The sequence below is a fragment of the Mobula birostris genome, chromosome 14 (genome assembly GCF_030028105.1).
Source record: "Mobula birostris isolate sMobBir1 chromosome 14, sMobBir1.hap1, whole genome shotgun sequence".
NCBI classification, from domain to species: Eukaryota; Metazoa; Chordata; class Chondrichthyes; order Myliobatiformes; family Myliobatidae; genus Mobula; species Mobula birostris.
In genome coordinates this window covers 26859036-26931124 of record NC_092383.1, presented here as the reverse complement: position 1 = coordinate 26931124, position 72089 = coordinate 26859036, and positions in this window count along the sequence as shown.

Genomic DNA, 72089 nt, shown 5'->3' with positions numbered 1-72089 from the left:
CATCTATTTCCCAAAGACTGAAAACATCCATAAATATTCAAGAAGGCCACTCATCTTAGATATTTATTGCACCTTTATTGTAAGAGAGTTTGAATACAGTAAAATGACGGCTTACTGCAATTATATGGGGCCTTGAGGATTTTGTACCTTACTGAAACAGCAGAGGAAGTGTAATGAAGATTCAGCAGATATCTGCCATATGAGAAAACTGAGTGGACTATTGCTGCATTCTTTGGTGTTTGTAAGAAATGAAATATTTCATTGAAACTTTGAATTCATAAGTCTGGATGCAGGTAGAATGTATCCCTGGCTGAGGAGACTAAAATTAGAAGCCACTGACTCACAATAACTGCTAGGATTGAGGTGAGGAAGAATTTCTTCACTTCAGTGTTGGTGAATCCTTGAAATTCTCTACCATGAAGAACTATGGATGCTTAGTCTTTGAGTTCATTGAAAACTGAGAACAAAAGATTTCTGGATATAAAGAGAACCAGGGGATTTGGAGAAGGCAGGAAAATGGTGTTTAGGTAGAGGATTTGCCATCATCTTCATGAATGGCACAACAATTCTCAAAAGGCCAGTTGTTATAACTTTTTCTGGCTTCATATGTTTTCTCAACTGCACTCAGAGGTGAGAGGTTGCAAGCTCCGAATCAATGAGCCCTGTATGAGTCCTGAAGAAAGGTCTCAGCCCAAAACATCAACAGTTTATTCATTTCCACAGATGCTGCCTGACCTACTGAGTTCCTCCAGCATTTTCTATGTGTTGCTTTGGATTTCCAGCATCTGCCGACCTTCTTGTGTTTATCGTCTGTAAGTATTCTATCTACTTGACCTCGTCCTTCATTATTCAAAAGGTGTGCTCTTTTCCTTTAACCCTTAACATGTTATGCCATGAAAAGGCATGCAATTAAGCAAGATGCTCATACCTCCAAATAGCAACTGACCCATTGCTACACCATAAATTAAAAGACACATAAGTAGTGTAACTTAAAGAAAAGCTTAAAATATGACTTGACTTCTTAACCCACACCTAGTCTGGAGAGTTTTATTTTACATTAAAAAAATCTAATTGCATTTTTATTCCGACTTCAGTTTACTGATGAGTAAATGGGTCTGTATTCCCTCCTGTGCCATTTGACAAAAACCATGACATGCAAAAGATTCCTGACTATGCATTTTTTTAAGCCTGGGACATTGATAAATATTTTACCTGCACCTTTTCCACACACGTGAGGCTAATGAAGTTAGAATGAAATGAAGTAGTTCAGTGGGGTTATAAGTTGCAGTTTCCCTATTAAAAACAGGACAAATTAAATATAAATGTTTACATGAACAAAACAGCTCCCTAAAAAGCAAGTGTGCAGATCACATTATGTCCACAAGCACATATGGAAAACATGGAAGTAACTTTGAAGCAAGATACAGGAGTGTATGAATATTCATCTTTTTCCATAAACAAGCAAATATTAAATTACTATTTGTCCATAGAGAACTCTTTTTATTTTCCTTGCAGAATATTTAATGTTACTAGGCATTAAGAGGCCAACTCTTGGCAGCAATGTGGGTAAATTATTAACTCCACCCCATGCACCACCAGTACTATTGTCATTGGCTGTCAGGAAGCACGAGCTGAAGAGTGGTAGGTTAACCCCGCCACCTCATCCATGGCCCCTTTCAACCCTGTGTCCCCAACCCCCCCTGGAGAAGAAATGTTCCAATCGCGTGGCATAGATTATTGCCAAGAATTGAATAAACTCACTCAGGTAGGAAAAAATGGCTTTGACTGACAGTCAGACACAGACTCCAAACCCATGGTTCTCTAGCTGGGAGGTAAGTGCTGAAATGTTTTAGATTTTAGGCCATCCAATTCGGATTCTAAAGCAGACTGAGAAATTATGACTTTATTATCTTATGCAGAGAACCTGGTAGGTACAGAATCAACCATTCACAATTGTAGTAATGAAAGTGTTAGTGAGTGCCTGGAAAATACATTAATTGCTACATTGATTACTAAATAAAAGAGATATGGCAATGGACAAACAATGACAAAAGATGAGTAACCATTGTGTATTTTCTCTTTCAATAGGATATCATAATTCAATTCCAACTAACAGTACTTCTTGAGAGTTATGGTTGATTCATACTTATAAGAGAACTGCCATGAGGTAGCATCAGTAGTAAGTTATTCTTAATTTATTTCAGCACCAAGTCGTATTCCACTCCTCAGAAGATGAAAGGTATGTTTACAACTGACAGAATCTAAAAGAAATACATTTCTTACAGGTCTCTGCTTTAAATTTGAAAAAGAAAACATCATTTTTGAAGGGAGGATCTGTGATATATCATTTAACAAAGCTTTTGCAGTTTGACAATAATTACTGCTTTCCTTATTATTTTAAGTTAGTGGTAATTGGTTATTTAATTAAAACCTTAGGTACGAAAATCAATCAGTCATTCAAAAACATTACTTATTAAAAGTATAAAATATTAAAAGATGCCATAAGCTTGATGCTCACTTTGAGTAAAGGCAAAATGTTATTTTCTCCCCCTCCAGTTTTCATTCTAATAAAAGTCAGGCACATGTTTTATTCTTTTCATCTTATCATTCGCATTAATGAACATATATCGGAATGCAATGTGGAACTGGAATGTTACAGAGCGGCATCATTATATTAGCCCCCATTGTAAATACAATATCAATTGGTAAGTGCAGCTTGGACAGATTGCAACACACACCTCTGGAATCCCATTCAAACATTTTAATAGGGGTCACAACTGACAAGCAAAGGGCTGCTCCATGATTTCAGTGGGAAAAAGTCTCCCTCCAAGTGAATTTTATTTTTCCTTCATTTATCAGGCTCCCATAAACATGCTGAGCAATTTTCCAGTACATTAACTGGGGACCCTCAATATCCAAAGAGGGAAAATTGGACAACAGGCTGGAGGAAGATGGATGACGATGGGATAGGAGTGGGCAGTTTTCCCACTGCCCTAGTCAGAGCCCTGGACAAAGTGCTCATTGACTGAAATGCTTGACATGAGCATCATAAACTAGTACCCGGTACAAAAGGTCTGACACCTCAAAGTACCAGGCACTGTCCAGCTCTATACAGCAAGCCTAAAGGGGCTGGCCCAACAGTTGCATCCTTTTGTGCCTGGGTTCGACAAGAGCTTAAGATGAATAGAGCTCAGCTGAATGCTTATGTGCAATTTTTCATCCCAAAAGACAACATTTCCTTACCGGCATGACATTATTGCAGTGAGTTGAAACATCTTTGCTTTCTCGCAAGAGGCTAATTTCATTTGTACCTTTCACAGCGAGGTGAGCTTGTTTATTGTCCTCTCTGTTTGTTTTGGACTCTTTCTTTCTCATGGGAACCTTGAGAACAGCTAGGCAGAAAAGGCAGTCAAATTAGTCTTGAATTTGTATTTTTCCAAGGAAAGCCTGTACGCAATTTAGGATTAGAGTTCCTTCGTATGGAAAATACAATTTAGGTACTCTAATTATTCAAGTGGTAATTGCCCTGCCTTAAGTTTTTAACTTTGTTTTAATTTTAGAGGAGTACATATAAATACAGCAAATCTGATCTCTCACCTTCTACCAGGCACATAAATTCCAAAAGAATGAATTCAAAGCCTTGTTTGGTAACCCAGTGCCACTTAAGCTGATTAAATAATTCCTGGAATAAGAACCAGGGGTGCATGAGGAGTTTTGGATTCCATCGGTGAACTGTTGCCGTGCACTGCCTGAAAGGGTGCTGGAAGCAAGGGAACATTGGATAAATACTTGAAAAATAATTTATATGGCTTTGAGGAAAGTGCAAGGTGAGGGGTTTAATTGGGCAAGCTGGAAGTTTTCCCATCTCAGGAGTCACCTCTCAGTGAAGGCAGAGAGTTGATGATGAAGTTCACCACTGTCTCTGGTGTACCAGCATAAACTTCAATTGACAGAGGTTAAGACTGTTTCAACATTGAGATTGCAAACCCTGCAAAGAACACTTGGTCTAATGGGCAGCACAGATTTCTGCCATTGCGTACACTTTGCAGATATGAAATACCTACACCAAGCACTTTAAAACATTAGAGAGGTGCCACCATTGTTGTGTCCACAAAACTGTCCAGAGAATAAATGAACAAATGTCAGAACCTTCTCCCAGGCCAACATCACTAACACTGAGGAACTAATTACATTTATTTGGCTCAGATGGGCAGACTTCATCATTAGCATGCCTGACACCATGGTCCCAAAACACAAACTCTGTTCTGAGCTCTGCTGTGGAGAGAGGAAATAATTCAAAGATGACAAAAAATTTAACTTTCCCATCAACTCCAAACAATCCCTGGCCCAGCAACATCTGAAGTGGAAAAGGAGCATTTACAATGACAATGAGAAACTGAAGACGCTTTTTCACAGAAGGCCAGTGCAAATATTGGAAAAAGGGGCAACCTCTCCCATTCTTCTCACCCAACTGCCCCTTCAACCATCTCCTCCCGTACCTTTGGCAGAGTCTGCAGATCCAATACTGCCCTCATCAGCCACTCTGAACTGACAGCACTGAAGTGGAAGTTTGTCACTTTAAATCCCAGAGTCAGCTGAGAAGCAAATTGGCTCACTCTTTCATACAGCCAGTCTCTTCTGTGCTGTGTCATCCTGCAAGGTTCAAGACGAGTAAACTGATTAAAGAAACAGCCAGTAAGTTAACTAAAATACTACAAGTTTCATTGGTCTACCTATTACATGTGATAGCAATGTTAGGCAGAAAGGATGTACTGGATAAAGTGATTCATCTTTATTTTTATTGATCATTATGCTCTATAGCTACTTGATGTTCATCTACTGGCTATTTTTTAATATTGTCATCCCACAATTATAGTTACAAATGATTTGAGGGCATATTAGCAATATAATATCAAACTTTGTTTTGAACTTTTGAAATATAACTGTTGGAACAGGTCAGCTGCAAAGCTGGCCTGTTGAATTTGATGAAGTTGAAATCAAACATTTTAAAAGATTTCTAACTGTAATCTAAATATTTAAACCAAGGCGAGGTTACACACGTTGCCTAGGGTGTTAAAGTAAGCACTGTGTACAAGTGCAAGATGAAGGAGTTATTCTGGTCACAACAGAGAACCGACAAGTGGCTGGTTGCTGATCAGAACTGCCTGCCAAGTTGCTTGGTGCTTGCAGGGCTTTGCTGAGTGACAACTGGCAGAGATAAGGCTGTGCTTTGTTTTGGTGTAACCCTACTGTCTGCCCACTTGATCTTTAGAATTAACGGTAAGTGACATAACCCTTTGAAGCCTGTGTGCAGCAACAGCTATCTACCACCACAACCCTACTGAGCAAATATGACCAGGTGGTTGAAACACAAAAAAAAGTCAAAGAATTTGTTAAAGGTGTAACAAGCAGTTGGCCCTTATTGAAACTTAATCAAGCTCAAGGGAGCAGTTATATTAAACAAGACTATCAAGCACATAAAAGGCTGCCAAAATTGAGCAAAAAAATAAACTTTGCTAACACAAAGAAATGCCAAGCAGTGTAGATTTCTTATATGCTAGACTCTTGGCACATGGGAATTGTTTAATCTCACTTTGCAATGGAAAGGAAGAAAATATAATTAAATGGTGGCTCTCCTAAATCCTTCTACATGATAGGAGAAATGTTTATCAATTAGGACTGTGTTAAAATTACAATTATATTGCATTCAGTTATAATTGGGGTGGTCCAGTGGTAAAGTGCCAGGCCACTAATGACACTCCATATGGATTCCCTGCAGAGACTAATGACCATGGATATCTGATTAAAACAAACCATAAATCACTGCACAATGTTTATATTTGTCACATTATCTTTGATATTTTGTTGGCACTGCTGAAAGATGAGAAGTTGTCTTTATGGAGTGGCCTTACAGTGGAATAAGAAGTACGATGAAACAATGTAGATGAAGAAAAGAAATTTGATCTGATATTAGTGGACATGTGTGAGCAAGCATATGGGCAGAGACACCCAGGAATGCTGCCACGAGGAAGGTATGACAATGATGTCAAAATGACCCATCTAACCCATTTAGAGGTTTATCTAGGTCATATATTAGACACCTGTAAGTACAGTCATCACTAGCATAGGGACAAGTGAAGAACTACGTGATAGAATTAGTCATGTGTTTCTCCTTTACCAGCATACAAAGTCAATCGGTCAAACGTCTTCCCTAAGTATTTTTTACCTTTACATGACAGATGGAAAAAAAAACATGAGGCTGAGCTTCTTGTACAACTTAAATCCTTACTTTTTCCAGTACATTGACATTTACTGTTGCTTCTCCCAGTGGAACTACCCTTTTGACACAATTCTACCCAGCATGGGCATATTAATCTGATGTTTTCTGGACGATATCCAGTTCTGGTAATAACATGCAATTATGCTTGTTTTTCAGAAACTCACTCCAGATTGAAGGCATGGCAGGGAAAATCACTGAAGTCGAACTTTCCCTTTCCCAAGAGCAACAGCTGTTTTTTTAATAATGTGTCTGTTTTGTTTTCTTTTCAGTTGCCTACTAAAAGGGGCCTATACATCTCAACGCTAATTTCAGGCTGATTGCAACATCGTTTAAAGGCCTGCATCTGTCCAAAGCAGCCTGACTAGATTTATTTTGTTTGTTCAGGTTCTCTATTTTAATGCCAATTGGATATAGACCATTAAAGCTGCAAGTTGCCATACCTGTCTCAAATGAACTGTACAGGTACAACCTCACTCCATTGTGACCTTTCAGCTGTTAAATTACAGTTCACTAGCATTGGGTGATGGATGTGTTTTTGTACTCACCCAAAGTAGGGCACACAAGAGTAAACAAAAGACACTATCAGCCTCAAGATAACACAAAGGCAGCAAAGTCAACATTGAGCGCACAGTGTGAACAAAAAATCAGATCAGGACAAAAGAACAGCAACTTTTCAGTGCAAGCCAGTGCTGACATCTGTATAACGATGAATGTGAGAATCCAAAATTAGCATTTTATTGAAATTATTACCCCCATGTGTGGAAAGGAGGGATTGCTGTGATGTGATTCACATGACAGTACTAAATTGATATAGGATCAGACACATTCTTACTCATAAATTGCAGTTGTTGCACTGTTTGGGTTCAACTGGGGGAAACCGAATGCTCCTCAGAGAACTTGTTCCTGCTGGAATGCAACCTTAAATATGGGTATCAATGGCAATGCCCACATTTATTTGCCCTTAAACTGTGAGGGAAAATTACAATCAAACACATTAATGATTCTGGAGTCACATACAGGCCAAACTTGGCAGATGTTTGTCACTGAAGATAACCTGAGAACCAAAGGAATTTCAAGATATGAAAGTCAGTATCCGCAGATGCCAGAAGTCTGAAAAAAAGAACAGGAAATGCTAGAAATACTTAGCAGGCCAGGCAGTACATATAGAAAGAAAAACAGAATTAATGTTTCAGGTTGAAGGATCTTTTTCAGAACCAGTCAAGAGGAAAAAAACAACACACACAAATTTCTGGACGAACTCAGTGAGTCAAGCAGCATCAAGAGAAGGAAATAAATCATCAACATTTCACACCGAGACCCTTCATCAGGACAGAAAAAGCAAATTAGTCTTAAGCTACAGAAAGAGAGTGACAGAGGTTGGTAGGACAAAGGGAATGTCGTATGTAAGAATATTAAATTTCTGTTGGCTCACAGAGTAACTCCAATTATCTATCTGCTTCAGCCCTTCCTCCAGATTTGAGAACTTCTTCCCCACTGCTGTCAGAATCTTGAATTATTCAGCTCTTTCACACCCCCTTCCTGATGGAGCTGCCATGTTCTTGTACTCTCAACTCTACCTATTTCAGTTATTCTGCTATTGTCACTTCAGGAGGTTTTTTTTCCCACTACTTCAGTTTGCTCAATTCTGCTATTTTCTTTTGTATTTAGTATTGTATTTATTATTACCATGTATACTGTTTACTCTGTGAGCTTCATGCAAATGAGAAATTTCATTGCACACTGGTGTATATGACAATAAATTTACCTAACCCAATCTAATCTACTCAGAGAAAAGTTTGTTAGTTGTTGGTGGTTACATCAACTTTGAGAAGATGCATTGGTGTAAGCAATATGGGCATCACTCACACGTCTTGGTCTACGTCCTGCATTAAGGACTGCTTAATTTACAGAAGAGTTACATATGGAATTGAACAAAAATCCCCACTTCTGACCTTATGATATGAGGAAATTGAGCTGTATCTCATAGCTCCACTATAGGTGAACACTTGTTGGGGATGAAATGCAGAGAGGAAAATTGAAAAAGGGAATAATGTCACCTTATTAGGCATTAGTCTATATTGAAAATAGACGTGCTGCAGATCACTGATTAAGGTCACAGCTTGCATAACAGCATGAAACAAAACTAAAGTGGAGGTGAATTTCTGTAGGAAGTCAATAGCATGAATAGTTTTGGGCACCTTGTCTAAGAAAAGATGGGCTGGCTTTGGAGAGGGTTCAGAGAAGGTTCACAAAATTAATTCAGGGAATGAGAGGGTTAACAAATGTCGAGTGTTTGAGCCAGATGACTCCAGGCTGTTACTTATTGGAGTTTAGAAGAATGACGGAGTGGGGTGAGGTAGTATCTTATTGAAATCTATTGAATATTGACCACAGGGCACACCTCAGAATACAAGGACATCCCTTTAGAAAAGAGATGAGGAGAAATTTCTATAGCCAAAGAGCGGTGAATCTGTGGAATTCATTGCCTTGGACAGTTATGGATGCCAAGTCATTGGGTATATGTAAAGTGGAGATGAATAGATTCTTGATTAGTAAAGATGCAGAAGGCAGGAGAATGGGGTTTGGGGGATAATAAATCAACCATGATAGAATACAGAGCAGACTCGATGAGCTTAATGGTCAAATTCTGTTCTTATGTCCCTTGGTCTTATGGTCAAATTAGTGGAGGGTATTCCATACTTCTTGATCATCAGAATCAAGGCTTAATTACAATCAAAAAACACCCTCAGATAGGTGAGTAGTCATTGATACTGCTCTCTGCAATTCTCTTTTTGCATGGTGATTATCATGTTCTTTTAGCCACTAGATGGATAGAATCAATACTTCCTTTAGCCACTGGAAGGAGGCAACTGAGAAAGACCTTGGTACTGCCGTTTCTGTGTCAGAGAATAGGGAAGCTCCACTACAGTTGGATTTTCTACCCTTTTTGAGGATAGGAACAATTATAGCATCTCTGAGGTCTGTTGTTGTATTATGTACTGCCACTCTTCATGAATGTGGGCATAGAGCTTGTGGATGAGGTTCCTTATTGCCAAGTTTTAGAAATTTAGTAGGGAAACCACCTCCTTCGCAGACCTTATTGTGATTCAGTTTGTGGGTAACACAAGGTAGACAGCCTCACACCTCCAGCACCTGGCTTGATCCTGACCTTGGGTCCTGTTTGTTTGGAGTTTGCACACGTTTCCCAGAATCCTTTGGTTTTCTTTCACAGGCAGGTTTCCATGATTTTTGTTTTGTTAATGTGGTTTAATGTTTTTTTTTTTGTTTTTGTCAATCTTTAACTCCTTCTCAACTGTTTCTGAACTTTCTGGTCATTTAGATTTGAGTAATTTGGAACCAGTGATAAAAAGCTTTGACAGCCAAAGCTGAGAGAGGGACATCAGGATGGTTCCAGTTTCCTGCCACCTGAAGATCTACCTAAAAGTGACAGCCAGAGGGTTTTAGAGAATTTGTGGCTATAGGAATATGAAGTGGTCACAAGGTTTGTGTATGGATTGGATTCCTTGAGTGTATGGTGCCTTGAGGTATGTGTGAAGTCACACATTATCTGGACCAATGTTATGTTTGAGAAAAATAAAAACTAGAATTTCTGTTGCCAAAACAATTGGGTCCTTTAGTGCAGGGGTCCGGTAGTTTGCAAAATGTTTTTCAGGATCTCTATTGTATATAATTTGCAGATGCATGAGATCACCAGTGAAGTGGTGTCAAATATCATGTAATGTGCATAATAACCTCACTTGCACAAAACGTCCTTACAATTCTGTGGCCTGGCAGCAACATTTCTTAAATCAAAGAAGCTTAAATCAAGGATTAAATCTTAAACAAGACAGGTAAGGCTTTCTCCAGCATTACTCAAAAGAGACTGACCTTCTCCAGTCTATGAGCAGTGAGTCTGAAATCTCAATCTTCTGTTAGGTAAAGCTGAATTTAAGATTTCTTTCATACAGGTGTATGTCAAGGATGCATGCTTAGCCACTGCTCTACTCTCTCCCTACACTCATTACTGTGTGGCTGCACATAGCTCAAACGCAATCTAAACACTTGCAGATGAAATTACCACTGCTAGTAAAATCTCGGATGGTAAAAAGGAGGCACACAGGTAAGGTAGTTTGACTGGCTGAGTGGTGTCACTAAAGCCAACTCTCATTCAATGTAAGCAAGAGTGAGGAATTGATTGTGAACTTTGGGAAGGGGCAATCGGGGTGAAATTATACACAAATCCTCATTGAAGGGACAGCAGTGGAAAGGGTAAGCAGCTTTAATGATCTTGGGTGTCAACCTCACAGGGGTCTGTCCTGGTCCAATGCATTGATGTCATCATGAAGGAAGCATAGCAGCAATTCTACGTTGTTAGGAATTTGAAGAAATTTAGTATTTCACTAAAGGTTCTGGATATTTTTTATAGCCAGAGAAGAGAACATTTATATTCATTGTTTCACAGCCTGGTGTCAAGACTCCAATGCATAGGATTGCAAGAGGCTGTAGAGGGCTGGAGACTCAGCCACCTCTACCATGGGCACTACTCACCCCACCATCAAGGACATCCTCAAAATGCATGCTTCAAGAAGGCATCATCCATCACTAAGGACCCTCATCATCAAAGGTTTGCTTCTTAACATTACTGCCATTGGGGAGGACGTATAGGAACCTGAAAACCAACACTCAACAACTTCTTCTCCTTCACCAGCAGAATTCTGAATAGTCTGTGAACCCGTGAACACTTCCTCAGTTTTCCTTTGCTTTGCATTATTTTTTTGTTTTGTGATTATAACGTTCTTGCATTGTACTGATTTTGATTCTGATTCATAGTCTTGCCAAGCTCTCTCTTCACATACTTGGGGTTTTGGCTGCACTAAACTATTGTCGATTAAGCACCACATTCACCCTTTCCTGCATATTGGATATTGGGAAAGTACGGCCTCTCACCCACTTCATAGGCTTACAGTTCAGTGAGAAAGCTTGAATGACATTAATGCTTTGTAATAGCCTCCAAATATCCGGACCTGCCTCTCGGTTTTTTTGCACTACCTTACTTTCCATTTTTCTATTTTCTATTTGCAATTTATCATTTAAATTTTTAATATTTACTATCGATTTGTAATCCAGGGAGCGGGAAGCGCAGAATCAATTATCGCTGTGATGATTGTACGTTCTAGTATCAATTGTTTGGCGACAATAAAGTATAAAGTAAAGTAAAGAGTATATATCGATTTGATGGCAAAATGAAGGTAAATAAAGACAGGTTGTATGTGCTGTATATATTTTTCATGAATATGGTATATATATATTCGAAATTTAATGAGTTGGGAAATAAGTACATTTTCAGATAATTCTCTTACATGCATTTAAGTGAACTAAGTCAAATTATCATTCTGTGTTCTGTGTGAAAGATCATCTTGAAACTTATTGGTAAGAAAGATTAAAATCCCAATTCTCTCATGTGTTTTAACTCACTTTGCTCAGAGTTGCTTGATTCATATTTTATAAGAACTTTTAAAAATGTACAGTACTATATATTTGCAAAATACAAATGTGTTAGGAAAACCTAATAGTTCATCATTGAGTTCTACAGAACAGGAAGACTCTTCCAAAATGGCAACAACTGCACTCTACCTCTAACCCAGGATTCCATCTTGTACTGGCCGGGTGAGACCAAACTGCAGCAATGCAGCAGTTTTGCATTGTAGTAGAGGTGGGTTGTTTGCAGCTCCAGTTTTCATCTGCAGCCTGCCATTCCAGTGAATTTCAATGAGACTAGACTTTCCAAAAGTCTGTTTAGTTTATCCATTTTGTGATAGAACACCAAAATATGGAACAGGCTTTTTCCAATAAGGTTGCATGGGACTACAGCCAGAGGTCATGGGTTAAGGGTGAAAGGTGAAAGATTTAAAGGGAACATGAAAGGAAACTTCTTCATGTAGAGGGTCATGAGAGTGTGGATCGACCTGCCAACACAAGTGGTGCAGGCGAGCTCGACTTCAATGCTTAAGTGAAGTTTGGATAGGGACATGGATGGTAGGAATATGGAGGGCTATGGTCCCAGTGCATTTTGATAAGAATAAGCAGTTTAAATGCTTTTGGCATGGACTAATGAGCCAATGGGCCTGTTTCTGTGCTGTACTTTTCTGTGACTTTATGACTCTAGAACAAAAGATGAAATGTGAAGAATTGCAATGTAAAACAAGACTTTTAAGACTTTTGTTACAGCACATAGAAATGACTAACTAAAAATGAGTTTTATTTGTACTATTACTGTAAATGACAAATATTTAATAAATTAGCTATTCAAAATAAATGCGGATCATAAGAAGTTGTATTCGGGCAGGTTAAAATGGTCACAATATCAGAAAAGCACAGCAGGAACAAATTCATGCAGTAAATGTTATCAAGGTCTAAAACTTTGAATGACACGTTCACTCAGCTTTTAGTTACTTGTAAACATTTATGTGAATATGGTGTTGCTTTTTGAAAGATTGTTAAAGATGTATAGCAGGTTCAATTTATTCCATGATTGTAACATATGTTCCCCAAGTGGTTCACATTTTGGAAGTCTTTGGGGTAGAATGTGACTGGTGCCACATGAAAGGTTTAACAATCCAGTTATAGTATAAGCTCTGTGTACTAGATTATGCTTTTCTCAATACAAGCCATAGTTGTTGTTAAGATGAGAGGTATTACTGCGGAGTTTACATTTAGGATTTTGTGGTCATGCCTGATCTGCCCAGGTCAATTTGAGGAGCTCCACTGTCTAGCCAGCTAGAGGTTTTGTGTTATTTGATGAATGCTGCTTTTTTAACCATTCAAAGGGTGAATAGAGATATGAGAAAAGCACAAGGCAAGAAGAGGTTACATGGGACAACTGTGTGCAAGCTGCAAAACATCCACAGGCGTAGCTCATAAGGAAGACAGATTCTTCAGTGCAATTGCTGGTCTTCATAGTTTTGTCATCATTAATTCTCTTGGAAGAAGCTAAATTCATTCATGGAAAATATTTGGCACTTCTGCTCATCTCACATCTCTGCATTTGCAAGTTTGTTTTCTAAGACATCTTCCTACCTTGCCAAAAAACACTGCACTTGTAATAACCATATGAACAACTATTTTAATTCATGAAATTCTAAATGCTTTTCTATTGCTTTCCATGCAATGAAACCTCCTATTCTAAGGTTATGGAATCTGATTTCCAATTATTTTGCAGGGCAGATGTTGGAGAAGATAGCTCTGTGCCATGAGCTGCTGTATGTCCTTTTGACTTCTTTGCTCTCTCCTCTATTTGTCCAATCATATCCTTCCATTCTTGTGCTGCTCTGTCTACACATATACTCACATTCTCCACTTCCTGCTGCTCCTCCCAGTGCATTCCCTCTCTACTTGTACCTCTTTGTGGGACCTGGTGGCTTTACCTTTCATCCCAGTCAATTGGCTCTTTGTCATATGTACAACTGACAATTCTGAGCATCCAATACTTTTTTTTTTGGCATATTCTGCAGTCAGTTTTTGGTTGCTTGTTCAGTCAGTATCTCCATGGTGTCTTTCAGCTGCACCTTTCCTGTAACTATCCTAGTGACAACTCGTGAATTGCTTCTGAATTACCCTAGCTCTTCCTGTCTTGGTTCTAACCACTGCCTCTCACAGAGATGCATCATACCTCTCTTCTTATCTTTACCTTGTGTCAAGTCTGAACCAAAAAGCAAATACTTCTCCAGGGAAAAAACATAACAGTTCGCTACTTATATGTTTCCACTTATCATCATTGACCTGAAGTATTATATGTTAGCTCCGGTTCCAATTCTAATGTAGTTTGCACCACTTCCCCATTACCTTGGGACATGAAGCTCCTCAATCCTCAATTTTCTCCCTTCTGTGCTTCTCCAAAGTGTGCACAGAACAGGAGATTAATTGTCATGAGTGGACTGATGCTGTGCCAGGGGGTGTCTCACCTCATTACTGTTGCTGTAGCAATAATCAGCATAGTGTCTTGACCATTTATTTTAATGCTGTATGAGCTTCCTGCAAGCTTTAGTCACTTTGCTTCCATATTGTAAATACTTCAGCACAATTCCTTGTTTCTTCAGTATCATCAGTAGCCTCCGTGACAGATAATCCACCTCTGTTGGTGTTGTTCCTTGCCTCTGTGTAACACATGGGCCACAATTCCCTGTGCCAGCTATATTTTATTTGCTGAAACAAACTGATGCAAACTTATTACAATTATAGCTACAAGCTGCTTAATGCAAGCGGGCAGGACCTGTACACTCAGTGGCCACTTTATTAGGTACACCTGTATGCCTGCTCATTAGTGCAAATACTTGATCAGCTGATAATGTGGCAGCAGCTCAATGCATAAAAGCATGCAAACATGGTCAAGAGGTTCAGTTGTTTTTCAGACCAAACATCAGGATGGGGAACAAATATGATCAAGGTGACTTTGACCGTGGAAGGTGCCAGATAGAGTGGTTTAAGTATCTCAGAAACAGCTGATCATCTGGGGTGTTCACACACAACAGTCTCTAGGGTTTACAGAGAACGTCAAAGAGAACAAAAAAAATCCAATGAGTGGCGGATCTGTGGGTGAAAACACCTTGTTAATGAAAGAGGACAAGAGAATGGTCAGATTTGTTCAAGCTGACAGGAAGGTGACAGTAACTGAAATAACCATTAGTTACAAGAGTTGTGTGCAGAAAAGCATCTCTGAACCCTGAAGCCGATGGGCTTCTCCTTTGTATTTACAGTATATCATATCAAGATATTGATAAAGACAATTATTAAAGATCGTTTAGCCTGTTGGTCAAAGTGCATGGAACTTCAAAGATACAATGCAGTGCAGTTCAAAATTAGGTTAAACAAAGGTAAAGTTATTTGTGCCCATCTCTGGATGCCTTAACACACTTTGCAAAGCATACCTTCTTATTTCTCAGGAAGAAAACCGTTCTTATTATCTCTCAGAACAGCTTGATCACCGAAGACCTGCCCTCTTCTCATTGTTACTATCAGGAAGGAGGTACAGAAGCCTGAAGTCACACACTCATTGATTCAGGAACAGCTTCTTCCCCTCTGCCATCTGATTTCTAATGGCCATTGAACCCATGAACACCACCTCACTTTTTTTTCATTTTCTGTTTTTGTACTATTTTTAATTTAACTACTTAACACACACACACACACACACATGCTATAATCAATTATTTATTTTTTTCTATATTTATCAGGTATTGTATCTTACTGCTGCTGCTGAGTTAACAACATATGCTGGTGGTATTAAACCTGATTCTGATTCTGATTCTAAGTTTGAGCTGTTCCTCTCCTTGACGCTGACAGAGGATGCTTTTGAAATTTGGAGACATATGTGACTATTTGTCTCCTTCAGTTTTTCTCTGATTTCTTTCTTGTTGTCGAATGACAGGTGGGCGATATGTTACTTTTTTTGGCTGAGGGAACTGTTGGAGATTTGAGGTCTGATGTTCTTGTTGGTGTTTTTCCTGTGTGAGCGATCTGTTAGATTTTTGGTGTGTGAGAGGTTGGAGATTTGATGTTATTGCCGCAGTTTTTTTTGCATGGGAGGGTCTCGGGGGTTAGGGGTTTGATGATTTAGCTGCTTTGTCTAGGTGGGTGATCTGTTAGTCTTTGTGCGAGAAAGGGGTTGAAGGATTGGGATTTGCAAGTTCTGTTTATTTTTCTTTTTCATGTGGGGGGAAGGTTTCACTTCTTTTCATGGTTTTTCTGTATCTCATGGCTGTCTGTAGGAGACAAATCTCAGAGTTGTATTCTGTGTACGTACTTTGATAATAAAATGAACCTTCAAATCTTTTGAATTCTGATTTTAGTGTGAATCTGCTATTTAAGAGGCCAACGCTTAAGGTTCAATAGTTGTCATTGCCGAGATTTATGACCCCCTCTGGTCTCAATTATGGGTACCTTGCCCATTTTATACATGGAGAGTAGGTTCATGGTCATTCACAGTTGCTGAACCTCAAGAACTTTCAAGGCTGTTGTTACTATTCCAAGCCACATCTGACAAGTTGCTACACACTGCTGCATTAATGAGCTCACTCAAGCTCTATGATTGGGGAGGAGATCATCTACTATTCCTTCAGCTTTTGAGAGCTGAAAGAACAATTATGATCATTTCCTGCATTACGGATTTCCCCAAAATACAGGCATTCAGAGGCTGAACCTGTGCTTTTACAGACACTTGCCCGGCAACTTTCTTCCAATGGCATCAGGCTGCAGCCCTGGCTAACCCCTGTGACACCCAGTCACAGAACAGGTTATCACCGGGCTCCGTTCTTCATCAGTCTAATGATCCCTTTGACTAACTGGGAGAAGGTTCCCACTCCTCTGCCATCATTGCTTCATCTGCTTTGAAATAAAGCTTCCCTACAGTTGGCAGAGTGTTACCTGCTTCATGGTGTAGCCCAAGAAGAGCTGCTGCAAATATAGTACCTCATGTGCTTCATACTTGGAACTGCAAGAACTTGTAATGCATCAATAGGAGATATTGTGTAAAAATCAACAATATCTGTTCCAGTGCAGTGTTACACAGCAAAGCCCAACATTGCTGATTTGTGAAGTACACAATTAAACACTTATTCTCGATGTGGCTTTCACAAACAGCAACAAAACTGTGGTAATGGCAAATAAAATAACTCGTAATATTTTTGGTGCCTTTGTGTATCCAAACACTTCTCATCCTCATGGACTCTCTTACCTGCTCATTTTCATCACCAGCTGATTTTATATAAAGATACAGCTAACACATTTTTGAAAGCGTTGTTATCATGAACAACTTATTTCACCAATTTTAATAGAACAGGAAAAAGAAACAAAAACAAATCCACATTTATTACTGTTACAAGTACATACCACAATAATCTATTAGAACTAACTGCAAACAAATTTTTTAAAACTTTTTGTATTTTTGTAAATCAGTTGAAATAACACCAGGCACAATGTGGGAATGGTAATGGCCTTATGATCTGGAAACTGGAATTGGGATAGGGAATTATAGTTCAATACTTAAAGGAGCATCAATAATGGAAGCCATCAAAGTAACATACTGTCATAAAATCCAATTTGATTCGCTATTATCCTCCTAGAAAAGAAATCTACTGTAACACATCCTCAATTCTCGAGGAACACAAGACTGATGAAAGGTTTTGCCCCCAAATGCCGACTGCTTATTTATTTCTATACATGCAGCCTAATATGCTGAGTTCCTACAGCACTTTCAAAGTTCAAATTTCAAAGTAAATTTATTATCAAAGTACATATATGGGGTATGTCACTATATACAACCCTGATTCATTTTCTTGTGGGCATACTCAATAAATTCTTAATAGAATAATAACCATAATAAAATATGAACTGCAACAACTTCGGTGTTCAACCAGTGTGCAAAAGACAACTGTGCAAATTCAAAAAGAAGTAAGTAATAATAATAAATAAATAAGCAATAAATATCGAGAACACGGGATGAAGAGTCGTCGAAAGTGAGTCCATAGGTTGTGGGAACATTTCAGTGATGGGGCAAGTGAGGTTGTGTGAAGTTAACCCCTTTGGTTCTAGTGCCTGATGGTTGAGGGGTAACAACTAGTCCTGAACCTGGTGGGGTGAGTCCTGAGGCTCCTGTAACTTCTCCCTGGAAGCAGCAAGGAGAAGAGAGCATAACCTGGTAGGGAGGGTCCCTGATGATGGAAATTGTTTTCCTATGACAATGTTTCATGTAGATGTGCTCAATGGTGGGGAGAGCTTTACCCACGATGGACTGGCTGTATCACTACTTTTTGTACGATTTTCTGTTCAAGGGCATTGATGTTTCCAAACCAGACTATGATGCAGCCAGCCAATATACTATCCACCACACATCTTTAGAATGTTGTCAAAGTTTTAGATGTCGTGCCGAACCTGTGCACACTCGTAAGGAAGTAGAAGTGCTGGACCCAGGACAGTTCCTCCGAAATGACAACACCGAGGAATTTAAAGCTGCTGACCCTCTCAAACTCTGATCCTTCAAAGAGGACTGTTTCATGGATCTCTGGTTTCCTTCAGGTGAAGTCAGTAATCAGCTTCTTGGTTTTGCTGACATTGAGTAAGAGGTTGTTGTGGCACCACTCAGCCAGACTTTCAATCTCCATCCTAATGCTGATTCATCACTACCTCTGATTTGGCCTATGGCAGTGGTGTCATCAACAAGCTTGAATATGGCATTGGAACTGTGCTTTGTCACACAGTCATAAGTGTAAAGGAAGTAGAGCAGAGGCTAAGCACACAGCCTTGCATTGCACCTGTGCTGATGGCGATTGTGGAAGAGATGCTGTTGCCGGTCCAAACTGACTGGAGTCTGCAAGTGAGGAAATAGAGGATCCGATCACACAAAGAAGTATTGAGGCCAAAGCCTTGAAGTTTATTATTAATTTTGAGGGGATGGTATTATTGAATGCTGAGCTGTAATCAATAAAGAGCATCCTGATGTATGTACCTTTACTGTCCAGAAGTTCCAGAGTTGAGGTAAGAGCTAATGGATAGCATTTGATGTATTATGCTAGTCGGCAAGTTGGAGGGGATCCAAGTCACTTCTCAGGCAGGAGTTGATATGGTTTATCATCAATCTCTCAAAATAATTTATCACTGTGGGAATGCATGCTGAAGTGTGAGTTCCTCAAGGTTCCACCATCTGCAGAACCTCTTGTGTCGAGCAAATGTACTGTCCTACGCTCCTACGGTCATCTGTAGTTGTGAACTTCCCATGATTCAGGACATTTACAAGGACAGGTGTGAGAAAAGGGCCTGAAGGATCAGTGTGGACCCAAGTCACCCCAACCACAATCTATTCCAGCTGCTACCATCCGGGAAACGGTACCTAGGCATAAAGGCTAGGACCAACAGGCTCCAGGACAGCTTCTTCCACCAGGCCATCAGGCTGATTAACTCACGCTGATTTGAGTGTATTTCTATGTTACATTGACCATTCTATTAATTATAAATGATTATAATAATTGATTATATTACTTTGATTGAACATTGTGCATTTAGAAGGAGATGTAACGTGAAGATTTTTACTCCTCATGTATGTGAAGGATGTAAGAAATAAAGTCAATTCAATTCAATTGACGCATACCCACAATCTTTAACTATTAACAAAACTCTGAGTTAGCTGAACATGCCCCTCAGTTACACTAAGCCACTGATTCTTTATCCAACAGTGTTGTAGGAATCCCTTCATCACAATATATGCAGTAGTTCAAGAACACAATTCACCATCAACTTCTCTAGGATTACAAGGACCCTGTAATGACACTCACATTTAATGCAGTGAATTCTAAATTGGAAGTTCTCAAACTTTTTTATACCGTGGACCCCTACCATTAGCCGTGCGGTCCACGAACCCCAAGTTGGGAACTTCTGTTCTAAATTAATGAAGGCATAAAATATCTATTGAGGCTGTTACTTGCACTTGCAAAGGAGCTATTTGAAGTGACTGATGGGGGCACCAGTAAAAAATAGCCAAACTGATGTTGTGTTGAGGAACTTCAGGCTTCCTTTGAACAGAGTGCATCAAGTCTTACTGTATGATAATAGATATTACAGAATCACAATGTTTACAACATGGAAAATGCCTTTGACCTATTGAGTCTACAGTAGCTGTATTTAAGGCCGATTCTGTTAGTTGCATCCCGCTACCCTGTCCCCATAGCCCTGGAATCTCTTCCTTTTTCGATGTTTATCCCCTTTTGAATATCACAATTGAATTTGCTTCCACTATCATCTCTGGCAGTGTATTCTGACAAATCACTCACTGTGTAAAAAACCTTTTCCCCATGTGCAGTTTTCACATAAAAATGTTTTGAATACATATCTTGATACATTTTGTGCATGCACTTAAATGCTGGTATTATCCTGAAGCACTGTGACAGTGCTGCTTAATGACATTATGTGTTCACAGATGTTATTCAGTGTACTTGTTCATTCTACTGTTAATTGCCTATTTTTACCACTTATGTCACTGATGTGATCCTTGGTTTCTGATTAAGCAATTGCTACATTGCTTTCAAATCCGATAATGTTTATAATGAAAAATAAGTTGTTAAGTGATTTATCTGGTCTGAAACCTCTACTACAAGCCTTGACTTACTTACTACAAGACTTACTGTGTAAGTCTTAGGCACATATATATAGCTAGGATGTCTAAGACTTTTGCACATTACTGCAGTACTTTTATGTATTGTACTGTACTGCTGCTGCTTATTCTTTTCTCGACTTACATGAGTGATAATAAATCTGATTTTGATATGGGTCTCTATTGTGGACTGAGAGTGGGAAGAGGGAAGGGAGAGGGAAGGACAAGAGAGACAGTCTGTACTGGTCAATAAACTAATTGTTTAGAATCAATTGACGTTGTCTGGTGTCTCAAGGCTGGGTGTGTCTGCACCAGTGCCACCCCTGCCCCAGCACTCCTTCTCTGCCACCTGTCGCACACTCCTCCCACCATGCTCCACTCCCGCCATTCCTAGCGTCATTTGCTCCCTCCACATTTACAAACTCGCTCTCCGTTCCACATTGACAAATACAATACTGTGCAAAAAGTCTTAGGCACCCAAGCTATACATATATGCTTAAGACTTTTGCACAGCACTGCATATTAATTTTCTCTGGAGTGACTTCAACCCTTTTCTTGACTCCTCCAGGAAATTAATCCAATTGGTTGCCTGCTTTCATTGGATTTCATTAGCAAGTTCATCCATTTTTTTCTATTACATCTGTGCATTTTCCCACTGCTGCTGTTTTGTTTGCTTCTCATGTTATTGTTTTCTCTTAATAAGAAAATCTGCTGTTACACCATCTTTCCACTTTCATGCAACTAAGATAAAAAATTGGGTGCAGAATGTTTATGACCCTTGTCTTTCTTAAACCTCCTCCTTCGCTTTCTCTTGTAGTCCACTCTCCTCTCCTATCAGATTAACACACACAAAATGCTGGAGGAACTCAGCCGGCCAGGGAGCATCGATGGAAAAGACCCTTCATCAGGACTGGAGAAAAAAGTTGAGGAGTAGATTTTAAAGGTGGGGGAGAGGAGAGAGAAACACAAGGTGATTGGTGAAACCTGAAGGGAGAGGGATGAAGTAAAGAGCTGGGAATTTGATTGGTGAAAGAGACAGAAGGCCATGGAAGAAAGAAAAGGGGGGAGGAGCACCAGAGGGAGGCAATGGGGGGGGGGGGTGCAAGGAGATAAGGTGAGAGAGGGAAAAGGCAATGAGAAATGGTGAAATGGGGGGGGCATTACTGGAAGGTTGAGAAATTGATATTCATGCCATTATGCTGGAAGCTACCCAAACGGAATTTTAGGTGTTGTTCCTCCAACCTAAGTGTGGCCTCATTAAGACAGTGGAGGAGGCCATGGATGGACATCTCGGAATGGGAATGGGAAGTGGAATTAAAATGCATGGCCACTGGGAGATCCCACATTTTCTGATGGATGGAGCATAGGTGCTCAGCCAAGCAGTCTGCCAATCTACGTCGGGTCTCACTGATATACAGAAGGCCACACCAGGAGCACAGAACACAGTTAATCACCCCAGCAGACTCACAGGTGAAGTGTCGCCTCACCTAGAAGGACTGCTTAGGGCCCTGAATGGTAGTGAGGCAGGAGGTGTAGGGGCAAGTGTAGCACTTGTTCTGCTTGCAAGGGTAAGTGCCAGGAGGGAGATTAGTGGGGAGGGACGAATGGACAAGGGAGTCACGTAGGGAGCGATCCCTGCAGAAGGCTAGAAGTTGCGGGGCGGGGGGAGGGTGGCCGGGAAGATGGGCTTACTGGTGGGATCCCGCTGGAGATGGCGGAAAATTCAGAGAATTATGTGCTGGTGGCAGAGGCTGGTGGGGTGGTAGGTGAGGACAAGAGGAACCCTATCCCTGATAGGGTGGCAGGAGGACTGGGGTAAAAGCAGACATACGTGAAGTGGAAGAGATGCGATGAGTGCTCTCCTATCGGATTCTTTCTTCTCCACCCCTTGAACTTTCCCACCCATCTGGCTTCACCTATCACCTTCCAGCTAGTCTGTTTCCCCATCTCCCACCTTTTTAGTCTGATATTTTCCCCTTTCCTTCTCAGTCCTGGTAGTGGGTCTTAACCCAAAAGGTTGACTATTTATTCTTTTCTATCGATACTGCCAAATGCTGAGTTCCTCATGCATTTTGTGTGTGTTGCTGCAGAGTATTATGAATTCCTTTGGTTTAATGTTTGTGTCTGTGACCTCACTTCTAAGCTAAAGGTGCATTGGTATATAGTTTTGTACATTGCATAAAATTAAATGAACAATATGAAAACTAATATGTCTTGAAAATGAAAGGTAGCTCTTCCACTGTGTTGAATGGTTCTTTGCCGGAAGTCCCACAAGCGTGTTGTTGAGAACCTGCCACTGGTAAATTCAGTAGAACATAAACTCTGAGTGCGCAGACATCTATACAGGCTTCACAACAGCAAATCATGAACACATAAACACAGGGTCTTGGTCCAAAATGTCCCCTCTTTATTCCTCTCCATAGATGCTGCCTGGCCTGCTGCATTCCTCTCGTACATATTGTGTGTTAATCAGGCTTTACAAGTGGATAGGTCTCTTTTTAACCATTGCCAGACATGTGAAGTGTCTTAAGAAAGTCGAGTGGTGGGCAAAAGGTGGTGGAGTTCATGCAAGAAAGAAAGGGCTGGGAGTTAGTTGGAGTCGAGAGGTCAGTGTGGTTTGGAGATTGTGAAGAAAGTTGGAACTGATGCACTAATGGAGGAGATAACACTAGAGTAGGCTGGGAGGGAGTTGCAATGAGTGGTGGTCGGACTGGTAATTTGGCAGCAGGAAGGCAATCAGAACAGAAAGCTGAAAGCAGCAGTCAGTGGACAAAGAAGTGTGGTAGTTTGGAGAGGTGCTGTTCGTTGAGGAGGTTGGTTAAGGATGGGGAAAATCAGTAGTGGATGTCAGTCACTTTGCTGAGAGGGGTGATAGATACATAGAGGCGAGGGATTGATGGTTGGATTATTAGTAGAGTAGGAGATCGAATGTCGTAGATTTCAATAATTACTGAGCAGTGATTGATGGTCAGAATAGTGTTAATTACCCAGGTAATTAGTTGGCATCTGTAGCTAGTATCAAGAATCTTAATAAAGAGAGAGACATACACTTTATGGAAGCTAAGGCAGGGGTATGCTTTTCCAGCGGGACACTGTAGATCAGGGAGACCTCCAATATCAATGATTACATCTGCAGGAAGTGTCCAGCTGTAGTGTCCGGTAGACTTCCCAGAGCAGTTGGAGCTGTGTATAGGCTCTTTATGAAGCATTTGTGATGTGAATAACATAGTAGACAATATGGTTAGTGGGCTCACACGAGGAATTCTGCAGATGCTGGAAATTCAAGCAACACACATCAAAGTTGCTGGTGAACGCAGCAGGCCAGGCAGCATCTCTAGGAAGAGGTACAGTCGATGTTTCGGGCCAAGACCCTTCGTCAGAACTAACTGAAAGAAGAGCTAGTAAGAGATTTGAAAGTGGGAGGGGGAGGGGGAGATCCAAAATGATAGGAGAAGACAGGAGAGGGAGGGATGGAGCTGAGAGCTGGACAGTTGATTGACAAAAGGGATATGAGAGGATCATGGGATCTGACGAAGGGTCTCGGCCCGAAACGTCGACTGTACCTCTTCCTAGAGATGCTGCCTGGCCTGCTGCGTTCACCAGCAACTTTGAAGGTTAGTGGGCTAGTCACTCCACAGTACAGAAAGAGAGGAGATGGATGGCCATCAGGAAGGTCATTCAAGGCTATCAGGTAGTGCAGATGCTGCCTATGATCACACCTCTCACTAACAATTCTATCACTATGTACAGAGACCAACAAGGAGGGGAGTATTACTGGACCTTGTCTTGAGGAATATAACTGGATGAGTGGAAGGAATGTCAGTGGGGAGACGTTTAGAAATAGTGACCATAACTCTATGTATTTGAAAGTGGTTATGTGAAGGTCAGGAGTAGACCAGTAATTAAGCTCCAGTTTCATTGACATTAGGGGAGACTATCAAAGGTGAATTGGGACTATCCACAGGTAGTTAAGTCAACGTCTGGCAGACATTCAAAAGAGAAGTATCAAGAATTCAAGGGTAAAATGTTCATCTAAGGATAAAGCCAGGGTTAACAAATATAGGGAACCCTGCATGTTGGGGGATATTGAGGGTTGAATAAAGAAGGGAGTATATGGCAGATATCAAGAACAAATAACAGAGAAGGACGACCAAAGGTATAAAATATACAGGGCGTTTCTGAAGATGGAATTTAGGAAGGTAAAGAAGGGTCTTGAGAAATCACTGGCAGATAGGATTAAGGTATATCTGAAAGTGTTCCATAACTATATGGAGGAATAAAGAGTAATCAGAGATAAAGTAGGTCTCATTCGGGACAACAGTAACGCTATTTTTGGAGTGAAAATTTATAAATGAAGTCTTAATTAAACAGATTTCATTGGTACTCACAAATGAAACACAGATTTTAGTTGGATAATAAAGTGAAGGAGTAGGTGAAAGTCTTGGACCATATAAGATTTCTCCCATACCGCTATGGGAGGCAAGGGAAGAGACTCAAGTGAAGTATGGATGACTGCAAGACAGCAAGCATGACACTCCTTTTTAAGAAAGGCTACAACAGGAAGCTTGGTAACTATAATTCTGTGAGCCTAACATCAGTGGTAAGGAAAATACTGGAAAAGTTCTGAGGGAGAGGATTAGTGATCACTTAGAAAGGCAGGGACTGATGGGGTGCAGAAAACATGTCTTTGTCAATGGTAGAACTTCACTGACCAACTTGATTGTATTTTTTGAAGAAATAACAAAGTTTCTCAACAAGGGAAGGCAGCGGATCTGATTTTAATGTTTTTAGTAAAGCCTTTGATTAGGTCACAGATGGGAGTCTGGTTCAAAGGATTAGGCCATGAGATTTATGGCAAGTTGGCAAACTGCATACATTTTGGGAGAACTAATCAGTCTAAGACATACACTGCAAAATGGTAGGGTCATAAGGGCTATTGAGGAACAGATGAAGTACAATTCCAAAAGTCTTTGAAGGTAGACAATATTATTAGGAAGGCAAATTGGATGTGATTTTCATTAGTTGGAACACTGAATGCAGATGTAGGGAGGTTATTTTCCAACTTCATAAAATCTTAGTCAGACTTTAGCTGGAATGTTGCATGCATTTCTGATCACCAAGATATAAGAAGGATCTGATTACTGGTGAAAGTGCAAAGGAGATTCACCAGGATGATGCTTGGGGTGCAGCATTTCAGTTATGAGGAGAGACATGAGGAGATAGTTGATTTTTTTTTATGGAGTAGAGAAGGTCAAGAGTGGACAAGAATATGATATAGACTATCATAACTTGTTTGTTAATCCAAGGTGGAGCTGGAGAGAAGTGTCATTTTACAGGCAGCTAGCCATAACATAGTTTTGTTTGATTTAGATAAGGTAGATGACAGGAATTTCTTTTTAGATATCAAGGTAGATAAAACGAGAGGACATATATTTTGGGAAAGGGGGAAGAGTCTCATTGGGGATATTCATGAAGAGAATAGTAGGTACCTGGAATGCAATGCCAGGGCTGAGGCAGGGTCATCGACAACATTTAAGAAGTGTTGAATCACTTAGGCTTTGAGGACTGTGGAGCAAGTGCTGGGTGCTGCAGTTAATATGGAAGGGTACCACTGCATGGCATGGATGAATTGGACTTAATGACCTATTTCCATACAGTATGATTCTGTGTTTCTATAATGCTATGAACACCCAATCATTCTCTTTTCTGATTCTTCCTCTCAGACGAAAGATACTAAAGCTTCAGAACATGTACCACCAGGCTCAAGGACAGCTTCTATTCAACTGTTATGAACCTTCTTATAGGCTCAAAGCTGAACTCTTGATATTCCAGTCTATTTTGTCACGACCGTTGCATTTAATTAGTCAACCTGCACTATACTTTCTCTGTAACTGCAACGCTGTATTCTCCATTCTGCTTACCTTTCTACTACTTCAATGCACTTATGAATGGAATGACCTGCCTGGATGCCACACAATCAAAAGCTTTTCACTTTTTCACTGTACATGTAACTATCATACACTAATTCCACAACTTGCTGGTCAGATCCAGGTGCAGTAAAGTTGCTATTGGAAGAGAAAAGGTTCCTTGGAGAGTTGAATAAAAAAAAAATTAAAGATCTCTGGTGGCTTCAGAGAACAGAAATATATTGTGCTTAGACAAATACATTCTAAATGATCTATCTGCAGGCTACATACAAATGAATGAATATACTCAAAATAGCATCCAGTTACACAATGCTAGTCACCACAGTGAAAAGAAAGTTGCAGATTTCAATCTACGCAGCAATCACCAATTGTCCATTATATTTACTTTTCATGGCAATTGGATTGTGCAGTGTACGACATTGTGCTATTCGATGAAGTGGTGTGAGGATAATGTGGTGCTATAAGTTTTGACCTTCTTGGTTGAATCCTGAAATCTTCAAGTAAGGATTTAGGAAAGTTACTGACATGAAAACCATGTAGATAAAATCTATGGTTTAAAGAAGTGGAAGAGATTACTGCAGTCAGTCAGGAGAAGTGAGCTATTTAGGATTGGAGTGTTCTGTTGAGGTAGGAGGATTATTTCAAGTAGCTACTTGGTAAATACTTGAGCAAGTACTGAAGCAAAGAATCAATGGAAGTTTCTATCTTGTAAAGGATGTGAACGTCACATGTCTTATTGACAGTATTTCATATCACGGTCAAACACCATTGGCCATCGCTTGTAACCATTGTTGACACACGTCTAAGTGGCAAGTGGCAAAAGGGTACGGAGTGCTAAAGTGTCATCTCATGGGCATGAGTAATGAACCTGACATCAGAGGAGGGAAAGCTGTCAAGAACTAGGAAAGTACCTGACATTCAAAAATCAATTTAAAAATACTTCTAATATTATTCACATTAAAGGGCAATGAGATAATTAAAAATATTCATCAAACATAATTAGTAACAAAAATATATATTACCTTTCTACCATAGAGCCATTCTTCTTCATTTTAACTCAGTGCAGGTTCAGTAGCCTGGTGCCTCAGCATAGCTGCTAGGTTCAAGGTCAGAGGACTGCAGCCAGTAAGTTTGAGACTTTGTGGGGGAGGGCTTTACTGTACAGGGTAAATATTCGGAAATAAGCAGCTTAGCACTATTCCAAGCAAGTTGGGGCCCAATTTATTATTGACTGTAATACTTTATCTCCCTTGTGTCTTCCTGGAAAGGTATAAGAAATTAGCATGAAAATAATGTTTTTAGTGCTAAGTACTATAAGGGGCTGTAAGGATGTTATTTACTAAAGAGTAAAGATTAAAAATGAACAAGAATCAAAAAGAATTGGAACCCCTCAACAACCAGCCTGTGCGTAACCATACACAGTGAAGCATACATGTCAAAAGTCAGTATCCTACTGCTATCCTTATACATTACAATGGTGATGCTCTGCAGTGCCAGATATGGTTTAAACACCATACTAAACAAATGGATAGTTGCAAAGCAATAAATGCTAACTGGTGCTGACTTGCTACTCTGGTTCTTAAACCCAATATGTGGTATCAACTAATGGTTATGTTGTCATTAGTAATGTGATAATGCAGAATATTAGCCAGTTGAAATAATTCTGCTGTTTGATCTACTCTGTGGTATTTAGCTGAGTGGATGTCAAGATTAGACTGGTCTGGTACATATGTCAGAATCTTGCCATAATGAGGAATCAGCCTCTGTTACCAAAAGCAGTAGCTGTAGAGAAGGAGAAAGAATTAATAGCATTGATAAAAGTGACGAGCAGGAAGGGAAGCATGAGAAAGAAGAAATCTCTTTCTCTATCTCTCTCTCCCCCTCTCCCTCTCCCTCTCACCTTCCCCCTTTAAGACAACATCACAATTGCACTGCTATGACATCTTTTCTCTATGATAACCCTGATTACACCCTATCAAAAGTATTCCCTTTGTCCTACCCATCTCCACCCCTCTCTCTCTTTAACCTAAAATTAAATTGCTCTTTTCTTCACAGTTCTGACATTAGTACTTTTACCTGAAGCATTAATCCTGTTTCTCTTTCTGAAGGTGCTTCCACACCTGCGTTTGTTTCTTGTATATTCTGATTTTATTTCAGCTTTGCAGCATCTGCACTTTTTTATTTTCATAAGGATTTTATTGTCTCCATTTAACTCAGCCCTTCTTTATACTGTGGCATTAGTGATGGTCATACTTATAAACCAACTACGTCCTTCCATAGCAGTTTGGATATGCAGACAACTCTCCGTCTCCAATAAGCTCACATTGCCTCTGATTATGTATCAATGTAATGTAACGTTGAGCCAGAGAATAGCTTGTAACTTGTCTGGATGATGTGGTTGTTATTGATGAAAACTGGATGTGTGTGCATGTGTGATAAAGATAAGGAACAGAACATGAGAACGGGTCGGATCGGAATCCTGATTACTGGAGTTGTTGACAGATGAATAAAATGAGGTGTATTGAGTAGTAACTGAGCAGAAGGTGAGATCTGGCACTTTAAGTCACATTCATTGACCTTGACTGCTCATTTGAAGTTACTGAACTTCTTGTAGATATGCATCTGGATCATCTTGTGACACTCCCAACAATGACCTCATTATCTCTTTGCTTGCACTGACTTTGAAGTGGAATCCAGAGGGCTCCCTACCAATATAGAATATTTCTTCTGCTTTTGATCTCTTTCACAGCCTCTGGAGATCTTGGTGCCCACTCTCGTAGTTTGCCTCCAACTGCTCTAGTAGTATTGCATTGCCTCTTTATGGACTATTGATCACTTCTACAGGTTAGTTCTAATTGTTGCTCTGATGCTGAGCTGCATGTAGTTAAAGCTGGAGTGACATGTAGTAATTAATCTAATCAGGATTCAATGCAAAGATGGCTTACTGCCTACATTTCACCAAATAGGTACGCTCTCAATCCCCTTGTCTGATCTTAGGAGCTATTCAACAATAAGATGGGAGAAAACTTGCCCAGTACTAGTCATGACTGATTCTGGACATGATTTTTTCACCAGTTCAGACATTTCTTTCCAGATTATAAAAGCTGATCTGTTTTGCAATTCACACTGAACTGGTGTATTAAGGTTGCAGCTTATTTCTCAATTGAAATGGCTCCACCTCATTGACTTGATCATATCACCTTATAGCTTTGCATATATTTATTAAATCACCCTTTTAAGGTCTGTGGGAACAACTTGCCCCAATTTCCTTGCATTAGTTTAGTTCCTCTATCCTGGTACCATTCCAATAGATCACCTGTGCAACCTCTTCAAGACCTGACACCCTTCCTTAAGGGTGGTGTCAGATACTGGACACAAAGTTCCAAATGTGGTGTAAATTCCAATTCATAAATGTTTAGAATAACTGACTCACTTGTCTACTCTGCTGCCAAGAATTTCTTCTGCAGCTGCTATGAATTTCAGGACATTTACCACCATAAGGAAAGTCCACTTGCTTCACTGGTCCCCTTATACTGGCCTCATGACTCCATTAAGAGCTGACTGATAATGTGTTTGTACCATATTTGCACAATATTTGCATTGAAGCAATTTAACATGGTTCTTCAGCAATATTTCCCTTTCCTAAACGGGAAAAAGGGACACAGTATTCTAGCATTTGTCATCTTTGGAATCCCCTCCAAGCCTTATGTTCCTTAAGAGATTATAGTGCCTTTCATATTGTTTCATCATGTTCTGAAGCACTTTACAACAAAAATATAGTTCTGTGTCTTTTTGGAAATAACAAGCTTAATTAGCCATACATCAGCCACATTGCATACGGCAATCTCCCACTATTGGATAATGACCAGATGGTTTGTTTTGTTAATGAACAGGTCATACGCATAACAATCTTGCATCATTTTGATATAATTCCAAAGGATTGTTTATATTTACTTGAAAGAGTATGATAATGATTCATCTAAATTCCAGCACTCCTCAAACTCTACTGGAGCATAAGCATGGATATTTTTGTTTAGGCCTGTTAAGTAGGATCTAACACCAAATTTACCATTCAAGAAGTAACTTTGATATCAACTAAGCCAAAGCTCACAATCTGATTGTCGGTTTAACTTCCTGGAATTATTTGTCTACTCATATCTGTGGAAATATTATCATTACAATGGTTCATGAAAGTTTTAGACCACCTTCTTAGGACCTGACTTACTAGAAGTGTCCAGATCTTGAGAACTAATACCAAATGTAAAGTTAGCTTTCACATTCCATTATTAAATATTTAATTGATTTTTCACTATACGTATATAAATTCTTTCACAGTGCTTTTTGGAAGATGTTTTATTCTGTGTGCATTATTAAATTGTGGGTTAAATACAAATGATATGAGCACTGCAAATTACTTGACAGAATTACTGATAGGCCAACTGGATGATTCTGGAGGAATGAGAGGATTTTTTTTAATGAATGAAGCCTTGTAAATAAATTTCTAGTAGGAAAGGTTAAGTATCCTTTCTCCAATTTGGAAATCAGAATAAGAATCAGATTTATTATAACTGACATATGATGAAATTTGTTAATGTGAAAAGGTCAGCGGATGTTGGAAATCCAAAGCTACACCCAAGATGCTGGAGGAACTCAGCATCTATAGAAATGAATAAACAGCAATGTTTTGGGCCAAGACCCTTCTTCAGGAGTGAGAAGAAAAGGGGAAGATGCCAAAATAAAAAGATGGGGGTGAGGGTGAGGAAGGAGGCTAGCTGGAAGGTGATAGGTAAAGCCAGATGGATGGGAAAGGTCAAGGGCTGGAGAAGAAGGAATCTGATAGGAGAGGAGAGTGGACAATAGGAGAATGGGAAGGAGGAGGGGACCAAGGGGGAAGTGATTGGTAGGTGAGGTGAGGTGAGAGATCAGAGTGGGGAATAAAGGAAGAGGGGATGGGGAGAGATGTGTTGTTTTGTGGCAGGAGTACAGCACAAAGCTTTTGAAATACATAAATGCAAAAAATAAACAAACAGTGTAAAACAAAAGGAAAAGCAAGGTAGTATTCATGAGTTCATGAACTGTTCTAAAATCTGCTGATGGAGGGGAGGTAGCTGTTCCTAAGTCATTGAGTATGGGTCTTTAAGCTTCTATACCTCTTCTCTAATATTAGTAACAAGGAGAGGGCAGGTCTTTGATTTCACGATAACCATAAAATCACTTTAAACTTTAAATAAACTCAAAGCCGGAGTTTGTGAGGACAATAAATATTAATCCTATAGCTGAGATCACGCAACGTTGCTACAAACTTTGTTTAAGTGCTGATTTCTCTTACAAACGTGACAGGGTATTGTCACTTCAAATATGTAATGTTGCAGACAGTGTGGACAGCAGAGAAAAAGCACTTAGGACTGCATAGTGCAGTCATTAAAAATAATTGAGAATGAGGGATTAGCATTTAAGATGAAGATCCCAGTAGCCAAAAGAGAATGAGCACCTCACAAGGTTCAGGCTGAGCAAGGATGTAGTGAGAGCTCTCTGTCACCTGTTTTATTGAGATCTGCAACAGCACTCACTCAGGTACTTTAGTGTGAATGAAGGTCAACACTACTTTAAATCTTTACACCACTGGCACCCACAGGAGACGAATCAAGGTAAGTTGTGATGCGGTCAATTGGTACATTGAGGATGTGACTGAAGTGCTGCTTTGCCATGCAGCGAAGTACATCAGCTTCATTAGCTATCCTAACATCAGCAACAGAGACAGCTGCACTTTTATTGCTTTGCAAGCTCCCCAAAGGTGCATGATATAATTGACTGCACGCATACTGCCATTCGAGAACTGAACAATAATCCAGAACACATATGTCAATCAGTAGAGTTAAATTCCTCTGAATGTAAAAATGATCCACTGTGCCAAAATAAATTGAATGGATGTGAATACAAAGATGATCATGCAGTATGTGTTATCTGTTCTGGTGCATATATCTGTGCTTTGAGGGGATGGGCGATCACTAGTACGAAGGTGCAATGACGTGAAACATTTCCAATGTTCTGAATAGTGTGAAAACTGAGGAAGGTACGCCTAAATTATGCCTGTAACCTCAGAGTAAACATCTGCTTCCCAAAAGCAATGCCTTTGAGGTCAGGGAGAAAAAAACGTTGCTGTGGTACTGACGACTAAGAGCATTTAATGCAGGTCTCATTTGGGTGCTTAAGTGACTATCACTGATGAGACCTTCATCAGTATGCATTTGCCTGCGGTGATGATGTCCATGTCATTCTGAAGGTCTTGTGAAAAACTTCTCTGTATATGGTAACTGTAGGTGTTGGTGCCAGTTATCTGTTCTTGTCCCTCCACATTCGTAGTGATGTATGCCACATCCTCCACACAGCTGTGTCTACTGATGAGTCTACACAGCAGTCCCTACTTTTGCCAAGTGATTGCAAACAAGTAGATGCTGACACCTGTCATTCAGTATCTCAGAACTGAACAAGTAGGAAGACAAGTAATATTTCTGCATAATCCAGGTATATCATCAACACTTTAGCCTCTGGAGTATGTTAGAATGTATTTTTATTCAACTCATTTGAGTGACAATGAATGCAAAAAGCAGCTGTATAGTTTAATGAATGCTCTGACTGCTCGAAGTTCTAATAGTTAGTGCTACTGTCTTACAGCTGAACCTGAGTTTGATCCTGACCTTGAGTGCTATCTGGTGGAATTTATTTGTTCCCCCTGTGACTATGTATGTTTTTCCTGAGTGTTCTGGTTTCCTCCAACAACCCAAAAATATATTGGTTGGTTCTTTAGCTACAGAAAATTACCCCTTACTATAGATATTTGACAAAATAATTAAAGGGGATTTGATTGGTGTGAACATGTTACAGGAAAAAAAGGAAGAATGGGATTACTTTATTGAGAGCTGGCATGAGAACAATAGACAAATGGCCTCACCCTGGGTTGGAATAAATAGGAAAGTTGGTTCCAAAGTGACATCAGATGCCTTTGCATGCTGTTGAGCAGCGTGTGCTTTAGGCAGTCTATTGGTGAGGGAACTCATGTATATTGGAATGATGCAGTGCAGGCGAACCTGATACCAAACTGTTTGCACCAATGACTGGTGTCAGCAAATTATAGTCCTAAAGAAAATATGCAGAAGAAGACCGCTCATTCCTCCATGAGATGGAAAAGCGCTCTCCTACCTTATCCCACCTCAAGCTCAATGTCTGTAGCTCTTCAGGTTCAACATCCAAGAACTAGTTTAATGTGATCAGAGTTTCTGTATACAGCTCATTTTAAGGCAATGAATTTCATGCTCCTACAAATTCTGGGTGAAAATATTTTACCTCATTTTCCTTTTAATTCCTTCACTATCTCTGGTAAACCAATGCCTCTTTGCTTTTCACTTCACAGATGATGAAAATAGTCTTTACTAGATTCCTTTTTGTTTGGGGAATTGTAAATTTAAACTGCTTAGTTAAACCTCCTATTTGCCTCCATGGTTCCAAATAAAACATCTTACTTTCTTATCTATCCTACCTCTTAAACACAATTTTCCACTCCTATCATCTTCTACATAAGTGTCATTTGCACCCTCTCAGTTGTAGTCATACCCTTCTTTTAATATGGCGACTATAAATGCACAAATCACCCTAGATGTTATCCAACTAGTGTTAGGGTGTGGAATTCCAGCATAATCTCTCTGCTCTTTTACCGTTTGCCTCAGCAAATGAAGATCTGATCCTGGATGCCCTTTTAACATATTATAGATTTATCCTAGAGTCATAGTGTTTTACAACATGAAAACAGGTCCTTCCACCGAATTAATCCATGCCAAATATGATACTTATCTGAGCTATCCCATTTCTTTCCCATTTAGCCCACATCCCTGTAAAAGTTTCCTATCCACGTATGTGACCAAATGTTTTAAACATTTGTAGTATATACCAACCAAAAAGTTCCCCTCAGGTCTTCTTTATGTCTTCCCCTCTCATCTTAAACGAAAGCTTTTTAGCTTTCGACTTCCCTACTCTGGGAAAAAAAGACTATGGCTATTCACCGTATCTATACCCTTCACGATTTGTTAAACTTCTGTAAGGTCACAACTCTGCCTCCTTCATTGTCCTTAAAATAGCCTCAGTCTATCTGATCACTCCTTATAACTCATGGTCTCTAATCCAGGCAACATCTTTGTGAATCTTTTTAGCATCCTCTGTAGTTTAGTCCCATCCTTCATTATGTGTCATTACCATAACTGTATGTAATACTCCAACTACCTTCTAATCAACTGTGCAACTTACTTGTTACAAAGTAAGTGTTTTGCCACGCTACGCAATATGCCCCATTTACCGTATACACTTATGTGATGTTACATCTCCTCAAATGCATTGCTGGATTATTCCATTTGTCATTCTTCAACCCAGCTGACCAGACTGTCAGTATCTTTCTTCATTCCAACATATCCCTCCATGACGTCAACTTCATACCCAAATTTGCTCTTCTCTGTGAGCTCCTTATATTTAGATCTTAATCACATGTGAGTTATCAGTACCTTGGTAATGATATATGTGATTAGATGAGGTAATCTTCTTTAGTCTTAACAGCAACTGTAAAGCAGGCTGAGGACCACAATGATGGTGATTGTGTCAATGAACTATTATGCATTGGAATCTTTCCAAGTTGGATTTGGTAATGTTAGCAGTATCTGAAAGTTTGCTACCCACTGTGGCATAAGAGAGGTCACTCACGTCTCTATGCAAAGAATGCAGTTCCACTTAGCAACCAGTTGCTATAGCAAACATGTGGACTCAGAAGGATTGCAAGGCTCATCTTAGTACAAGGTGCCAACGAATATCAACATAAGAATGTTACACACTCAAGAGGGATTCCATTCAAGTGGGACAAAGGACATCCACTGTTGTTTGTTAGGCTGGCAAGGATGAGGGTTGGTGCCCACCACTCCTTCCTCCCTCCAGGTTAATGAGTCATCAGTGAGTTCTGATATTGGAGCTTCATGCAGGCAGGAGGCACGACCACCAGTGACCCCTAGGTACAGAAGTTTGCGAGACCTGAGTTTGTGACCTAGTGTTTGACATCGTGAGAGCCCAACATTCGAGGCCTAGTGTTTGGGGTCCTCCTCCAAGGCCACTATTCATTACCATTGGCACGTTCTGGGGTTGATAATGAAGATCAGGATGTTAACTGGATGTCTGGAAGATGAAGCTCAAATGCCAGAGCTCTGCAAATACACTGGAGAAGTCGAAGTTCACAGTCTGTGAGTCCACAAGTCTACTGGAGGCTGGAGGACTGTACGTGACTAAAGGTGGGATGTTGCCTCATTAGCACAGTTACAAGCAGTTTGCACTATCCCTGCATCTAGTTTTTTTTCAGATATTTACAAATTTGAGATTATATTAGGAAATATATACCTAACTTTGAGGTTTTAGACAAGCATGAGTCCCAGGAGGCAATAAATAAATTTGATCCTGTTATTCTTAGTGCGGTATCCTATTTTCATCAGATCCTACATAATGGAACTCGGGTGAATACTGCAGGTCTTAAACAGGCATGGGCGGATGAATTGGGTATAGAATTGACAGAGGAGGTCTGGGATGAGTGTTTAAAGAGTATACATGATTGTTCAGTCAACGTCAGATACAGACTTATACAGTCTAAAACATAACATAGACTCCATTATTCCAAAGAAAAATTGCACAGTTTCTAACCTGATGTTTCGCCAGTTTGTAATAGATGTAAATTTGTGAACAGTAACTTGTCACATTCATTCTGGTGATGCTGTAAGCTTCATGTATTCCGGAAAAGTATTTTCCTTTTGGGAAGCAGTGGGAACCAGACCCACTCATAGCCATCCTTGGATCAACAAGCTCCCTATCTTCAGCCAATATGTATGAAAAAGTAGCTGTATTGTTTGGAATGGTGATTGCTAAGAAGTTAATCCTGCAAATGTGGAAAATGGACTCTGTGCCTTCGTATGATCTGTGGCTGAGAGAACTGGCAAATACTTTACATTTGGAGAGACTGAAATTATGTAATGAGGACAGAGGGGCCACCTTTGAAAGGATATGGGGCCCTGTATTGGCTTTCTTATGGTGAAGACTGAGGTTTTTTGGTGCGGTACACCTCTGCTGTGTATGTTTACTTTTGCCTTTATATCTTTCTCTCTTTTGCTGTTCAATATTTAATTTGATTTTGCTATGGTTGTGGTTTTTGTGGATGTGCTGTGTACTTTTTGTTCATTTATTTGTTAGTAATAAATAAAAATTTAAAAATTAAAAAAATTGAAAGTGGGATGTTGGGTGGTAGGGAGGAATGAGGAATGATGTTTTGTTGCTTGCTGTTTTCTGCTTTGTTGTAAAAGATCCATTTTGAAAAAGAGCAGAGGTGTTTTTCCTGATGTCTGACCAATACTTAGTTCTCAGCTAGCATCAACAAAAGAGATGATTTGTTTACTATGTTCCTGTTGAAGTCATATACATAGTGGCTGCCAAAATTTCCACAATGCAACAGGTGGACTGCACTACAAAATAACTTTATTTACTGTATAGCATTTTGGGATGGTCTCCAGTTACAAAATGTGTATTATAAATTCAGGATTTTCCTTCTTCAGCTATTTAGTTATGTGCAATGTTCTTTATAACCCTTCTGAAGTCACAACACTTTGTTCCTTATTTCTTGCCAAGATTTCTAACGATGAATCGTGTGTTGATATATTCAATGACCACTCTCCACACAGCAACATTTCTTTCATTATTCGGGCTCCATTACCTAACCCCAGTTAACTGCTCTCGGCTTGGAAAGATGCCATCTCAAGCTTTCCATCAGCTAAGCCTTCTGCAGTACTCACTCATTGTGCTAAAGGGCCACAGCCGCATGGAAGATTTACAGAAGTCAGTAGCAGCCTTGGATCTTTTAAAGAGGCTCATTACTGCAGCCATTTCCTGAATGGATACTTACCTCCTGGTGGTCTCGTCAGATTGTTTTCTCACAGAAACCATATTGGACACCCTATATACATCCGCATCCAAATCTTAAAATACTGACAAGTCAGTTTTGATGATAACTTTGGCTATAGTACAATATTGAAATTAATATGGCTAGTTTGACTGAGAATTCTGATAATCTCTGGCTGTCATACACATGCTTTCAGCATTAACATTGTAACAGAGCCCTCGCAAATTGCTTGCTGCTCAATGGGTTACACGATCTTACTAAATGGCCCTGAAAAAAGCTAATGTTGCCGTTGGTATACAATAAGTTCCCTGAACAAAACTATCTCTCATTCATGAACCTGTGCAATAGTCAGTGCATTCTTCCCTTATGAATTCAATAACCCTAACATAGTAGGATGAAATAAATTATAAAACAATATAAAAACAGGCAAAGTGTCACTTTTAACTTTAAATATTAAATAATTTTAATTGGATGGAAGTTAATCCATTTCATAGAGCTACAAATTAATACTGCAATAATTAAAACCTTAGGTATCCAAAATTTTAAGGATACGCTCTGTTTTTAGACCGAGAGGGAATTGCTTCTTGTGGCTGTTCAGGAGGAGCTATCTGAGAAGACTTGGAAGAGAAAAGAAGTTCATAATTTAGAACACATAAAGAGGATGACATCAGCAAACTGGCTGTTAACAACTCAACTCGGTTCTATATGTTGTAATGATTAATATCTGTTAGTATTAGAAATATAAGCTGCATCATCTAGGCCATGCCCTCTTCTTACTACTACCATTGTGCAGAGCTTACTCTACAACAATCAGACTCCTGAACCAGCATGAACAGCTTCATTCACCACTACGCTGAACAGATTCTACACTTACAGACTCACATTTGAGGACTCTTTGCAACTCATGTTCAGTATCAGTTTTACGCGCATGGCTTGCTTGCTTTTGCTCAATGGTAGTTTGTCAGTCTTTACTCATGTATAGTTTTAGTTAAATTACTTTGTATTTCCTTTTTAAATGCCTGCAAAATCCCCAGGTAGCTTAATGGTAACATATCCATACTTTGATAATAAATTTACTTTGAAGTTCAAATTTTAGTAAAGCTAAGTTATACAGTCAGCTTTAGAGCATTATACACAGAACATACAACATATAGCAATAGAGCACGGGACACGCCATTTAGCCCACTATCTTGTGCTGATCTTGATGCTAGTTTATACTAAAGATCGTCCTCCTGTTTATCATCCATATCACTCCATCCCCTTCATAGTTATGCGTCCACTAAGAGCATTTTAAACTCCACCAAATCACCCACTGCTATCCCTGGTAATCCACTTGCTATTGCTTACTTGGTAGCTGGTTGACGCTGTTGCTTTCTGCTGAAATAATTTGGGGTGAGGAAGGGGATGGTTTGATGCTTTACTACTGCATGTGCGTGGGAATGGGGATAGGGGGCTTTGGGGTTCTAATGTTTTACTGTCATTCATTCTTTGGGGTACTCTTCCATTTCCATGGATGTCTGCGAAGAGCAATAATTTCAGGTTATAGAATGAATATATTCTTTGATATTAAATGGAACCATTGAAACGTTGAATCATTGAATTTGTAGCACATGGTAAAAGCAAGTAAGGTGTTAGAATTTCCTGATACAGAAATCAAAATTAAGCTTGGTTTTGATTTTTAACTTCAATACATGCAAGGTTCAGACTAAAAGTTTGTTCATTTTGTGCCACGTTGTATGAGATAAGAAATCATGGTCTTTCCATGACCATGATTGTTCTTGGCAAAATTTTCTAATGACGTGGTTTGCCATTGCCTTCTTCTGGGCAGTGTCTTTACAAAACGGGTGACCCCAGTTATTATTAATATTCTTCAGAGATTGTCTGACTGGCATCAGTGCTTGCATAACCAGGACTTCCGCTATGCACCAGCTACTCATTCAACAATCTACCACCTGCTTCCATGGCTTCACGTGACCCTGATCAGGGGGTTAAGCAGGTGCTACACCTTGCTCAATGGTGACCTGCTGGCTAGCGGAGGGAAGGAGTACCTTACACCTCCTTAGGTAGAGATATATCTCCACTCCGCAACCCTATAATTAAAGCTACAAGGTTAAAATTAAAGTTCTCACTTGGAAAGGTTCTGCTCCAACCAATGTGAGCAAAGGTACATACTGATTCGTTGTTTCATTTTAAGTTATTATGGTCCTGATTTTGGGAGGGAAAAAGGAAGTTCAAGCATGAATCCAACATGCAATCCATTCTGTGTAATTCCAAAGTTAAAGTAATTCTATCTATTGTCTTTAACAATGTTAGTGAATTGTGGTAGCAATTAATCCAGGAGATATCTCTTTCAAAGGCTGTAACTCAGTGGCTTCCTGTCCAAAGCTCCACGTTAATGCATGGTAAACAGTTCTCTTCTGTTCCTCTTACTGTGATCCTATTGCTATAAACACCAAGAGCTGAGTGCAGGTCAAATGAAGACCATGCTACAATGTATGGTTTAAAGGAGTGTTTGAAAAAAGATTACTTACTTGTTAGAACTTAGCAGCTGTAGCTATTTGCCTTTCATGTTCTAATCATTCACCTGTACTTAACTTAAAAAGTCTTTAAATATTTGGTCAACACAAAGACACTGTGGAGTTTAGTTCTGACTCATGGTTTAAAGCATCCGAGAATCCAAATGCCAAAAGTTTTAAAAGCATTTGCTTGAATATCTTTGAATCTAATCACCAAATATTTTAATTGTCAATATATTCTAATCATTAGACATTAAGTTTTAAAAAAATGGCAGTACAAGGAAAGGAAGAAAGGGATTGAAATGTATGTAATACTATTGCTAGAGGAATTTGTTTCGTCATTAACTCATGGCAAATTAACCAGAGCAGGAAAGGTAATGGGAAAACTACTGTAAATCCATTTAAAGGATGACGTGCTGTAATGCAACTGACTTTATAATTCTTTCTCACTGGAAAGAAAGGAAGGAAAATACAGGGCCAGTGATGTTGGTATTTCTTCAGCTCATGATGGTTTTCTTAATTAGTTAAATTCACTTAAATAGTATTGTTCAGAAAAAGATGGTACACAGTAGGTAATTTCATATTTGTGAGAAAAGGTCAGTCAGGATGTGGGTTATGTTTTACACCTTGTCTAATTGTGATGAAATAATGACAGATAATGCTGAGAAAATGTGACCACAAACATTTAGTGGTCACTAGGATGATAGCAATAGACTGAATCTGGTCTTTCGATTAACATGGAGGGTTGGGCAGGAAGTCACTCAACTGACAGAGGAAGAGATCTCATCTGCCCTTTTTGCAGAAACAAGTTACCAATGCCATCAAAGACAACAGACTTATTCTTTACCCATGTTGTTTGATGCCATGCATCAGCTCCACATGTACATATGAGGAAGATGTCATGAAGGCTGCGCAACAGCTTTCAGGAAATGATTCCCAGACAGGAACACAGATCCTATAGAAGCTCACTTTTTAACCAGCCTTTTTGAACATACACTAACTATAAGATAAACTTTGGAACACAGAAAGCTAATGTAGAATCATGGACAAACATAAGTTATAATCAATACTTATTACAGTATTGTAAACAGGTATTGAGTTTTAAAACATTGATCTGATGGAATGGTAATCCATATATATAATAAATTTATAGGCTCCATGAGGTTGCAAATCAGTCATCATTGTATGACAGTCCATCTAAATATCAGTTACAAAACGTGTAACTTTTTCAGGGTGTCAAGCTTGTACATGCAGACTCCTCCCAGTCTCCACCCAGCTAACAGAAGTCACCTGACACTTGTTTCTAACATCACCTGCAGCCTATTTAAACCCAGCTGTCATCCACAGTCCTTGTTCACTCATCGAATCAGCCAGCCTCATCCAGTCGATCCAAGCCTTCAGTTACCTGATGCCATGGTGTGTTTAATATCTGTTTTCTCTTGTCTTGGAGACCCTTCGTGGCTTGTTATTTTGCAGTTTATTATTAAGGTTATTGCTCACCGCTAAATTGTCTCCATTGCTCTGAGTTTGGGTCAAGCTTCCTCTACATTTCCTGACAGGATGAGTGAACCAACGATTGACCCAGCACAGTATGTTCACCTAAAGGAGGTCATCCACCAACATGAACACACAATCCAGAAGCAACAGGAAACCACTAATCATCTGCTCAACACCTTCTTCCAATTCTCTATCCTGACATAGGAGTCACATGCGAGTCAAACTCCTCCCTCTAAGCCTCGGATTTGAGTGCCCTAAAGCTTTGACAGATCTCCAAACTGTTGAATATTTAATACTTCAGTAATATTTCAATAATATTACAAATATATTGTTTAAGTAAGCAGCCTTTATCTGTTTAAATTACTCATTACGGGTTGTATTTAAAAATACGTGAATTGCTAACATCATGATGATACTATGTGAGAGATGTACATCTCACTTAACATAAAACCAAAGTTATACTCGCATTTCCTGGCTCTGTGTTTCTTCTTAAATAATTTTTAGATTTTGTAGTTACACAGCATAACAGTACCAACGAGGAAGTTTTAAATGAACCTGAGATGACTACCTACTTGTTGAAGTGCAGCAAGATGTTCAAGTAAAAAAAAATGTACAGTACATTTTTTTCTTCAGAGCAGCACATTTTCTTTGCAAAAGGAAATATGATCAAGTAAATAATGGCAGGAAAAGGAAGAATACATTGCTTATGAAGCAGTGAGTACTGAGTGATAATAATCATAAAATAAAAGAGTAGAATTGGCTGGCTACATCATAAAGATAGACACATTTGATTACACAAAAGATAACTGGTATATGTACTCTGAATGGATTTAACAGCATTGAAAAGGAAATGGAATAGTTAATGAGAAGTGCTTACCAATTTTGCTGAGTGCATTGGTTTAAAGGCATCCTGTCTGCTGAGAGTTTTGACTGCTCCAACCAAATCAGTCAAAATGAGTTTTGCTGCTATTGAGAAAGTAATGCAGGAACGTTTAAAATCAAAACAATTGTAGACCGCAGAACACTTTAGGTTTCATAACTGGAATCAAAAGGAAGGGGAGCCCATATCAGGATATGTAGCTGAATTGAAGTAATTGTTTATGCACTGTCAGTTCAATGATGGCCTTAATGATGCACCGAGAGATAATTTTGATTGTGGAGTTTTACAAGAAAGTATTGAAAAAGAGCTCCTAACTGAAGCACAACTTACATTTAAAAGAGCAATTGAAATGGCTGTATCAATGGGAACCGCAGCCAGTGATGTAATTGAGTTGCAGCCAGGAATGAAAATCTGCAACGTCCAGACAGAGACCTGTCTGGCCAAACAAATTCTGTTACTGCTGTAGCAGTTGCTCACATACACTGGACCAATGTAGGATTAGAGGCAAATCTTGCTGAAAATGCAACAAAGTAAGATACCTACAAGGAGCATGTTGGGCAGACAAAAATAAATGGACTGTACAGGGAAGAGAAAAAGAAAATTAAAAGGTCAAGTTGCAGTTTCAAAGATGCTGTTGATGAAAAATCTGATAAGGATCAGAGTGATACTGGACTGAGTAGCCTTGAGATTTACAATGTGAGAGCTAACAGGAGACAGCAATATGGCTAACACCAGAAGTGAACGGAATATAATTAAAATGGAATTGGAGAATGGCTCAGCTGCTTCAGTCATTCCGCAAAATGAATTTCAATGATACTGAAATGAAGGCTGCAGATATCCAACTAAGAGTATATACTGGAAAAAAGTTAATTCCTTTAGGATGACATTCATAACAATGAAATCCAACAACCAACAAGCCACATTGGGCTTGTATGTGGTCAAATCAGGAGGGCCAGCATTATGGCGACATGATTGGCTGTGACAATTATAACTTGATTGGAGATCCATCAACCATTTGCAAAGCCTGTCTGGTTCCAGATACCATCCATGATAAAGATCACATACAGGCTGGAGGAATTATTTCCCAAGGATGAATGGAGCACATGGGCAATGCCATTTGCCCATTAGCCAAGATGAGTGGGTCTGTCAGGGTCTGTGGTAATTTTAAAGTCACCATCAACTCAGTACTAGAAGTAGAACAATGACCTCTGCCTAGAAGAAGGAAAAGGCTCCCTTTGGTCAGAGTCATCATAGGTGTTGTGGCTTAGCTGTCTAGATACAGAATCCAGGGCAGGACAATATGGAGAGCAAGCTATTTCCCACGTAGCAAGCTCCACCTCTCCGCACAGCTGATGAACCCAAATGAACTGCCAGAGTTTGGCAGCAGCAGTGTTGCAGAAGTTGCCAGTCAGCATTGAACTCAACGTAAGACTGCCTTGGGAACTCCAGCTCCAGATTTTTCCCTGGGGATTTACTCATGAAGCCTTCCCTATGAGTGGATATTGCCACAAAGCAGTGAAGATTTAACATCAGAGTTTTCCTTCTCCTCGATGAGCTGCCAACCACGGCTAACAAGCCCATCTACACAAAGCAATTGGTTTTAAGGCAACAGTAGCCCACTTCTTCCCCTCTTCCCCTTCTCCTGTCAGTAGAAATGGTTCCACCAGGCTTAATAGCTAAGCCAAATGTGAAGGCCAGGAGCTGGACTTGGTTGTCAGAGGCTATTTGAGGTGCACACCATTGGGAGCATTTAATAAGTAGTGTGAACTTGTCCCATTACCACCCCTTGGCTATAACAACCAAAGGAACCCTCTGCCTAAGATAGAAGCTATCTTTGCAAACTTAACTGAGGGAAACATTTCAGCAAAGTGGACTTAGCTAAGGCCTACATACAGATGGAGATGGAGGAAAGTCCAAAGTGGATCTCATCATCAACATTTATAAAGAGTTTTATTACAATAAAGGATTATTTTTGGAGTAGAATCTGCGCCTGCACTCTGGCTGAAATCTATGGACCAGGTGCTGCAAGGTTGCCCAGGCACTCAGTGTTTCCTGGATGACATTGTTGTTACTGGTAAGGAAAACAAGAAATGTCTCCAAAATCTCAAGACAACGTTTAAAAGATTAGAAGATTATGGGTTGCAGTTTGATGAAGATGTTAAGCCTTCAGCATTTTGGGCATCGAGGGAGAGCGGAAGAGGACAGCCATCCACAGTACCACCAATGTGGCAGAGAGGGCCTCAAGATGGCTGTGGCTCAAAAGAGGGGAGCCATGGAGTCATAAGTAGCTAGCCATCTGGACACAAGCTGGGGTCTGATCAGCCCCAGCTGGGTCACCTGAAGGAGGTTGTATGATGTTGAAAGACCCGAAACATCCGATGATTCCAGGAACATCACTGAAGATTTGTCCAGAAGCATCAATAGATGTATGTACACAGGTTCAGAGCACAATGCACCAAGTGTGACTTCTTTAAATCAAGCATCACTTACTGTGGTAAAACCATTGACACACAAGGATTACACAAGTGTGCTGAGAAATTTCAAACAGTGGCAGATGCTCCAAGCCCAAAAGACTTGTCACAGTTGTGGTCATTTTTAGGATTTGTCAATTACTGTAACAGGTCCCTGCCAAACCTGCATACTGTGCTCGAACCTTTGAACTCATTACTACAGATTGGGAAGAAATGGCAATGGAAAATGCGGTGTGAGGTGGCTTTCCAAAAGGCAAAGGAAATGGTAGCATCAGACATTATAATCACATATTATGATCCACACATCCAGTAGAAAGGAATTAGGGATTCAGAGCTGTCAGAACCATTTCCCAAAGTCAACTCCTACACCACCATGGAGGAGGCTCCAAAACCTAAGATTGTTTTACAGCCACAAGTCTCACCTGCCAAGCACCATGACCAACCACCCCCCCCCCCCACCCCCACCGTCAGGAAAGACTATCCCATAAGAGTTAGAAAGCATCCTCAGCAATTAAACCTTTAGGCCTGAATAGGACGATTTAAAATTTGCTACGCTGTGGATGTCTGTATATAGTAGTTGTGTTGGACAGTATATTGTGTATATAATTGAGATACATTCTGTACTGATTTGGAGTTTATAACTGAGCAAAGAGGAGTGTTGGGCATTTAATATCTCAGAAATATTTCAGTAACATTGTAAATTGTAAATTGTCTGAGTGAGCATTGCTTATTTGTTAAAATAATTCATTACGGCTTATATGTAAAAATACGTGAATTCCATATGCAATGACACTGCCACGTAATATGTACACACCTTGCTTAAAGTAAAAATGAAGTTTGACTCACATTTCTAATTCCTCAACTTCCTGTCCTAGTGTGTCTTATATTTTGTGCTCCAGTCATCTCGGTATTCTGCAGACCAAGCCAAGATAATCACTGTCATCTTTCTCTAGACTGGGTGAGCTCTGACCTGAACTGCCACTAACTGGGGCAATAAAACCACTATTGCAATAAATACCAAAAACAAGAGAAAATCTGCAGATGCTGGAAACCCAAGCAACACACACAAAATGCTGGAGGAATTCAGCAGGCCAGGCAGCATCTACGGAAAAAAGCACAGTTGAAGTTTTGGGCCGAAACCCTTCGGCAGGACTGGAGAAAAAATTGCTGAGGAGTAGATTTGAAAGTTGGCAGGAAGGGGAGAGAGAAACGCCAGGTGATAGGTGAAACTTAGATGGGGAGGGATGAAGCAAAGAGTTAGGAAGTTGATTGGCGAAAGAGACAGAAGGCCATGGAAAAATGAAAAAGGTGGGGGAGAGTGGGAGGAACATCAGGGGGAGGTGATGGATGTGTAAGGAGATAACATGAGATAGGGACAAGGGGATGGGAAATGGTGAAGGGGGTGGGAGGCATTACTGGAAGCTTGAGAAATTGACGTTCATGCCATCAGGTTGGGGGCTTCCCAAATGGAATATAAAGTGTTGTTCCTGCAGCCTAAGTGTGGCCTTATCACGACAGTGGAGGAGGCCATGGATGGACATAATGGAAAGGGAATGGAAAGTGGTATTAAAATGGGTGGCCACTAGGAGATCCCGCTTGTTCTGGCGGATTGAGTGTAGATGCTCGCTAAGGCAGTCTCCCCAATCGCAATAACTTCCAATCCCAATTGCAATAAATATGAGGATTTCACCACTGAGATGCGCTGTGTTTTCAACCATCCAGGAACTGGATACTTCACTTGCATCAAGACTCACATTCTGTGCTGGGTTACCCTGTAGAATTCTGGACTCTCGTGGCAGAGCACAGCTGGAATGTGGAAACGCTGCTGGCCTGTTAACATCACTGCCCACTGACATTGAAAACCTCATCACTCTGGCCCTCCAAATTGATAAGTGTTTTATGGAACAACCCTCCAGATTATTAGGCAGAAACCCAGAATCATTTCAGGCTGCAGATCCCTCATCTGCAATGCCTTCAGAACCCACACAGTTAGGGAGAGCTTCCTTAATCTCCCAAGTGATTAAGGAATCAATGGAGTGGAGGAACAACTTGCCTGCATACTGCAGAGTAGCTGATCAGCCATATATCAATGACCACAGTGTCCGGGAAACAAGTGACCTCCTAACTGGTAAGCTCCTCTTGGCCCCTCATTCCAGCAACATATCCCATCTCAATCTCTCTTTCCACACCCCAATGTTTCTACTTGCGCAGGAGGCTCTGGTGCATACCAGTGCAGCAAGCAACTTTCTGGACTGGACTCTTTATGTGTAGCTTGAACTCCCTGCTGACTCCCTAACCCTTTCTGCATTACATCCATTGACAGATATCCCATGGGGTCTGGGATTAGTCACAGCATGCGTACGGCCTGTGCAAGTGGGTATTGGAGAGCACTGTGTGTTCATCCAGTTTCTCCTTATTGACTCATCCAGCACTCTTCTCATCCTGAGTTACCCCTTCTTGCCTTTCCACTCACAACCCTCACTTTGCTGGTTCATTGCTGAGAAGGGGATCCACCGGCCTGCAACCTCAGTTGACTTTACTCCGTAAATCTGTGGATGACTTACCAATTTGGAGGTTAATTGGTCATTGTAAATTGTCCCGTGATTAGGCTAGCATTAAATTGGGGATTGCTGGGCGACGTGGCCCAAAGGGCCGGAAAGGCCTACTCTGCACTGTATCTCAATAAATAAAATAAATAAATATGGACGAAACCCTTCAACCTCACCAAACTTCCGCAGTACTACCACCTTAGCTGAACTTAGCTATCACCTTCAGTAAAAGGCAAGCCAGCACCCTGTTGTCTCACAGCCGACCTCCTCCTGGGCACCCTCTCCCCTCCTGAGACCCACATCATGAATGACTAATTCACCAAAACACTACAACATTCAAACATCTCAGTCCCCAGCTGGTGAAGGATTTTTCTTTGTCAAAAAGCAAGATGGTAGAGGTTTTCATCCCTGCATCAACTACCATGGACTCAACAAAATCACAATCAAGAGCTGCTACCCATTCACTTGATGAGTAGCACAGATGAAACACACCACAGGACCTAGATCTTCACTAAACTAGATCTACGGAGTGCGTAGAACCTGATCTGCATATGCCAGGGAAATGAGTGGAAGACGGCATTCGTAACACTCACTGGCCACTATGAATACTTGTGATACCTTTCCAACTTTCCAACAGTCCAGTCATTTTCCAAGCCTTCATTCACAGGAGCCTCTGAGACATGCTGCACAGGTATGTGTTCCTGGATCAACAACATCCTCATCTTCGCCAAAGACCCCTAAGACCGCGTCAGTCATATCCATTCAGTCTTTAAGCGTCTCCTCGAAAACCAATTGTATTGCAAGTTAGAAATATGCCAATTCCACATCCCAGTCATTTGCTTCCTGGGCTACGTCCTTCCACCTCAAGATATAAGAATGATCCAGAGAACGTAGGCGCTATAGTTGAATGGCCCTGACTGTGCTCTTTCATATAGCTACAGCACTTCTTGGGCTTCTCTAAATCCTAATGCCATTTCATCAAAAACTACCACCAATCACTGCTCTTCTCACCTCCCACATCAAGACACCCACCTCTAGAATAAATTTGTCTGCTGTTGCAGACCATGCTTTCCATTCCTCAAGAGATACTTTACCACTGCTCCCATTCTCTGCCATCCGAACCCCTCACCCCACCCCAAACTTTTGTAGTACACGTGGAAACATCTGATGTGAGTGCCGACACCACCTTCTCCTAGCGAAGACCATGACAGGAAGACACACCCTTGTGATTTCTTCTCGTGCCATAGGCCAAATCAAACGAGGTAATGAATCAGCATAGAGGAGGAAGGTTGAAAATCTGGGTGAGTGGTGGCATAATAACAACTTCTTACTCAATGTCAACAAGACCAAGGAGCTCATTAAAGACTTCAGGAGTCGGAAACCAAAGATTCATGTGCCAGTCCTCATTAGAGGATCAGAGGTGGAGAGGGTCAGCAACATTAAATTACTCAATGTTTTTATTTCAAAGGACTCTCCAGGGCCCAGCACGTAAGTGCAAGTACAAAGATAGCACAGCAATGCTTCTACTTCCTTGGGAGTTTGCAAAGATTTGGCATGACATCTGAAACTTTGACAAACTTCTACGGGAGTGTAATGGAGGGCTTATTGATTGGCTACATCACAGCCTAGAATGGAAAATCCTACAAAAAGTAGTGGATACAGCCCAATCCATCACGGGTAAAGCCCTCCTCACCATTGAGCACATCTACATCACAGGACAGCAGCATCCATCATCAGGGATCCCCACCACCCAGGAGATGCTCTCTCCTCACTGCAGCCATCAGGAAGAAGGTACAGGAACACCAGGACTCACAATACCAGGTTCAGGAATAGCTATTACGCCTCAACCATCAGGCTCGTGAGCCAAAGGGGATAACTTCACTCAACTTCACTTCATCATCGAAATGTTTCCACAGCCTATGGACTCACTTTCAAGGACTCTTCATCTCATGTTCTTGATATTTATTTATTATTATTATTTCTTTTTCTTTGTATTTGCACAGTTTGTATCTTTTGCACATTAGTTGAACACCCAAGTTGGTGTAGTCTTTGATTGATTCTTTTATGGTTATTTTCCTAATATTGATTTATTGAGTATCCCTGCAGGAAAATTAATCTCAGGTTGTATATGGAGACATATATGTACTTTGATAACAAAATTTACTTTGAACTTTAACAACAAGGTGACACAGTTGTAAAGTGATTAACAATAAATGCAGGAATGATAGAGCAGTACTTTGAAGGCAGTATTTATGATTATTGTCTAATAGTTCAGCTAATTCAATTGTATCTTTTAAAAGGGATAAAATTCAATCAATACAATCACTGGATCTTCAGTTCCATTGTGGTTTTAGGGACCGTGGAGAAAGCCAGACTGTTCAGATGAAGCATCATTTTGATTCCATTGCCATGCAAATTTCCCACCCGGTTTCTTTTTAAGAATGGGCTTCCCATCTGTTTTCATTCAAAGTTAAAGTCCTAAGCAGAGTAGGTATTGGCCCAGACTCATTTTACATTGAACTAGTGAGGAGATGATCCACCAATGTCTGGCAAAAGGAAGGTAGCATCATTCTATTGTCTTCAGTGGAAAGGATTTCAGAGTCAGACTGGCAGGTGCTCATGTGGCTAGACTGTGTGTTTAGTGCTAATGACCAAGAGAAATGTCCAGACATTCAGATGATTTGTATGTGAATGAGACGATTAGCAAGTTTGTTGCTAATACTAAATCAAGGGTTCTTGTTGATAATGAAGTAAATTACAATGAATTGCAAAGAGATCTTGATCAGTTTGGAAGACGGGCTGAGGAACATCTGAAGTAAGTATGAGGTGATGCAGTGAGTGGCAGGGCACTGACTAGTGCTGTGGAACTGAGGACCTTGGAGCACAGATGCATGGTTCGCTCAAAGCAGTTGTACAAGTAGATGAAGTGGTGAAAAGGTGTCTAGCATGCTAGCCTTCATCAGTCAGGGCATCATGTTCAGGAGAAGGGACATTATATTATAGTTATATAAGTCATTGGTGAGATAACACTTCAAAGTTCAAAGTTCAATGTACATTTATTATCAAAGTATGTATACTATATACAACATTGAGATTTTGGCTTCATATAGGCAGCCACAAAACAAAGAAACTCAATCAAACCTATTTAAAACAAAGACTGTCAAACACCCATTGTGCAAAAAAAAGAGAACAAATTGTGCAAACAATAGGAAGTAACCAAGAAACATTCAGACCGAAAGTTCACAAAAATGAGTTCACAGCCACAAAGCAAGTTCATCACTCAGCCCGTCAAGGAACCTGTTAGTTGCAGGTCTCAGCCTCTGCTCTGTGTAGAGACAAGTAAACCTCACCAAGCAACGAGCTGAACACCGGCCCATCTCTCGCCTCCAGCTCCGACTCTCTGACCTTTTCAATCTGGCCAAACCTCAGCTCATTCCTCACTCTCAGAGCTGGGCCCTGTCATTTTGACACTCTCATACTTCATACTCTGTTGCACAATACTTGGAGTATTGTGTACAATTTTAGTCACTCTGTACAGATGGAGAGAGCGCTGAAGAGATTTATGAGACGCTGCCTAGATTATTGGTATTTGTTTTCATTTATTATTGTTAAATCTACTAAGATACAGTGAAAAATTTGTCTTGCATTCTGCTTAAACGGAACAAATCACTGCACAGTGTACTAAGGTGTTGAACAACGTAAAATGATAACAATGTAGAATAACATGTAAAAGGTACAGAGGAAGTGCAGTGCTGGTAAACAATAAAGTGAAAGATCATTACAAGGTAGATGTTATTGTGTAAGAGGTCCTTTCAGGGGTCTAATAACAGTGGGATAGAAATTGTCCTTTAGCTTGGTGGTATGTGTTTTCAGGCTTTTGTACCTTCAGCCCAATGGAAGAGGGGAGAAGAGAGAGTGTCCATTGTGGATGGGGTATTTGATTATGCTGACTGCTTTACTGAGGCAGCAAGAAATGTAGACAGAGTCCATAAAGGGGAGGCTGGATTCTGTGAAGTGCAGAACCGTTGCTATACCAAGCTGCTTTGCATCCAGATAGGATGCTTTTCTATGGTATATTGATAAAAATTTATAAGGATTTCTAGGGCTTTAATTGAGATAGTTAAACCCCCATTGACCACAAATGAAGTTCCTGTTGACCTTTGGACATTACGGAATCATAAAGGGATACAGCGTAGAGAGTGGATTTGCCAGTCTTCTGTGTTGTTGCTTTTCAGTCTGTGTGTGGGTGGGTGTGAGGGAGGAAGAAACAGGGCTTGTTTTGCTGCTGTTGTTGTCTGTGTCATTCTGCTGAACTTGGTGGGCATGCTATATTGACGCCAGGATGTGTAGCAACACTAGAGGACCACCCCCAGGCTGCATTGGTCATTAATGCTAGCAATGCATTTCACTGTGTGTTTTCAGCAATCTCTGAATCGGAGTATTTGGAAATAGCCGGTGGTCGTGCGAGTACAATCGCAGCATTTAAGAGCCATTTGCATAGGCATGGTACCTGGAGAAGATAGGCTTGGAGGCTTATGGGCTGAATGCAGGTAGCTGGGACCAGCAGAGAGTATGCTGTGGTCAGCATGGACTAGTTAGGCCAAGGGACTGTTTCTGTGCAGCTGGCTGAGACTACAATCACCCACAGCTTGACTGTTTTCATCCTCTGGAGCAGACAGTACATGTTTTGCAGCTGCTGGTTATGCAAACAGTCCAAAATTCAATCTCCTCACGCCCACAATGTAAGGAGGTACAGCAGGAACAGCAGTGTCCTAGAACAATTAGGTGTGGTACAGGCTGTTTCTTTTATTAGGACTGGAAATGACACCAGGCTAAGTTCTACTTCACAATCAAAATGACAATGTGGTTCATCTAATTGAGTGAGGTAAATTGATTGGTACACTTAAGAGATTAAATCAATGTTTCATTGCTGGCTTGTATTAGGCCATTGCTGGCCTATTGTGGGCAAGACAATAGAGTGTACACTCCTACCTTGATTGAGCAATTGTCTGGACATTTCTCTTGGTCAATAATATTAAGCATGCCATATGGTCACATCAGCACGTATTACTCCATCTCTGAAATCCATTCCATTGAAGTCAATAAAATTAATTTCAGATTCAGAATTCAACACTATAAGAGTGTTTAACTCATCTGACAGGGAATTAATTTTGGCATACTTGTTCAAGTAAAGTTTAAAATTAATTCCAAACATAACAATGGTCTCTAAATTTGAAAAAGGAAAAGCAATATGACGGGGAATTTCAGATACTCAGTTTGACATTGTTCTAGTGAGGAATATTTTATTCCAAGAAACATCATAATACCATTAAGTAGTAGAGTTCAGGGACCTGGCTGATAAAGTTGGCAATAATGTCACCAAATTCACTTACATTGTTACTTAAGGTATTTCCATATTCAATGTAAGGAGCTTATGTTTGAAATGAGACAAGTGAACTTTCACTCTTTGTCCTGACAAAGGGTCTCGGCCCGAAACGTCAACTGTACCTCTTCCTATAGATGCTGTCTGGCCTACTGCATTCACCAGCATTTTTTAGGTGTGTTGCTTTCACTCTTTGTATCGGATCTGGCCAGTTCTGCTCTCAGCCATCCATCTGTAGTACAGATTTTTTTTCTCTTCATTGGCTTGGCTTACCTACCTGCCTACAGTTCTGCATTTCACAGCGTTTACAAGTTTTGCTGCTTGTGGCTGTGTCTTTCTCATTCTCTCTCTTTCTCTCTCTCAGTTTTCCAGCATCTGTAATTTTTGTTTCAGATTTTCATGGGGTTCCCAAATCTTTTGTGTTTCTCCAGTAATACTGATAATTTCAAAGTTCAAAGTAAATTTACTATCAAAGCACATATATGTCACCATATACAACCCTCTTGCAGGCATATTCAATAAATCCCAAATAAAATAATAAGCAAAATAGTATTTATGAAAGTCTGCACCAACTTGGGTGTTCAACCAATGTGTAAAATACAACAAGCTGTGCAAATACAAAACATAAATAATAATAATAATAAATAATAATAATAATAATAATAATAATAATAATAAGCAATAAATATCATCATGAGATGAAAAGTCCCTGAAAGTAAGTCCATAGGTTGTGGAAACACTTCAGTGAAATTGAGAGAAGTTATCCCTTTGGTTCAGGAGCCTGATTGCTGAGGGGTAATAACTGTTCCTGAACCTGGTGGCGTGAAGCCTGAAGTTCTCTACCTTCTTCCTGATGGCAGTAGTGAGAAGACAGCACCTCCTGGGTGGTGTGGGTCGCTGATGATGGATGCTGCTTTTCTGCGACAACTCAATTACAGCTAACCTGCTCACACAATGCAATTAAAATATTTTTTAAAAACAGCCTTGTACCCTGTGAACAATGTAAGATTATTTTAATCAACTATTAAGACTTATCTTAAGATAGCATATACAATGTGAATGGCTATTATTCATCTGCATTCACACTTTTTCTGATCTTGAACTTGCTATTTATTATACATATCTTTCAAACCTAGAAACAATGGGCATGAATATTAAAAGTTGGTGGCTGTTGAGAAGGTTCATTATTCCGATTATGCACAGAAATACGTTCCATAAAAATTAGTATCCACTCTCAGATGGATGTTTACAACCAAGTTCATTGTGAATTGTTTAACTGGATCTACTTGTGTTTAAGGGTTTATATAGTGAATGTTGATATGTCACATAATGATGATAATGATGATTGTGAATGTCAATGGCAATTTCTTTATTTTTTATTATTATAATTGAAGTTCAGTTCCATCATTAAGATTTTACATGATAAAGGTGAAAGTAGGAAAATAATATTTGAAAATGAAGTTAAAACTCAATTGGAGAAGCAAGTGATATCATTGAAAGTATTTCTAATGAGCACTTAGTTCAACGTTCTCTTGTGCCATGATTGCTATCCAGCTCGAACAGAATTGTACTGTGAAGCTATATTTTCAATGCAGAATACATAACTTTTCATGATCCATTTTATATATGAGTACGTGGTAGATTGAATATCGTGTAGGGATATCTATCTTCATGCACTTTAGTACAGAAATGAAGTCACGGACTATTTTCTAAATGGGGAGTCAGAAATTGGAGGTACAGTATAAAGATCCTAGTGCAGAATTCCCTAAATGTTAACTTTTAGGTTGAGTCAGCAAAACTGAAGGTCAATGCAATGTTACCATTCATTTTGAGAGGACTAGAATATAACAGCAAAGATGTAATGCTAAGGATTTATAAGGTATTGGTCAGACCATATTTAGAGCACTGTGAGCAGTTTTAGGCCCCATATCATGAAGAGCATGCCAGAAGGGTTTTGATATTGATCCCTGATCTGAAAAGGTTAATACATGACAAATATTTGATGGCTTGTTGCCTGTTATTGCTGGAATTCGAAGGATGGGGGAGAGTTATCTCAATGAAATCTACTGAATATCTAAAGGTCTGGATAGAATGAATAGGGAGAGGATGTTTTCAATAGTAGGAGAGTACAGGATCAGAGTGCAGAGCCTTATAATAAATGTACATCCATTTATAACAGAGCTGAGGAAGAATTTCTTTAGTCAGAGGGTGGTAAGTCTGCAGAATTCATTGCCATAGACATCTGGCAAGACCAAATTATTGAGTATATAGTTAAATATAATCAATAAATTTAAGGTAGGGGTTGATAGGTTCATGGTTAGTATGCATGCCAAAGGTTATGGGAGAAGGCAGGAGAATGAGATTGAGAGGGAATAATAAATCAGTAATGAAGAATGGTGAAGCAGACTCAATCCTGTCCCTACATCTATGGCCTTTTGGGTCTTCACATCACATCACATTCCCCATCTGAAAGAGAATCCCTCATTCTAACTCAACACTCATAATTGGGTCTAAACCTAACCCTTCCTACCAATGTTTTTCTGAGTTGTCATCAAACCTGCAGCCCAGTTAATAATTTGTCTACCCAAGTCAACAATCCCTTGCCCACTGACCTCCTTCACCATTCATCATCTGTTTGCCCGTAGATCACGGATGACTATCGATCTCAAGCACTGACTACTAACCTCAATTCCAATCTGGTCTTCCAATGTCAAACCTTCACAAATCCCTAACAGCTATAGGAAAAAGTTTGTTTTCCCTCTCTCTGACTTCCCTCTTTCATGATCTACAAGATGCCCTGTAAACAGCAGAGTCACTTCCACTACTTGGGCTTCAGCCTGTCGAGAATATATCCTTTATTTCACTCATCCCTCCCACAGTCTCTCTGCACTTTATATGTAGCTTGTTTCCTCACTTTCCCAGTGCTGCAGCAGTACCTCTGACCTGAAACATTAACCTTCTTTCTCTTTCCACAGATGTTGCTTGACCTTCTGAGTATTTGCAGCATTTCCAGTAAAATATTCATTATGGTTCAGACTCATCTTCTACAACTTGCAACAAAAGAAAGTCATTGCATTTTTTTGTTTATTTAAAATATTACTACATCATTGAAATTCCACTATTAGAAGTCACTTTATATATTTCATCTGCAGACAATTTAATCCTAGCTTAACCATATAGTGCTACACCGCTACTGTTTTGCAGTGTAAGTAGAGCTTTTATGTTGGAGTTTACTGTTATGGTTGTGTTGGATTCAGTACGGGAGCAAAACAGGTCACTAACAGATACCTCCTGTGTTTCAGAAGGACTTTATAAATTTCCTTACCGATGAAAGACCATCATAAATGCTATAAAATTTGAATGCTGTGTTTCTTGCAACGGAGTGATACATTGAAAATGTTGCTATCTTCAAAGCTCTGTAATCCTGAGGGAAATATTTCCAATGGGCAGTCAGAAAGATTGGCCTTATCCAGAATGACTGATTGGGTCGACTAAACAGTACTGTGCTTGAAAGCAGATATTTCCTCTTGTAATAACAACTGAAAATAGAGGCTACCACATTGTTAGTGCATGTCATGTCATCTTATTTCTTCTGAAAGTACGGGTGATTTTTAAAAGAATAATTTTGTCTTCTAACACAGTCGTGCCACAAATCAATTGTAATATTTGACATAGAATTAATCTCTGATCCCTGTAGAGTTAGTTAATCTTAGTCAAGGCCTCGACAGGGGTGAAACAAATCATGTCTAATTTTCAAATTCTGTTCATTTTTAATTCTTGTGGAACAAGTCAGATTTGTTTCTCAAAATTACAGTGGTATTCACCTCTCTGCTGGAAGATGGTTACACAGATGGCAGTTGACATCATTTGCCTATTGACACTTTAAATTAAGACATTCCTTTGAAACAGCAAAGCTTCTAAGATGCTGAGTTGACCTTTGAACTGCCATTAAATGTTTCTTCCTTGTCTTGAACTATGTGGACATACATTGAAGGCTGTTTCTGAATTTCTTTTCATTTGTAAACACAAAGTTAACAAGGCAAATTGCAACAAGGTAATCTCTCTCACATTGTGCAGGGTCATGAATTGCGCTGGTTTGAGGATGTTCTGTACTGTTAAGGGCATTGTCTCACAGAACGGACATTTAAACATTTGTCCTGTCTGATATATGCAAACGATCAATTTGCATCATTTTACAGACAAGCTATCTGGCCCACAGCTCCAACTACAAATCATAGGGTCAAAATATCTTTGTGCAGTTCACGGGATCTCATTACACCAAATATCATCTGCATGTCTCTTACTTCACAATACTGACTACATCTTTGGGTGTTGCTATACTGCAATTGTGAGATATAAATGCAAGCCTTTCATTCCAACTCAATTTAAATTTAGAAATATCTGGGAGCATATATCAGATTATATTCAGTAACAGGTGGTAAATAATCTCCTGGGTAATATGCTGAGAGGACAACTGGGGAGGATAATATACCAGTGACATAGTCAAGCAAAGATCCTTTATGTCCCAATCCAGGCACTAATGTCACTTAATCAAAGAAAGGGGATCCACCTACTTGCTTGCCAAGGCAAAGTAATGTTGCATTTGTTGTACGATGACTTGGGACAAAGCATTAAATGACTGGAGGATAAATGCTGGGCTCTATCTCTTTCCCCCATTCATTCACTAATTTTACAAGCAATATAAACCTTAGCAATTAATATCTGATAGGTATTACGCATTATCCATTCTATACCATTCAAAAGGGCTGCATGGTAGTGTAATGGTGAGCACAACGCTTTGTAGTACCAATGACCTGGGTTCAGTTCCAGTGGATGCCTGTAAGGAGTTAGTACGTTCTTCCTGTGACCATGCAGGTTTCCTCCGGGCGCTCTGTTTTCCCCCCACAGTCCAAAGGCGTACCAGTCAGTAGCTTAATTGGTCATTATAAAGTGTCCTGTGATTAGGTCAGGATTAAATCATGGGATTGCTGGGCGGAACAGATCAAAGGGCCAGAAGGGCCTACTCCACACTGTATCTCAATGCATAAGTAAACTGATCAATCTCAAACTGCAGAAGGAAAAGACATGACTGGATATGTGAAGAACGCAGATCAGGCTCCAATGAAGTCAACAGGGCATGATAGCCTTTCCTCACGTTTTGGGCTGCCTGACTCCGGTAGTGTTCCCAATGTCCAGGCCTGTAAAGGTTTTCATAGCAGGAGGAGCAGAAGGATGATTGGTGAGCAAGATTGTGTGTCTTGCACACACATACTTCATCCAGCAGTGTCAAACACTAACAACAATCAACAGTAACACTGCATCATCTGGGAATTGTCACCATGATAAGTTTGCTTGAAGTTCAAACAGGGAATGGTGAAATTTCAAAGAAGGGGTGGAAAGCTGGGGCCTGGATGAAGTAGCAAACTGGCCAGTGATAACAAGTGACAGAGTTTGTAAACTGAAGACTGACAGAATTCCTCAAGCGTTCCTGGCTGATTGGAACCCAGGCCTATCATGAGGTTAACAAATTTTGTTTAAAATCTGCAAAACCTTTCTAGTCTTGAATTCTTCCCTCATAACCACCACCCACAGAAACCATACCCCATGCCTCACCACTCTACTGTCATGGCTCATGACAATGACAAGATGTGTTAGATGGGGAAAATCTTGGGGGTGGGTATAGAATGCCCATAGCTAGATATTTTTCAGATAACTGAGGATTTGATTGGTGGCTTAGGAATAATGCTCCCTCATACATTGGTTACATATAGTTATACATTGGTTAAGAACTGTGTTGTGGTTAGCATAATGCTATTACACCGCCAACAATCTGGATTGAATACCACCACTGTCTGTAAGGAGTTAATACATTCTCCCCATGACCATGTGGGTTTTCTCTGGGTGCTCTGGTTTCCTCCCACATTCCAAAGGTTAGTAGGTTAGTTAGTCACATGGATCTAATTGGGCAGCATGGGCTTTTTGTGCTGGAAGTTCCCCTTACTGTGATGTTTATCTGAATAAAATAAAGGAATAAACATATAACTGTTAAGACATATGATTTTGTTTAGTTTCCAGTAAATGGAGCATTTTGATTAAGAACCATTATCTGCCACTTTTTGCCCTATCTAAGCACATCAGCGGAAAATCTTAATTACACCAATATTCTTAGCACATGATGTCATAAGGAGCGATAGCTGGCAGTGAGCTTGAGATGACTCAATCCTGATGTTTGTATGTGATGAATCACCCAAATTTCTCTGCATGGCTAATGACTTTATGTGAACTTCAACTGGCTATCCTATATGCCACTGATAAAGTCTAAAACCCAGTATAATGCAACCATGTATTATGAGTATATTAAGTCCAGTGAAATGTAAGCATTTTAATTTATTGCAACATCAGAGAGGTATATATCTAAATCAATCACTCTGAAAACCCCCGATCATGTTCAATCCATAGTCATTGTACTAATAACTAGTCTCACTATAAGCTCTTGTTAAGTGAATAGAGCTGGTCCAGATTACACATTCATCAGATTTACAGCCTACATTTCATAATCACATTTTACATTACATCCTATTTGGCAGCTGCACTTCGTATTTTATAAATCTTTTAACTGCTTTCAATAACATGTCAGACATTTGCTTATAAAACAGTTGCCCCACTGACACTCCTGATTTGGTACTGGCATAAATATGCTTTAAAAGGCCTCAGTCTGACAATGACATATCTGGAACAACAGCATGCAAACAGAGTGGGACGAGGATGAACATCACTTCCACGTAATAATTTCATTTGCTATCACATCATATGGTCTTGTGAATTTAGATGTGCAATTTGAGGGTGTTACAGAATGCTTAGCATCTGGTTGAGAAACTGTGGCGAAGCATGCATCTGGAAGCAAATGAACAATATAATTTGTCAATTATTTATTTTCTTATATGTTCCCTTTTCCTTCCGTTATGTTTCTGAATTCAAAATCAGATCTGAAAGGTCAGTTTATACTGTTTAATGCTGTGATATCCGAGTGTTGGGTGTGGTCAGTGTACTTTGAAGGTTGGGTCACAAAGTTTTATGCTTCTCCCATGTCCTGGTGGTCTGGTCATGTGAGAGTCCTCGGAGGTAAGTTCAGTCTAAGGATATTCCTGATTCTCTGGCCTATATGGTGCTATGGAAACCCAGCTCTCCCAGGAGTGACCAACAATGTCTGGTCCCCGAGCAACATAAGCAAATTTATCTTGTAATACGCATGGAACACAATTACTTGAAGCACATTTGTGAGTGAGATCCCAGCTGACATGGAGGTAGGATTTGCAGCATCAAATGCCCTAATGGGTTCTGGAATGAGCTAAACATCTTCGAAATGGCCATTAGTGCATTTCACTTCATCTAAAGGACATTTTCAAATGAGCAGCAATGAAATTGAATTTCTCCGAGCTTATGCCGCTGTTTCAAGGGAGACTAAGAAAGAATTCTCAGTATTCTGGTTATTAATTTTCCTCATTCAACATCACTAAAACTGTAGATTAGCTTGTTGTTATCATGCCACTGTTTGTGGGAGTTGCCTATTTACAAATTGGATGCCACGTTTCCATACAACAGCAATCCATCAATCATTAGGATACCCTGGGATTAAGAAATGTATGATATGGATACAAATCTTTTTTTTTTGAATTATGGCCTCTGCTGCTGAATTGGTGATACAGGCCTGAGTGTGGAGATGTGTTTGTAGAGCACAGAAATCACCACTGACTGCTTTACAGTCCTGATGAACTGTAAAGTACTTGCTGTTTTCTTTGAGTGAAGATTTTAACAAAACAACACGGCGTAGCAATCAATCCCTTCACTCTGTACTCTTGTCCCAAGGGTCAGAAGTGATTATGGGATTCAAATATAGATGGCCTCCTGTGTAACAACAGTTCAAATGCAGAAATGTGTTTTTACAGATCTCACAGATCACCAGCAAAATTTCACTTTCAAGAAATTGATGTAAAGTAAATAAACATTTTTTCAACTTGCTTTTCTTGATGCATGTGTAGATCTATGGCTTTGTATTACAGAAAATTGTGATACAAATTAATTTCTGACAATGTAGTCCACCCACAATCCATAATTCAGGGAGTGCCTATTCTAATTCAAAAATGAAACCTAGGCTATCAGTCCAATCTGGTACTCAAGAAGTGCTGATCTGTCTGATGTAGCCTTGCGGATGAAATGTTAAAAAGAAAACCAGTCCAAAGTTCAGCTGATGTAAAACATTTCATAATACTTAAAGTAAACTTGGGTGAGACTTTCTCTGTAACTGTTTATCCCAAAGCCAACTTCTAAAGCTACAAAATAAGGAGCCAGTGATTTAAACTGAAGTGCACAGAACCTTCTCCTCCCAGAGGGTGACAAATCTCTGGAATTCTCTGCTCCTGAAGGGGCTGGAGGCCAGACCATTAGATATATTTTTGATATAGATATAGATAACCTTAATTCCTCAATTTTTCAAGTACTCTATATCTATATTAGATATAGATAGAGTATTCAAAAAATTGAGGAATTGAGGTTATAGCAAAGAAGAGGAGATGAGGCCAGTATAAATCTGCCATGATCATATCGAATGGTGCATATATGTCAAGAAATGCTTGAGAGGTTGAGCAGCCTGCCACTGCTCCTATTTTCCTGTATTCTTGTGTTTTGGTACAGATTATCTAATCAATATTACATACAGAGTATCTGAGCATTAAATACAGCTGCACTTCTTACATTAGAACAGTGGTTTAATGTCAGAAATGCTTCCTTGGTTCGAATGATTTATGAGATCCTGAAGGGCAGTACAAAAGGGAAATCTTTCCTTCTTTCATTCAGTTTTTTTAAAGACGAGATTCAACTGAGACTTGAGAAACAGAAACATAATGCAAAAGATTGTTATGGCAGAATACGCTGCCAGGAAGAGTGGTGAATGATGCAGCTTTCAGACAGAATTGGATAAATACTCTGTGAGACTTGGCTAAATGCAAATTATTGTCACCATGTTTGGGCACCGCACGTTAGGTATAGTATATAGGATTTTGTTAGAGCACAAAAGTGATTCTAATAATGAGAAACTTTGGTTATGGAAATAGACTGGAGAAGATTGTTTCCCTTGGAGCAAAGGTAGCTCTGAGGGGGTCCAGTAAAAATATTTAAGAAGAGTCATAGACAGAAGAAAAACCATTTCCATTGGTAGAAGTGTAAAGAGTAATAGGTCAGAATGAAGGTTATTGGCAAAAGAACCAAAGATGGTGTGAGGAAAGACAATTTCACCCAGTGAGTGGTTAGGGTCTGGAATACTCTGCCAGGGGTAGTGGTAGAGTCAGGTTCCATGATGATGTACAAACAAAAAGTGCTTGATGAGTACTTCAAAGAAGTGATTGTAGGAAAAGAGCTCGGAGTGTGTGACTGGCTGGATTGCTTCGTCATGGAGCTTGCCTGCACTCAAGGGGCTGAATAACCTGCTTCCATCCTATTATATTTCTGTGAAATGTTTGGAGTGGGATACCTGCAGGAAATGAACTTTTTCAAAGAACTAACATAGACAGCAGACAGGCAACTCATGCACCAAATCACTCTAAAATTATATTGTGTTCACTCAATACCGAACAGCTTTATTTTTAAGTTCACCTTTCTCTGCCATCCTTTGGAACCTCTGACATCCAGTTGTTTAAATTTTATTAAACTACAAATTAATAAGTTTTAATCTTCAATTTACCCTGACTTGTCATTTGGGAGAGCACGTTTACATCCTTTATTCTTTCATTAAAATTCCACAGTGTTGGTTTGAGTTTTACACTGAAGTCTAGTCACAGAATGAACTTCACCTCCCTACAGATACGATGCCAGCAGCCCGGAAGTTAATATTACGACTACCTTTATCTGTTCATTGCAGATTCTATATTTGCAAAACGTCAACAATCTTGGTTCACTCTCTTTGATCATTAAAAAATGAACTCTGCTCTCATTCTTCATCCATAGCTGAAGTCAGTTCAAGGTTATATGTCTACATTTTAATCAAATAGGATGACACTCATACGGAATAAAATATCCTGGATCCTTTCCCAGATGTGCACTTGTAAAGTCATATTGTTGCATTTTAAGTGGAGTAGTCCAAACAGTTTTGTCTGGATGTATAGTCTAAAAAAAGGATTGGAAGTATTGAGCAGGGGCCTTAAACTCTCCTTCCAAATGCTCACTTCTTCCAAAATTATTCGATCAGTGATTCTCGTTTTAATAAAGCTGTTCAAGCCAAATGCAATTTCTTCTGTTGTGTGAGCACATTTTGTTCGCTCACTTGCATACCCTGGAAAGTCCTGCCCTCCCCACACCTGTTACTTTATCTCTCTGTCCATGCAGCCACTCACTGCTATCACTAGCACCTGTGCTCTTCATGGCACCATCACCCACGCAAACACAATAAAAGTCCTTGACCTAAGTGGCTTGAAGTAAATGACTTTAACTCTTCACTGTCTGAGCTATCAAAGAAAACCCACAAAGCTGCTCTGTTTCATTGCCTCAGGAAAACATACTTCAGGATATTGCATTGAGTGAAACTCAAATTCTCTGTAACTCGCATATTGCCTTTAAAACCAGTCCCATGTTTTAATGCTCAACAGCACTTTGATTAGCTGCTACAGTGTTTGATATTAACCAGAAAATTGTTCTCTGTTCAAGTACATGGAGGTACAAGCCAAACAATTGTATTAATGATTGATGATTGCTTGATCACTAAATTAATTTCCTAATTAAGAATTCTCACCAAAAGCATGAAAGAGGCAAATAATAGTCAAACAGACAAGATTTCATATCAATCAAATTGCCAGTATTACAAAATTTGGAGATTGTTTTAAAAATCTGTTTGCATATAGACCCTTCCACATAATGGTTAGCACAATGCTGTACAATACCAGCAACCCAAGTTCAGTTCCTGCCACTGTCCGTATGGAGTTTGTATGTTCTCGCCGTGACCATGTGGATTTCCTCCAGGTTCTCTGGATTCCTCCTACAGTCCAAAGACATACAGATTGTTAGTTTAATTGTTCATTGTAAATTGTCCCGTGATTAGGCTAGGATTAAATCGAGGGTTTCTGAGCGATGTGGCTTGAAGGACCGGAGGGCCTATTCCATGCTGTAACTAAATAAATAAATATGTATTTCAAAATATGTTTAATAAACATTGCAAGTTATAGCACCCTGTTGAAAAGAGTCTTCCTGGGTGGAAATAATGTTGTTCTATTGATCATATTCCTGATCTCATAAATGGGTGACAGACAAAGATCATAAAAGTCAGGACAAATGTCTTTTGCACATTTCCTAGTGGGGCATCACATTGATAAAGTCCCTGGTCACTGCTAGACAAAACATGAGATGCAACTCATCAAGTCAAAGGTTGACAGAAGATTTATTCATATTGCATGATGATACCCTGCAGGGATATCATGGTCATATGAGTAAAATCAGATAAAATAACATTAAATATTTTGGACATTTAAACAGTGTTTAGAGGGTATAGATACTCTGTACTTGGTTATTCTTGATCATTCTAACTGTCAAGTGTTACTTCACCTAAAATAATCCCTATCCCCAAAGCCATAGGTCATCTCAGCGAGTTCCCACCAATTGTGTTACATGAGTGAAAGTGCAAAGGTTGGATAGAGATACTTCATCATTTTGTGCCCAAACACTCAATTCATAGATAGCCATAGTTCTGCATTAATCACCTGTACCTACAGTTATCTGCAGTCAATTAAAGTCTGACCCCATTGTATTTCTCACACTTCACCTGTAATCGTTTAAAACTCTTCAACTTCAGTTTAAATGAGTCTAAATACATGTAATTATAACTCAGCAGAGTACACCTAGCTTGTGTACCAAGGGCAGATCAAAGCATTGGATTGAAGACAATTATGAATTATGATTAAGGGCATTACTTCATTCTGTTGAAAAATTCCTGGCGATCCCATACTATTGGAGAATTTCCAGGTCTTAGGATAAATCAATTTTGATTGATCACCTCATTTCATTGCACTTATTCATCAGCAATGTTTATATACAGCCAAATAAAAAAGAGCTTGCGCCTGAACATGAATCCACTCAGCTAAACCAACAGTGTAGAATGATGTATTTTGCCTAGATTCTTGATGATCTAAAATCCTCCATTTTACTTCATATTTAGAACACAGGCCCAAGTTGGAGCTATTTAAATTCAAGCGCCGTCTCCATTTAAAAATCTCCAAGAACGAACACAAGAGGTTCTGCAGAATAGCATACACTGGAGGAACTCAGCAGGTCAAGCAGCATCTATGAAAAGGAATAAAGAATTGACGAGTCCTGATGACGGAACTCAGATGAAACATCAACTGTTCATTCCCCTCTATTGATGCTGCCTGGCCTTCTGCATTCCTCCAGTATTTTGAATAAACTAGGGCAAATGTTTCTTTGAATGTACAGACAGGCCTTTTTTTGTGGCTGAGTGGAAGATTTGCTGCTTGTATTGGAATATTTCACTCAGCAGATTAATGAAGGGAAGTGGAAACCAATCTTAATGGTCATAAGATAGAGTTGTCAACCACCACTACTTCAACTAATTGATCCAACTAATTGTGCCTTAGATGCATTTTTGTCTTCATATGCTCCTTACCAACATAACATGTCTGTTCATCTTCCTACCAACAGAAAAGTAAATGCAACCACATGTTTACCTACACATTCTAGAGTTAATCATCTCAGGAATGCTTCCTTCAATGATTCATTTGTGTGTCTATGTTTCTTATCTTCATAGTGAGGAAGGGGTTTGGACATATGATGATGGTTTATATGAGAGACAAACAGGACTATCTGTACTTGATATGTTATTTTTTTTCTCATATTGTCAAACCTCATCAGTTTAAGATCTGATGCATCAACAAAGGGTGTTCTTCCTTTTAATTCACTACTGGTGGATTTGCTACGAGGACAACATTCAGTCTGGTACACTAAGCCACCTGGCTGGAAGATGAGTCAGCGCATGATAAAATAACTTGGATTTGTTCAATGTACATGTAAATAGCCTAAGATATTTCACACAAGTGCAATCAGCCACTCACTGGCATTAAGCCAGGGAGTGTGGTATAAGGGAAGACAACCAGGTGCTTGGCCAAACAAGGTTGTGGAGTCTCTCCAAAAGGAAATGGGGTGATGAGCTTAAGCGGTTTAGGGAGAAAATCTCAAGCTGAACGCTTCAACACATAAAGGCTAATGAAGGAGTGAGGGAAGTGAGGAATGCATAGATGGCCACAGATGGGGAGGAAATGGAAGTTTCTCAAAGATCCTCCGTAGTATCCATGTCATCTTCAAGGAGTAATACCTCAAAACCGTGGCATCTGTCATTAAAGATCTGAACCACCCTGGTCCTATCTTGTTCTCATTGCCACTATCAGGAAAGAGGAATAGAAGCCCGAAGGCACACACTCAGTGACTCAGGAACAGCTTCTTCCCCTCTGTCACACAATTTCTGAATGGACATTGAATCCATGAACGCTACCTCACTACATTTTATTTCTACTTTTGCACTAATTTAATTTAACTATTATATATATATATATTTACTGTAATTCACAGTTTATTTTCTTTCTATTATTATGTATTGCATTGTACTACTACTGAAAACAACAAATTTCGCATTATATTAAACCTGATTCTGATTCTAATTCTGATTTATAAGGCTACACCATGGCAAGACAGAGACAAGGTTAATGAGAAATACATACAATATATTGTAAAAACTCTGCAGGTCAGACAGCAGCTATGAAGAGGAATAAGCAGTCAACATTTTGGGGCTGAGACCCTTCATAAGGTCTCATTATAAATGAAGCTTTCAGTGATTGGAACCCAAAATGCAAAAGAGAGGCCATACAACAAAGCAAAAATTAGCAGGAAGATAGAGGATTGGGAAGCTTTTAAAACCCTACAGCAACTAAAAAAAACATAAGAAAGGAAAGATGAAATATGAAAGCAAGCTAGCAAACAATATCAAAGTGGATACTAAAAGCTTTTCAAGTATGTAGAAAATAAAAGAGAGATGAGAGTGGATATAGGACTAGAAAATGAGGCCAAAGATATAACAATGGGGGACAAGGAGATGGCAGAGGAACTAAATGAGTATTTTGCATCAGTCTTCACTGTGGAAGACACTAACAGTGTGCCAGATGTTGTAATGTGTGAAGGAAGAGTTGTGAGTGCAGTTACTATTACAAGGGAGAAGATGCTCAAAAAGATAAAGACCTAAGGATACCTAAGTCACCCAGACCAGGTGAACTACACCCTAGGGTGTAGAGGTAGCGGTAGAGATTGTGGAGGCATTAGCAATGATCTTTCAAAAGTCATTGGACTCTGACATGGTGCCAGAGGACTGGAAGATTGTAAATGTCACTCCACTCTTTAAGAAAGAAGGAAGGAAGGCAGCAGAAAGGAAATTATAGACCAGTTAGTCTGATCTCAGTGGGTGGGAAGATGTTGGAGCCAATTGTTAAGGATGAGGTTATGGAGTACTTGGTGACACAGGACAAGATAGGATGAAGTCAGCATGGTTTTCTTAAGGGAAAGTCTTTCCTGATGGACCTGTTGGAATTCTTTGAGGAGATTACAAGTAGGATAGATAAAGGGGATGCAGTGGATGTTGTATATTTGGACTTTCAGAAGGCATTTGACAAGCTGCCACACATGAGGCTGCTTACCAAGTTAAGAGCCCATGGTATTATAGGAAAGTTACTAGCATGGTTAGAGCAATGGTTGATTGGTAGGAGGCAGCGAGTGGGAATAAAATGATCCTTGTCCGGTTGGCTGCCAGTGACTGGTGGTGTTTCGCAATGGTCGGTGTTGGGATTGCTCCTTTTATGCTGTATGTTAATGACTTAGATGATGGAATAGATGGCTTTGTGACCAAGTTTGCAGATGATATAAAGATTGGTGGAGGGGCAGGTAGTGTTGAGGAAACATGAAGGCTGCAGAGGACTTAGACAAATGAGGAGAATGGGCCAGAAAGTGCCAAATGAAATACATTGGAATATGCATGGTCAAGCACTTTGATAGTAGAAATAAATGTGCAGACTATTTTCTAAACAGGGAGAAAATCCAAAAATCTGAGATGCAAAGGGACTTTTGAGTCCTTGTGCAGAACACCCTAAAGGTTAACTTGCAGGTTGAGTCAGTGGTGAGGAAGGCAAATGCAATGTTAAAATTCATTTCAAGAGGTCTAGAACATGACAGCAGGGATGGGATGTGATCCTGAGGCTTTATAAGGTATTGGTGAGGCCTCACCTTGAGTGTTGTGAACAGTTTTGGGCTCCTCATCTAAGAAAACAAGGTGCGAGCAATGGAGAGGATTCAGAGGAGGTTCACAAGAATGATTTGCAGAATGAAAGGGTTATCTAATGAGGAACGTTTGATGGCTCTGGGCCTGTACTCACTGGAATTTAAAAGGATGAAGGGGATCTCATTGAAACCTTTTGAATGTTGAAAGGCTTAAACAGAGAAGATGTGGAAAGACCTTAAGGCCATAGACATAGGAGCAGAATTAGGCTATTCAGCCCATCGAGTCTGCTCTGCTATTTCATCATGGCTGATCTCGGATCACACCCAACCCCATACAACTGCCTTCTTGCCATATCCTTTGATGCCCTGACTGATCAGGAAACAATAAAAATCCACCTTAAATATACGCACAGACTTGGCCTTCACAGCAGTCTGTGGCAGAGCATTCCACAAATTTACTATTCCCTGGATAATGTGAAATAACAATGTGAAAAGGATGTTTCCCATGGTGGGGGAGTCTAGGACAAGAGGGTACAACCAAGGATAGAGGGATGTCCATTTAAAACAGAGATGTGGAGAAATTTCTTTAGCCGGATGGTGGTGAACTTGGGGAATTTGTTACCACCTGCCATTGTGGAGGCCAGGTCGTTGGCTGTATTTAAAGCAGAGATTGATAGGCTGTTGATTGGACATGGTATTAAATATTACAGGGAGGAGGCTGGGGAATGGGGTTGAGGAGGGGATAAAAAGGTTCAGCCATGACTGAATGGTGGAGCAGATTCGATGGGCCAAATGGCCTAATTCTGCTTCTACGTCTTACAGGTAAAGAAGCCCATCAGGCACAATGAACATGGGTGAGATAGGATGGACAACTCAGTGAAAAACGCCTGTGATATTCTCAGATTAATGTCACTAGGTCATATTAAATCCATCTTTCTGGGTTAAGGACAATTTGAAAATCCCAGAGATGTGCTGTTATCTAATTCAAAATTGCCAGATGTAATACATTAATAACATTGCCTCAGATCTAGGGAATATTGAAGGATTCCAGCTCTATGGCACAAAATTAAAGAATAGTTTTATTCAAAATAGACTACAATATTTTACTTCATGGTACTGTATATGTTTTTTGATGGTTACTTTGTGTTTTCACTCCTAAGAACATAAGAAACAGAAACTCTACGAGGCTATTTGACCCCTAGTTACTGCTCTGCCTTTCAACAAAATGTGACTTCAGCAACATTTTCTTCGACTAATTCCACATCTCTTAATTTTCCTAATACTTAAACAAAATCTATTGATTTCTGTATTGAATATGCTCATCGAATGAGCCCCTACAAATACTCTTTGGTAAAGTATTCCAATGACCTGCCATATACTGTGTGAAGAAATGTCCTTCCATCTCTTTGCTAAATAGCTGACCCATTGTTATGGGGAATATGATCCCTGATTCTACTCAAAACCAGACATCTGCTCCATCAAACTCTGTTCAGTTCAATGAGTTCACATCTCAATCTGTTAAACTCAACAGAATGTAAACTCATCCTGCTTATGCAGTATGCAACAAACCTGTCAGCCCAGGAATCAATCATGTGAACTTTTGCAGCACTCTTTCTAGTGCAAAAATCTCCTTCACTAGCTTGGGAGACTGGATCTGTACACAAAGTTCCAATCTCACTATGGTCCCTATGATTGTATAAACTTACTGTGATATCTTTATTCTTGAAAAAGCATCTAGTGCCTTCCCGGCATATATGACAGATAAACACTTCTCAGGCTTCCAGCCAGGTATAGGTATTGATTTTAAACAATGTTTTGATAACACACTCTGCCATCTTCATCAGGGATGATTCCGGGGCATGTCTAGTCCAGTGTATTTATGCCCCTGCCGTCCGTTCCTCCTGATTGGTTAGTTCTCGTCCAATCAGTTTTCCACTTTTCCACCTTGTTTGCAATTGAATTCCAGTTGTTACTTAGAGCGAGACCTTTGTCTTTGTTAAAAATCTTTTTCTCTGGTTTTATTTCAATTTCTTCTTTCACCAAGTGGTCCCAAAAGCCATTGGTGTGGCACTGTAGTTTTGCACTGTCGAAGGCAATCCTATGGCCATTGTGAATGCAGGTTTTTGCTGCTTCCAATTTCTCTAGGAAACCCAAACAGATACATCTCCCGTGCTTCTTGATGTGGGCTTCCACTATGCCTTCCATTTGGTCAATATACACTTCTCCGCATTCACAGGGAATCCTGTAAGCTCGAGCTATCTCGAGTCCCAGGTCGTCTATGACCTGTTGCATTCAGTGGGATAGGATAAGACAAGGTGGGACAGCAGAAATTTGATTGAATGAGGACAAACTAATCAGGAGAGATGGACGATGAGTGTATAAGTACCATTGGACTAGATATGCTCAGGCATTATCCCTGATGAAGATGACAGAGTTTGTCATCGAAACATTGGTTAAAATCAACACCTGTACCCGGCTGGAAGCCTAAGAGGAGTTTATTCATCTTTACTCTTGTTTGCTAATTTTCTTCTAATAATAACATTTGTCTTCCTAATAGCTTCTCGTAAGTATATATCAACACTCTTGACCTGAAAGCGTCAACTGATCATTTTCCATTACAGATGCTGCTTGAGCCACTGAGTTTCTCCAGCACTTTGTGTGATGCTCCAGATTCCAACGAATGCTCAAGGAATTGCAATTATTACAAAATTCAGAGTGGTTAAAAAGTCTGTCTGCTTATAAACCACCCACAAAATGTCAAATGACCATTATCTATAACTATTACTATTACCTGCTCTACTTGCTTTACACCTAAGATTGTGTGGCTAAGTGCAGCTCCAACAGCATATACAAGTTTGATGATGACGCCATTGTTGTGGGCTATATCAAGGGTGTGATCAGCATATAGGAGGGAGATTCAAAATTTGGATGAGTGGTGTAATAACAATAACCTTTCACTCAATGTTAACAAGACGAAGGAACTGATTGTAGATTTCAGGAGGGGGAAACCAGAGATCCATGAGCCAGCAATCATTGGAGGATCAGAGGTGGAGAGGGTCAGTAACTTTAACTTTCTGGGTATTCCTGTTTCAGAGGACCTGTCCTGGACCCATCATATAAATAATTGTGAAGAAAGCATGACAGCATATCTACTTCCTCAGGAGTCTGCGGGGATTCAGCATGTTATCAAAAGCCTTGGCAAACTTCCATGGATGTGTGGTGGGAAGTGTGCTGATTATCTGCATTACAGCCTGGTACGGGAATACAAATGTCTTTGAGTAGAAAACCCTCCAAAAGGTAATGGATTCAGCCCAATACATTATGGATAGAGTCTTCCCAACCATTGAGCACATTTATATGAAATATTGCCATAAACAAGCAGCATCCATCATCAAAGATCCTCACCACCCAGGCCATGCTCTTTTCTCACTGCTGCCATGAAGTAGACAGTACAGGAGCCTCAGAACTCACATCACCAGGTTCAAAAACAGTTACTACCTCTCAATCATCAGCCTCTTGAACAAAAGGGGATAACTACACTAATTGAAGAACTCTTTTATCTTGTTATTTCATGCTCGTTATTTATTGCTATTTATTTCTATCTGCATTTGCAGTTTGTTGTCCATTGTTTACCTTGCTGTTCTATAGCTTTGCTGAGTTTGTCCGCAGGAAATAGAATCTCAAGGTGATATTTACGTACTCTGATAATAATGTGTTGGGCACGTGGCCAATTGGTTAAGGCGTTCATCTAATGATCTGAAGGTCGCTAGTTCGAGCCTCAGCTGTGGCAGCGTGTTTGTGTTCTTGAGCAAGGCACTTAACCACACATTGCTCTAGTGCAGTGGTCCCCAACCACCGGGCTGCAGACCGGTACCGGGTGGCAAAGCATTTGCTACCGGTTCGTGAGGAAACAACACGATTTGGTGATATGAAACGATATGAGTTAGTTGCACCTTTCCTCATTCCCTCTCACGCCCACTGTTGAACTTGAACGCACGCAAGGTCATTATGCATGCGTCATCTATGTCAGCACAGGAAGAAGATTAACTCCTCGAGCTTGCAAATGTCGGCGGGCTGAAAAGTATGTTTGACATAACATCTCTGCCGGCATTCTGGATCAAAGTCAAGGCTAAATATCCTGAGATAGCCACGAAAGCACTGAAAATTT